The 55,230-nt window shown below is 43.3% G+C and overlaps 6 protein-coding genes across 11 annotated transcripts; 2 read left to right on the plus strand and 4 right to left on the minus strand.

Moving 5' to 3' along the window:
- The first annotated feature begins 530 nt into the window (after positions 1 to 530).
- Positions 531 to 4,895, plus strand: LOC130196555 (probable gluconokinase). Its single transcript, XM_056418810.1, has 6 exons — positions 531 to 803; positions 1,264 to 1,324; positions 1,571 to 1,601; positions 1,711 to 1,797; positions 3,379 to 3,422; positions 3,963 to 4,895. Exons 2-6 carry the CDS (start codon positions 1,287 to 1,289, stop codon positions 4,342 to 4,344), a joined length of 582 nt encoding a protein of 193 aa, XP_056274785.1. The 5' UTR covers positions 531 to 803; positions 1,264 to 1,286; the 3' UTR covers positions 4,345 to 4,895.
- Positions 4,896 to 11,604: 6,709 nt separating this feature from the next.
- On the minus strand, positions 11,605 to 17,462 carry gkap1 (G kinase anchoring protein 1). 2 transcript variants are annotated; one of them, XM_056418809.1, is made up of 12 exons: positions 17,333 to 17,462; positions 16,645 to 16,902; positions 15,986 to 16,144; positions 15,602 to 15,679; positions 14,639 to 14,777; positions 14,511 to 14,533; positions 14,151 to 14,312; positions 12,904 to 12,990; positions 12,700 to 12,763; positions 12,546 to 12,616; positions 12,372 to 12,449; positions 11,605 to 11,993 (listed from the first exon to the last, which is right to left on the minus strand). In XM_056418809.1, the coding sequence occupies exons 2-12, from the start codon at positions 16,879 to 16,881 to the stop codon at positions 11,952 to 11,954; spliced, it is 1,140 nt and encodes a 379-aa protein (XP_056274784.1). In that variant the 5' UTR covers positions 16,882 to 16,902; positions 17,333 to 17,462; the 3' UTR covers positions 11,605 to 11,951. The 2 variants fall into 2 exon arrangements, with proteins under 2 accessions (XP_056274784.1, XP_056274783.1); XM_056418808.1 differs by having other exon boundaries at positions 17,248 to 17,461.
- Positions 17,463 to 17,655: 193 nt separating this feature from the next.
- LOC130196960 (kinesin-like protein KIF27) lies at positions 17,656 to 27,530 on the minus strand. Its single transcript, XM_056419398.1, is given in 16 exon segments — positions 17,656 to 19,334; positions 19,473 to 19,671; positions 20,168 to 20,395; positions 20,528 to 20,574; positions 20,577 to 20,715; positions 20,863 to 21,033; positions 21,227 to 21,289; positions 21,591 to 21,802; positions 22,201 to 22,338; positions 22,490 to 22,599; positions 23,446 to 23,651; positions 23,779 to 23,955; positions 24,070 to 24,213; positions 24,858 to 25,861; positions 26,009 to 26,209; positions 26,495 to 27,530. Coding segments are annotated over 16 exon segments (3,912 nt in total). The 5' UTR covers positions 26,793 to 27,530; the 3' UTR covers positions 17,656 to 18,759.
- Positions 27,531 to 27,690: 160 nt separating this feature from the next.
- Positions 27,691 to 33,383, minus strand: qng1 (Q-nucleotide N-glycosylase 1). The gene is made up of 7 exons (XM_056419399.1): positions 33,332 to 33,383; positions 32,160 to 32,358; positions 31,350 to 31,496; positions 30,027 to 30,139; positions 29,181 to 29,324; positions 28,387 to 28,582; positions 27,691 to 28,270 (listed from the first exon to the last, which is right to left on the minus strand). Exons 2-7 carry the CDS (start codon positions 32,347 to 32,349, stop codon positions 28,041 to 28,043), a joined length of 1,020 nt encoding a protein of 339 aa, XP_056275374.1. The 5' UTR covers positions 32,350 to 32,358; positions 33,332 to 33,383; the 3' UTR covers positions 27,691 to 28,040.
- Positions 33,384 to 33,957: 574 nt separating this feature from the next.
- On the minus strand, positions 33,958 to 46,641 carry hnrnpk (heterogeneous nuclear ribonucleoprotein K). 3 transcript variants are annotated; one of them, XM_056418794.1, is made up of 17 exons: positions 46,567 to 46,641; positions 45,547 to 45,620; positions 45,277 to 45,436; positions 44,730 to 44,827; positions 44,049 to 44,105; positions 43,111 to 43,154; positions 41,497 to 41,569; positions 41,068 to 41,181; positions 40,543 to 40,671; positions 39,900 to 40,234; positions 39,273 to 39,320; positions 37,909 to 37,948; positions 37,154 to 37,169; positions 36,672 to 36,704; positions 36,456 to 36,523; positions 35,987 to 36,156; positions 33,958 to 35,071 (listed from the first exon to the last, which is right to left on the minus strand). In XM_056418794.1, exons 3-17 carry the CDS (start codon positions 45,332 to 45,334, stop codon positions 35,041 to 35,043), a joined length of 1,314 nt encoding a protein of 437 aa, XP_056274769.1. In that variant the 5' UTR covers positions 45,335 to 45,436; positions 45,547 to 45,620; positions 46,567 to 46,641; the 3' UTR covers positions 33,958 to 35,040. The 3 variants fall into 3 exon arrangements, with proteins under 3 accessions (XP_056274769.1, XP_056274770.1, XP_056274768.1); XM_056418795.1 differs by having other exon boundaries at positions 33,958 to 34,794; positions 41,068 to 41,175; positions 46,567 to 46,637; XM_056418793.1 differs by having other exon boundaries at positions 33,958 to 34,794; positions 46,567 to 46,637.
- A 119-nt stretch (positions 46,642 to 46,760) lies between these two features.
- rmi1 (RMI1, RecQ mediated genome instability 1, homolog (S. cerevisiae)) lies at positions 46,761 to 54,910 on the plus strand. Of its 3 annotated transcripts, none has more exons than XM_056419761.1 (9): positions 46,761 to 46,800; positions 47,109 to 47,651; positions 48,839 to 48,949; positions 49,590 to 49,739; positions 51,099 to 51,169; positions 51,542 to 51,665; positions 51,942 to 52,020; positions 52,166 to 52,355; positions 52,895 to 54,910. In XM_056419761.1, the coding sequence occupies exons 2-9, from the start codon at positions 47,490 to 47,492 to the stop codon at positions 54,132 to 54,134; spliced, it is 2,127 nt and encodes a 708-aa protein (XP_056275736.1). In that variant the 5' UTR covers positions 46,761 to 46,800; positions 47,109 to 47,489; the 3' UTR covers positions 54,135 to 54,910. The 3 variants fall into 3 exon arrangements, with proteins under 3 accessions (XP_056275736.1, XP_056275735.1, XP_056275737.1); XM_056419760.1 differs by having other exon boundaries at positions 46,782 to 47,022; XM_056419762.1 differs by lacking the exons at positions 48,839 to 48,949; positions 49,590 to 49,739 and having other exon boundaries at positions 46,782 to 47,022.
- The last annotated feature ends 320 nt before the right edge of the window (positions 54,911 to 55,230 follow it).

The following is a 55,230-nucleotide window of genomic DNA, read 5'->3' on the forward strand; positions in this document are numbered from 1 at the left end:
ACTCAGATATCTTAAGGGTAATTAATACAAGTGGTGAAGCTGTTGGTGAATATTTTTATTTATTCTGCGCATTCCTAGGAGGAGCATATATACAAGGTGCATTACTGCCTTTAACATTGTGCATCAACATGTGCATTTGTGTACATGTCTGTATCACCAATACGGTTTGGATACATATTTTGAAGGTGATCAATAAAGACACACAGCTGCGGTCAAATCTCATTTTAACTGTGAGATTATCTTTTATTTCCTCACGCTCCGCTGCCACAAGGACAGATACAGGAGAACATTCCTGCCGACGGCTATGAGGCTCTACAACAGTTCACCTCTTGCCAGATCACCCTAACCCTTCTTATATTTGTGTTTTTTATTTTTATTTTTATTCTTGTGTGTTGCTGCTACTGGCTCGACAAATTTCCCCTTGGGGATTAATAAAGTATATATCTATCTATCTATAATGAAGTCCGCTGCAGCTCGCGGGGCGCTGTCTCTTTAAGCGCACGCGTCGCCGGTGCGCGTACCAGCCGGCCGTGAAGAAGGAGGATATCCGGTTCGCCTGCTCCTCCAGTGTAGACTTTGGACAATAAGTTCGCCTGTAGATGACATTTGCTTTGGTAGCGTGCAGTGTGTGAGTTATTATTGTTTAAAGATGTTTATCAGGACTCATTACATATGCTAAAGATGGGACACACCTGCGCAGGGGTTTCGTATTAACCCAAGGCTCTTACTATATGAGTAACTGTACCACCTGGTCCCATCCCATCACCGGACGTTGCGGAAGCCCCCACCTGTTCATTATAACGGTAGGTTACGTCACAAGTGCACCTCTGTTATTACCTTCGCATTGAAAATGCGGAAGGTTATGTTTTGATCGCCGTGTATTTATTTATTTATTTATTTGTAGGCTATGCGTGTTCCTCGTATAACAGAAAAAGTTTTAAACCGAATCGCATGAAATTTGGTGGGATGATTGGTTATTATCCGGGGACCATGTGATTAGATTTTGGGATCAATCGGGTCAAAGGTCAAGGTCATGGAAAGGTCAAAATCTTCTGTTTACCATAGCAGGGTCAATTTGTATCCAATTGGCATGCAACTAATGCCAACATGTTCATAATTCAATGCCCAATCTTGTGATATGCGAAGGTATGCGCTCTACCGAGTGCCCATTCTAGTTGCGACATGTTTCTATGGTGCAGATGTTAGACCATAGCGAGCGGTCAGTTCATGCAACCCGATGTAAAGCGACGCTTCTGCCCTCAGGTGTGTGAGGACCCGCCGCCGGGATGATCTACATCATTATGGGAGTCTCAGGCTGCGGAAAGTATGTAGTGTCTGTTGACCTATTTAGTTGACCTCACAAGGTGGAACCCACATGAGAAAGATGTGTAAATGCTTAAATAAATAAGATTTTTGTTTGCATTATTGATTACTACGAGTAGTTTATCAATTATTGATGCCCAATTACAAAATTACAGTAGACTGGTATGTGAAAGGTCACTGAGGAAAGCAGTAAGCCGACTGCAGCTAAGTCATGTAAGCTCTTATCTTCATCTGTCTTCTTTTACAGAAGCGCCTTAGGTGCCTTCCTGTCAGAAAAGGTAAATTGATCCATCCCTCTCCCTAAAAACACATAAATACACCTCCATAATGTGTCTGCACACAGTATCACTTCACACTGCATTCTGTGTGTGTACATGCACCCATCAGCTGGGCTGGCCCCTGCACGAAGGGGATCACTTTCACCCACCGGGGAACGTTGAGAAGATGGCTCGTGGTGAACCACTCACAGACCAGGTGTGTGTGTGTGTGTGTGTGTGTGAGAGAGAGTGTGTGAGAGTCTTCAGCATCTTGTCAGCTCAAATCGAATGTCAGAGATTTACAGAGTGAGCCATTTGTCCTCTGTCATGAATAAATGATTGTCTCAGACTCGCAGCCGCAGCAAACTCACTCAACAAGTGGCCGGAGGAAGCTTCAGTATAGCAGACAGTGAAAACAGGGTGTGTGTGTGTGGGGGGAGCTTTTTACTGCAGCCCACAGTCCTTAAATTCAGTTGACGGATTCATTTCTCGTTCGTTCAATATTTTTATGGCTACCTGCCAGGGTTGAATTTACAAGCTGACCAGCAGATCAACCCCCGTCAGCATTTGGCAGCAGTTTGCTGGCGGTGTTTGGTGGCCGATGATAAACTCCCACTCAGGAATCTGCTCTTGAAATCTGCTTTGAATTTCGGGTAGAATTACTCCAGGACCTGCTGTGTCTCAACAGTTGGCAGTTTGAGAATGATTGTACATGTGGGATTACCGTCAGACTGCAGCAAAAGAAAGTGCATTTCATGCCAGTATTAGTCATTAAATTAGTATCAGAGTTGGCAGAGAATGAGCGAAAAGGATTCCTCTCATTCAAGTTCAGCTCTTCATTTTAAAAAGGCACAGCAGTGATTGATTGATTGATTGATTGATATATTTATTTGTCGTTTGCCAGAGTACAGGTACAAAAGCATCGAAATTACAAGAAAGGGTGGATGAAAGATTACAGCATAACATGAGGGAAAGAGGAGAAAAAAACCAACCCCCCTATGAGAGAGTAGGGGAGCAGGAAAAGAAAAAACAAAATAAGTGTGAAATATAAATTAGGATTGACTATATTTCTGATTGCTGTGTAATCAAAGATGTGTTAGTGCTGCCACGCCTGTCTGGCGTTCTGGTTCTTTTAAAGTCTCTTTGACAGAAAATGTTGTCAGTGACTTCTGACCTGGAATAATAAGATCAGCTGTAAACACTCATCCACGGCTTTTGCTGCTAAATATTTGTTGTAATTTTATGAAACAACCTGTAGTTTGGTGATGCGGTCTTTCCCCACCGCTGTAAGTTCAGCTCACCCTATCTGCCCCGTGATGTTTCTCGGCTCTCTCTGATGGATGATGCTGTGCTGAAACACTGAAACAAAGATAATAATAAAGCATAAAAAAATTATTTGATTTATGTTCCTTCCTTAAAGCGCAACAATACGTATTTTTATGCTAACAATATATTAGATGGGTAAAGTGGTTGATCGTAGTGATAAACTACCGGGAATAAACTGCTGATTCTGCAGCTTCACGATGCTTTAGCCCTCAGCGCTGGACACCACCGACTCAAGAGTCACATGTTTCCATCAGGAGTTTGGACAGATTAATAACACAGCTAAACGAAGAGTAAATATCGGAATTACATTCTTGACCATAGATATGGCTCCAAATGAAATGGGGGGGAAAGAAACATTACAAAGATTTAAACCATTTCTTAACAAGGAAACTGCAGCTGTATATCTGAAATACGTAGACAACGTGCTGCTGATAACAAAACATAACACGGTGACGTTGTTGTTTCTCTTCAGGACAGATTGCCTTGGCTTCTCAGACTACATGAAGTCATTGAGAGGTAAAAGCAAACAAACACTCACGGACTACTCATTAGGCACACGCACAGTCACATGACCTCTACTGCCCCGAAGACGCGGCACACTTGTAATGACAGAAAGGGAGAAGATGGTGTGTTCAGAGAGTGAGAGGGCACTGCAGAGCAGTGAGGGAAGTCAGTATGCAGGCGTGAAACTTATCAGAGAGAAAAAAGATCAAAACTATCAAAGATGGTTTTGAAAATTTGAGATGAGAGAGCGAGGAAATGGAGTTTGGGCATATCAACCGAGCGAGAGTGTAAAGATATGGGGAGAACAGGAAAGTATGCCATCTCTCTCAAAACGACATCAAAGACTTCTTTTCCAACTCTTCCACACTCAATCAGCCTCTATCCGCTCGTCCGTGCATCTTTTCTTTTCTCTCCTCACCACCTCCTTCTCCTCCTCCTTCTCCTTCCCCGGAGCTGCTTGTTTTCATGTCAACATTACAGTGTTTTCAGTTCAGCAGTTATTACTAATGTGGCCCTCACTCACTTATTTGCATCCGTGTCTTCCCAACCCAGGGCACGGTGTTCCCGCTCCGATGCTCTTGTGGCGTGCTCCGCTTTGAAGCGCCTGTACAGACAGATTCTGCTCTTTGGCTCCAAAGCCCTGGATTCCTCCTCCGGTCCAGACCGAGACGTCCGGCCTCCAACCCGTCCTGATGTCTGTTTCCTGTTCCTACACGGCGACTACGACCTGATTCAGCAGAGGATGGCGGCCCGGAGGGGACACTACATGAAAGCAGACCTGCTGCGTTCCCAGTTTGACGCTTTGGAGCCTCCGTCTGAAGATGAGAACGCGCTGCCTCTGGACGTCAGCAGGAGCATGACTGACATGGCCACGGAGGTCCTGGAGCACAGCGTTCTCCCCGACCTTCCATATTTAGCTAATGTCGTAGAATAAAGCACCGTTTCAGTTGTCAACGCTTCAGCAGAGCATCGGTATGATCCTGTGGAGGACACATTCAAGAACACAGTAGGTTTCATTCCCCGATATTCTTACTACAGAGTATTTGATATTGCAAAGATTTCAATTTGAACGATGCATATTTTTATTTTGTACTTTTATTTACAAACAAGAGATGGACCTACAATCTTATGCCACAAAGAATAAGGCTAGGAGTTCACACGAGCAGTGAGAATAACTATTTTTGATTTTATGAAGATTCATTTTCTTCAAAAATGTGTTATCAAAATATATTTTTTTAATGTTTTGTATCTAAAATGGCTCTAACTATGAAGGAATGTATAATGGATTTTACAGATGAGATGATATTTTCTTGTACTTGGAACATTTAAACATTTCAAATTGGGCAGATTTGTCTTTGTAGTCACGGTTTTGGGTTGATTTCAGTACGAGACTATTCATTTTTACAAAACTGATGATGGTTTTTGTTGAATATGTAATTAGTTTTTGAATCCCATGTTTAATAATAAATGTGTCCTATTAATTTATACAGATTGATTAATTAGCTAGAGAAAAATGGACGAGTCGTGGAAACACACATGCAACGTTTCTCCAGCTATCTATAATTATTTAACACTTCCTTGGTGAATTTGACTTAATTTAACACCGATGTATTGTCCCATATGATGATCTATCTGTTCTCCCCTTAGCAAACACAACTCTCTCATCTGCTCCTCAAAAGATTTTGAGAAATCGAAGCTGCTTCGGTGGATTTCTGATACTTTAGCATCAGCAGATAGATAAGTTTAGTTACGAGCGACTGCAAATCCTGTTCTTTAATCATTTTATATATCATGCACTAACATCATCTGCCAAATGCACCAGCCAATCTTAAAGTGCAATCTTTAGACTTACGCACAAACGCACACACACACAGACACACACCGCTCCACTCAGCACTGTAGAGCTCATCTGCAAACTCAACTGGATTATTGTAGGAGCTTCTAATCCAGAAAAAAACCTTTGGCTACTCTCACACATCACTTTAGACTTACGCACACACGCACAAAACAGGTTTTCAGCTAACGACCCTGCGTCAGTGTGGAGAGGCCTGCGGGACATCACCAACAATAGGAAATCCTCCCCCCACTCCATGGAGAGCCCTCAACTGGCTGACGATCTGAATGTGTTTTACTGCAGGTTTGATCACCCCACATTCACACCCCTCACCCGCTCCAACTCAGACCTCACACAGTCATCTGCATCCCCTGTTATCACCTCCCCCCTCCCCCCTGACCCCCCTCCGGCACTGACGGTCTGTGAAGAGGATGTGTGCCGGCTCTTTCAGAGACAGAAGACGAGGAAGGCAGCAGGCCCAGACGCTGATCAGCTGGCCCCCATCTTCACACGGATCCTCAACAGATCTCTGGAGCTGTGTGAAGTCCCTCCTGCTTCAAATGCTCCACCATCATCCCGGTTCCCAAAACATCCTCCATCACTGGACTGAATGACTACAGGCCCGTCGCCCTGACGTCTGTGGTCATGAAGTCCTTTGAGAGACTGGTATTGACCCATCTGAAGGGCATCACAGGCCCCCTGCTGGACCCTCTGCAGTTTGCCTACCGGGCAAACAGGTCAGTGGATGATGCAGTCAACATGGGGCTGCACTCCATCCTGCAACACCTCGACTCCCCAGGGACCGACGCAAGGATGCTGTTCGTGGACTTCAGCTCAGCGTTCAACACCATCATCCCAGAAGTCCTCCTCACCAAACTCACCCAGCTCACTGTGCCTGCCTCCACCTGTCAGTGGATTACTAACTTCCTGATGGACAGGAAGCAGCAGGTGAGGCTGGGAGAAACAACATCCAGCACCCGGTCAGTCAGCACTGGTGCACCTCAGGGATGCATGCTCTCCCCACTGCTCTTCTACCTCTACACCAACGACTGCACCTCAGGAGACCCATCTGTTCAACTCCGAAAATATGCAGATGACACATCAGTCATCGGCCTCATCCGTGATGATGACGAGTCTGCATATAGGCGGGAAGTTGAACGCCAGCTTAGGAAGTACAACCTGCCTCAGGAGCTGCTGACCATGTTCTACACCAGTTATAGAGTCTGTTCTGTGCACTTCAATCACTGTCTGGTTTGGATCGGCCACCAAACTGGACCAGAACAGACTCCAACGGACAGTCAGGTCTGCAGAGAAGATCATCGGTGCCAACCTGCCCACCATCCAAGACCTGTACACCTCCAGAGTCAGGAAACGGGCAGGAAAAATCACTGCAGACTCCTCCCACCCCAGACACAAACTATTTAAACTCCTCCCCTCTGGTAGACGCTACAGATCACTGTTCGCCAAAACCTCGAGACACAAAAACAGTTTCTTCCCCCTCGCCGTCTCACTACTAAACAATAACCCACTGTAGCATATATATTGATCCCTGCACTTCTCGCACTCTCCACTTCTTCTGGCACTACTGTTTCACAGCTACTGTATATAGCCATTCCTCTTGTATATACTTTAAGTCACTTTCTAAAACTTCTTAGATCGTTGCACTGTTTGTTCTGTACTGCACTGTTTGTTCTGTTCTGTATTGTATTGTGTTGAAATGTATATTTTGTGTAAGCACAGAGACACTTTACCTAGTCAAATTCCTTGTTTGTGCAAACTTACTTGGCCAATAAAACTGATTCTGATTCTGATCACTAGAGATCCCCCCCCCCCCCCCCCAAGTCTGGTAGCAACGGACAAACACACACAGGTTGTCAAAGGGATTTCACACACACATATCTGATGTCAGAGTGTCGCGTGTCAGTTAAGCCACTCGGCCTCTGAAGAGTGAGGCGGCGGCACAGGGGCAACCCTCTGCCTCACACACATCCTACTGTGCACTTGAATAGGAAGCTGAAAATCACCTGGAGATACTTTGTGCTCGTTTGTTATGAGTTTAAATGCATAACTTACGGCACCTTTGGGCAGCTGGTGTGTCATGATTTAACTAAATATATAGACACAGATTTCAGTGAAATAATTTATACTAAGTGTACATAATAATAATAAATTAATTTAAATATGTTGAATAGACCATAACGGCAGATGTTTCTAGGTTAAGTGCAGCTGCCCTCTAGTGATCGTAGTTGAATAGTACAGCAGTAGATTTAAGAGGTCCAGAGAACTGCGTGTATACCTACTTTAAAAAAGAGATTTGATCCCAAATATAGTCACGGTGGATTATATGCATATGTCTATTACATATGAAATTATTATATTTATATAAATCAAAGATGTGAAGCCAGTTTGTGTTTGTCTTCTGTCTTTATTTATCACTATAACAACTTAGAGGACAATATTATTGTCATTGATAATGAGAATAATCATTTGTAACACCTAAAAAACAAGCACCTGTTGAGTTCCGTGTACCGGTAACCCTGTTACAGAACTGTGAACACGAGAAGCATGGAGGAAACACACTTTTAAAGCAGGAAACCATCAGAAATGCAAGTGAAATGACAACCGATGCATACATACAGTACATAATTAAGGAACAACCGAAGTATGTTGACTCGCTTACATCGCATCCACGTAGATCCACTAGATGAGTGAACGTACAGTGCATCCGGAAAGTATTCACAGCGCTTCACTTTTTCCACATTTTGTTATGTTACAGCCTTATTCCAAAATGGATTAAATTCATTATTTTCCTCAACATTCTACACACAAAAACCCATAATGACAAAGTGAAAACTGTTTTTTGCAAATCTGTTAAAAATAAAGAACGAAAACATAACATGTACATAAGTATTCACAGCTTCTGCCATGCCACTCAACATGTAGCTCAGGTGCATCCTGTTTCCACTGATCATCCTTGAGATGTTTGATTGGAGTCCACCTGTGCTAAATTCAGTTGATTGGACATGATTGAGAAAGGCACACCTGTCTATATAAGGTATCACAGTTGACAGTGCATATCAGAGCATAAACCAAGCCATGAAGTTCAAGGAATTATCGATAGACCGCCGAGACAGAATTGTATCGAGGCACAGATCTGGCGAAGGGTACAGAAAGATTTCTGCAGCATTTAAAGTCCCAATGAGCACAGTGGCCTCCATCATCCGGACATGGAAGAAGTTTGGAACCACCAGGACTCTTCCTAGAGTTGGCCGCCCAGCCAGACTGAGCGATCGGGGGAGAAGGGCCTTAGTCAGGGAGGTGACCAGGAACCCGATGGTCACTCTGACAGAGCTCCAGCGTTGTTCTCTGAAGAGAGGAGAACCTTCCAGAAGGACAACCATCTCTGCAGCACTCCACAAATCAGGCCTGTTTGGTCGAGTGGCCAGACGGAAGCCACTCCTCAGTAAAAAGCACATGACAGCCCGCCTAGAGTTTGCAAAAAAGCACCTGAAGGACTCTCAGACCATGAGAAACTAAATTCTCTGGTCTGATGAAACAAAGATTGAACTCTTTGGCCTGAATGCCAAGCGTCATGTCTGGAGGGAACCAGGCACTGCTCATCACCTGGCCAATACCATCCCCACAGTGAAGCATGGTGGTGGCAGCATCATGCTGTGGGGATGTTTTTCAGCGGGAGGAACATCTCTGGAGAGATCTGAAAATGGCTGTGCACCGACGCTCCCCATCCAACCTGATGGAACTTGAGAGGTTCTGCAAAGAAGAATGGGAGAACCTGCCCAGAAATAGGTGTGCCACGCTTGTGGAATCATACCCAAGAAGACTTGAGGCTGTAATTGCTGCCAAAGGTGCTTTAACAAAGTATTGAGCAAAGGCTGTGAATACTCATGTACATGTTATGTTTTTGTTCTTTATTTTTCATAAATGTGCAAACATTTGCAAAAAACAGTTTTCACTTTGTCATTATGGGTTGTTGTGTGTAGAATGTTGAGGAAAATAATGAATTTAATCCATTTTGGAATAAGGCTGTAACATAACAAAATGTGGGAAAAATGAAGCGCTGTGAATACTTTCCGGATGCACTGTATTTATCAGATTAAATATTAACAATAATGCACTGGAGTTGTTTTTTCTATGTAGGAAAAAGGACATTTCCCCAATGTTGGACCAATCATAACACTGTTGGTTGTCTAGTTGCAAGAAGAGAGGGTGTTTAGTGGTGAGAGATTGAACTAACTTGTTGCAGGAGGAGAGGAATCTGCTGCCGCATCTGCCGCTGCAGCTGTGGAGAACAAAAGGTGGCTCAGCAGCATCTGAAACCGTGTGAAAATGAGACCTAAAAGTGTGGAGGATGTGTGAGGAGAGAATATGTGTAACCAAGAAGTGGGGAGGGCAGGATGGTAGCCTGGTTCCACACCTCTGGGTCGATTTCTTTCTTCTTCAGATGCTCATAAATAACAGAACCTAAAAAATAAATGACATGCAGTTGTCTCGTGAAAATAAGCAATGTGAATACCTCTCACGCGTTCCCCGTCATGCATGTTTATGCATCTGAATGCACAAATAAATTGCGTAATGCGTCACCTGTGTAGCCAGGTCTGGGCTAGGGTTAGGGTTAACCCATTAGTCCTGGACTGGCTGTGATCTCCTCCAGCAGTGACTGCACGAGGAAGAGAGGAGGGAAACCACAAGATGGAGAACAACAGGAGGAAATGTATTCAGCTACAGTTTACATTTAAAACAATGACTTAAAATGCATTAAGAAGCTGAGAAAGCAGACAGTTGCCAGATTGGTTTGGTTACCCCACAGTTGAATGGCCCTTGCGTATGGGGCACAGGGTTCTACTTTGTCTCTTAGGAAAGTTCCACTGTGTGGATCTTTATTTCCGGGCCTGCAGTACCACTGCGCTGAGGGTTTGGATCGGCTCTCTGAGGGACTCTGTGGAGAGACTGGAGACAGGTGGAGGAGCAGTGCTTTCTCCTTCAGTTGGCCGTTGATCCACCGATGAAGTCGTCACAATCTGAGAGTAAGGACGCCACAAACAATAGATTAAAAACACAAGATTACTTTGACTTCATCTGGACAGACGGTTCGGGGGAACATCATTTCAAAACCAGGACCTGTGACAACTTGAGTCTTTTGGCGGCCTTCGTCTGACCGCCATCAGCATCACCAGTGATGGTTTTGGGATTTTCCTGCTCTGGCTGCAGATTGTCGACTGGTCCGTCTTCACTGGATCATTTCTGGTGCTGGATCACATGTGGGCGCAGCAGACGGATGCTCAGGCCTGAGAGGGGAGGACTCAATCTGAATCTATAGAGATCCAGGTAATGACTGCGTATGCATGAGTAGGTGGAGGCAGTTGGGCTCAAGGTACAATGGATGTATTGTTTGAGAGTCCGACCCGGACCACGAATGTATTGATTTCCCCATTATGTCACATTATGGTTCTATCTAAATGCATTCAAACCGTCCATTTTGTAATTGTTTGCCATGGTCAGCCCACACTTACAAACATGTGCCACTCTTCTCCTAAAGCCAGGACCGAAACAGGTGCAGACTTGTTGACTTTTTGTCAAGACAATAGTGCAGATCTACATTTAGCAGTGCTTCATAGTGTACCTTAAAGTGACTTTGCTCATCTATGTACTGGTTCATTGTATCATTTAGGTGAAAGGAGAGCTGGTTCACAAACACTGACTCTCTGAGTGCACAAAATGAACATGTAACTTAATAAAACAAATTAAAAAAGACTGTCTGCATGGAGACTACAGAATCTACTGCCGACACATCCTGGACATTGTAAGCGTGTGTGTGTACCGTTGGATGATGCGGAGGCTGAGACTCATGAGTTCAGAGTCGCCTCAGCATCCTCTGAGTGCGCGTTGCCCCCCGACCCGTCTGACCTGTTGCTCTCGGCGCCCGTTGACGGCGACGTGGATCCTTTCGAACCGGTCGCGACGATCACTGGACGCGCTCGTCTCATCTCTCACCGCGTCCAACATTCAGTCCCGTCCGCACGACAAGGATGATGATGATGATGATGATGACGAGCGCAGTCACTCGCAGGCGGGAGGTGCGTGTCTGTCCCGATGACTCGGCAGAAATTGTAGAGCACAGCTCTAATAATAGACAACAATTTCTTAAAATCCCCCTTTTCACATTCAAGAAAACACCTTTTCACATCATCAAAAAAGAAAAGAAAAGTAGGCTACTCGCCAAAGGTCCAAAAGTACAACTTTCTAATCCCTTCTAAAAGCTTCTCTCAATTTCATCTATGAGCTCTTAAATCAGCATTTGGCTCATTAAATTTATGACAATACAGAAACAATGGGACAGGGTTTTTTTTCACTGAAAAAGTATTTTATTTACTTAACAGCAAGAACAAACAAAAAAGTTTGGCATTAAACACCCCACAGAGAGATGTCTGTGCCAGCAGAGGGCCGCACCGAGAGCCGACTGACTGCCAGGCCACCACTTCAACAAAGTTTAAACATAATAAATTTTTTAAAAGCATCTGCAATTCTTGTTCAGCTGTGTAATACCTCTGTGTGTGTGTGTGTGTGTGTTTAGGGAGGGCATGCATTATATGCCGACATGAAGTCCGAGCTAAATAAAATTAAAATAAGGTAAGAGAACCCTGATTATTAGCAGCAGTGCTTTTCTTTTGTTTATTTAATTTGACTCTTCATAGATCCATGTCGGGGCCTTTCTTCCCTTTCTTGTTTCCCTGCCAACCAGAAAGTCAAGAAAGTACACGGTTAATAATTATCAGTTTGACAACATATTTCATTGAACCAATTAAAGTTAGGCGTCAAGAAAAAAAATCTACGGAGAAATAAAAAAACAGGAAAACAGCATGAATGAGAATATGTTGCCGTCAAGGCTACTGAATGAAGGCGGGCCCGGTCTCAGGCCCCGCCTTCATTCCGTAGCCTTTGGCCTTCTTTGCAGCGGGTGCATTTGGGCAGTGCAGAGCACATCTGACTGCACTCGCGTTGAACCCCAACGACGCCGCGGCACGGTGCCGTCTCCCGGTTTACGCCTCCTTGGTTTTCGGTGACATTACCAATCTGAAGTAAACGATTGAGTGATTATTTTAACTCACCTGATGCTTTAGTTGGTCTGACTGCAGACCTTTGACTTTAGACCGCTCTTGTTCTAGTGCACCGTGTAGTGATGCTACCTAAATACAAAAATATCATAATTAAATATCACATAAATATCTCACACACACACACACGTGTTCCTCTCTCATAACCCGTATCCAACTAGAACTCACCTCTGCTGACAGCTCTTCTTTTATGTGTAGCAGCTCTTCTACCTGTAGAAGGAGTTCTGCTTTATCTTTCACTGGAGGAGAGAAAGAACATCAATATCAGACCGATCATTGGGCAAGAAAAGATGAAGTTGTTATTAGATGAAGTTCAACTCACTCTCTCCCTGTTGGAGCATCTTAAGCAGCTGGGAATTTCTTGCTTTCACCTCTTTGTATTTCACCTGCAGAGTTGCGTAGCAAGGAAAAAAATATGTTGTTGTAGTAAATTATAATAAAATCAGTTTGAGTAAATCATTGTTGTGAAACTAAAAGTTAATTTTTCCAGAATTTTTTTGTGTGGAAACTGTGTATGCCTGCGGACCTCCCACTGCGAGATGTTCTTCTTTAGCTTTTCGATTTCCTGGTCTTTCTTCTCCAGGTCGTACTTCAGCTGCTCTGCTCGGGGATCCTAAAGGGAAGGAGAGGTGGAAAAGTGAGGAAACACAGACTTCACTTGGGTGATGTTGCGTTTATTAAATCAGTGAAAAACGTTGAGTAAAAGCTGTGTGGGCACACCCAAAGCAGGGCGAGTTATTTTTTAAATTATTGATCAAAAGTTAACTTAAACTTTCAGCGTATTGTAATTCAAGTTGTAGGTTGGCAGTTTTCTGGAAAGTACATAAATACCACCGTGCTCCTGCAGCTCTCCCCTGAGACCCCCACATGCGTCACCCGGTAAGCTGTAAGAGTCCGAGTCACCATCCTTAGTTTTCAATCAATTGCACGCAAATTGCATGCATTTGAAATATTACAGGATGCACACTTTACACTCGGCTGGCATAAACCTCCAACCCTGCAATGCGGCGGTGACGACAGCTCTGCAACGTACACAACGCTTCAATGTCAGCGCACGTTAGGATTCCACTTTGCTCGGCCGAATATAAAAATGTTGTTCAGACTTCATGTTTCGGACAAAAAAGCTTCCGCTCACGAGTTTGGCAACGATTACCATGGTTACTCGTCTCCAACGGGAAGGGATGCTGAAAGGATGTGACGTAACTAATTACAGTTCTTTGCATCTGAACAAAGATGCAAACGACTGTTTGTTCCCACAAAAGCACGTTGAAGATTAGTGCACACAGCGAGCCGCGCACCAAGTTTATCTCTGGTTTGCAGTTGTGTTTGAATGACATCAGCTGACAGGAAGTCAACATGGACCCAAGCTGTTGCCGAGCAATGCAACTCCGTTGAAACGGGCTAAAACGAAGCATGCGGGTGAATTTGGGTTTATTCAGACGGACGGTATGAGAAAAAGAGTTCCCTGAACATTAAAGGATACAAACCTGCAGAAACCCAAAAGTACAAGTATGAAGCTTGAAATGACCAAAATATGATACATCGGACATGGCACAGAATTTGTTTCCCCTTATAATTAATTTAACAAAAATGCACATCAATATTTGCCTCCAAACGAATTTCCAAAAACTCGCTGTTCTCTCAGGATTCCTGCAGACTAATTGCATTTTTAATTAGCCAGACATAGACATTATAAATACAATTGCATGACCTCCTGTTCCGCCGATGCCAGAACACACGGACGTGTCTGCATGTTTCTGCCCGTCTCCTCACCGGCTCGTGTTCTGTCGTGGTGGTGGCTTCCGGTCCGTGGCTGTTGGTGTACTGCTCACGTTTCTTCTCCTGTTGGACGATCCGAGTGACGTCGTCCTCGACCTTGTTGAAAAAACGCTCCTCCTGCCCGGTTCCCAGCGCGAGGTTGGCCCCCCTGGCGTCCTGGAAGGGAGCGAGGGCAGCGTTTCAGTCGGGGTGCGCCACATCATACTTGATATTTAACAACAAATAAAAAACCTATGCACATTATCAACAGGTAATTTAAATATGTATTCTACATTCAAATACAATCAATGACGTTCCTTTGATTTGACGATTGGGGTTAAGAACAGAAAAGGCTGCTTTGGGGCCTTTGCTCACCTCTTTCTCTTGTTTCTTTTGTTCTGCGAAGAGAGAAAGTACATTCACATGAATATATTGAGCGTAAAGGTCAGCAGCACACCAGATCATAGCTTGATGGCTTTGAAAGTGATCAATGTTTCTCTCACCTGCACTGCCATCAGCGTGGAAGTCCTGCAGTGAAACCGTCTTTTTATCTTTTGCCTGCTGATTCTTCTTTTTGTCCTTCTTCCCTACGCCCTCTTTTCCTCCTCGAGACTTAGGCGAGGACGCGTTTGTGTTGTTGGGCTGAGTGAGCGCACATCATTTGACATTAACTTGGAATTACGGTTTCTTATTGCTAAGTACCATAAAAATAAAAAAAACTACATTAAATTTGACTTTAAAATGAAAAACAAATTCACATATTTAAAGAAGTACAAGGTGGTTTGAAATGTCCACTTTGAATGACCAGTGGCAAACTTCTTCAAGAGCCAACTGGAAGAGAACAATGCGGCCTTAGAGAACAATACAACTTGAATAAAAGTGAATCAAAAAACAGAAGTGAGACTCGATTCATCAGATGACGAATTTACAAGAGTGATGATTGAGAATATTCATAATGACGAGGAAACCTTTTCATTTCACAAAAAGGAACATTGGCATGAACCAATCAAGAGCCAAAGAAAATTCTACAAATACATAAATACAGGCAGCGTAGTCCAAATCTCTCCAGACTAAGACTGACCAGAACAAGTTGAAGTTAAGAGTCCAAATCTGCAGACATCTCTGGCAACTGTATCAGATTTGCAAATATAAGTGTGCCATGTACCTGCTGATGCCCCTCCTCTCTATCCTCTTATGTTTACATGGATTATTGTTACCTGGATCATGGTCCTACTCCTCATTGTATGAATCATTTCCGCCATGTTCATTGAATGTGTTGTCGCTCTATGTGACATCTAGTACTTCTGCCCATCCGGGGAGAGGAATCCTCTCCTAAAGGTTTCTTCCCTTTTTCCTCAGTGAAAGGGTTTTTTGGGGGAGCTTTTCCTGATCCGATGTGGGGATGTGGTGTGTGTACAGATCGTAAAGCCATCTGGGGCAAAGTGAAGTGTATATGGGCAACTCACCAGTTTCTTTTGTTCAAACTCTTGTTTACTTAGAATCAAGGCCGTTTCCAAGTCGGCCTCATAAAGCTCAGAGGTTATCTACAGAGCAAGAAGGAAAACAGATGTTACCGATTGTACAATCAGCTTGAAATGCTGTAATATTAGGGAAAGACAATTTACAACATTTAATGCATCTGCTCTTTCCTAGGTTGCAGTGACAGGAGAATACTGGACCAGACCACTTTAGTAAAAGCATCTTACTTCTAAGAATACACTGGATGATACAAACTAGCTCTCGATACTGCTCACCTCAGCTAGACGCACTGTGGATTCTTGAAGGGCATGTAGATTTTTAAAAGAACATTACAACAAGCTCACACATTTGTTGTTGTTGTTGCTGCTTACCTGCTCATCCTTCTTCTTCCACTGCTGCCACCCCTCTGGGGGCATATTGTGGTCTGCTGCTGCAGGACTGAGAAGTTCCCCAGCTATTCCTGACAGTGTCATACAGGGGGGCGGGGCACAGGGCTTCTGAGCAATCTTCTTGAAGGCCAGATTGCGTAACTGATAGAAAGCAAGACATGCGATTAATTCAAACATGATATGATTATATGATCTGAACTAATGGAGGATGTATTCTTCTTATTAAGTGTCAACAAATTGTGAAACATTTGACTTTATGTTTCCCCAAACCCAAAATACCTCTAATTGGTGTACGATAATATAAAACAAATAAAAGCAGCCAATCCTCAAATCAAAAAGAACAACAAGATGAGTCATCACAATTATTGCAGGTGGATTTTCTGTGAATTGACTAATTGACTTATGGACGAGCAGCTCTTCATTTCCATGTAGAGCCGTTCATTTGTTATTAAAATGGGACATATTAATGAAATTGCACCACCACACCAAGAGTCTGGTGTTGTTGGCGAGTGTCTTAAACACGGCTTCCTGGTTGAATGAATACTTTCATGAACAGTCGCATCAGGACGCATCGGTTTCGTTTCAGGTCAAGTGAAACAACACTCATGCGAGGACGACGCAGGTCCGCACGAGAGGCTCACCTCGTTGGCCTCGCTCTGCTGCTGTTCCCTCTTCTTCTTCTTCTTGTCCTTCCTCTTGTCGTTGCACTGAGCCGCTTTGCTCCCGGCTGCTCCTGCCTTCCCTTGCCGAGGCTTCCCGTCCCGTCCGGTTTTGGTGGAGGTCTTCCCCCCGTCGGAGGCGTCGGAGTCCGAATCCGAGTCTATCTGCAGCAGCGCGAAGCGCGAGGCGGTGGTGTGGACGCTGATCATTGATGCCATTTTCTCAAAAAGGACAATTAACTGTTGGCAAAAAAGGAGTCGAAGAACAATACAGTTAGGAAAACTTGGGAGCCGGTTATTAAGACAATTGGCCTTTATTTTGAAGCGATGTTCACCCATAAACACACTGTGGATCTGTTAAACTCTTTATTTAGACCAGACTGGACGTCGGTGTATTTAATCCCAACTAGCAGTCGTCATAAGACAATAAATGAACCGTTAACGGCTCCGTTCCCAGCAGGCTGACTGCTAGCATTACTTAGCAGTAAGTTAACCTAGCTAACGTGCAGCCGGGCTCGTTAGTTAGCTCGAAACAAGTGGCAAAGTAGCGAAGCACGACAGTCAAAGACACATTCATGGACTCACGGCGATCTGGGGGCTTTAGAACACGAGCTGGGTTGTTTCTGAAGACACGGCACTCACGAGAAAAGTTGCTAGAGAATACTTTCACCTGTTCGGGTAGGTGCTGTCGGTTGCTGTCGGTTTTGCTATCAGTGACTGCCGTAGTACGGAAGCCCGGTGGGGCCCAAAAGGAGGAACGCAATTGGCGATCGCCCTTTCGCTTAACGTGTTGCTCTTTCGCTCTGCGAGCCCTTTGGTGTCATTGCAAATACGTTGCAAATGGATGACTGATCGAAGCGTGTATTGTTTGTTGGGTAGATTGCATCATGTACTGTCATATAGTGGGATGCAGACTTTTGGTGGGATGGGGCCTCCAGGGGTCAGGGTTGAGGGGTTGGAATGAGCCCACAATAAAGGCATGACAATGAGATGTGCATATAAGTATGTTTAATTCATTTCACAACTAAAAGCACAGAGTGCGCACACAAGTTTTTATACAAACAATTCATGAATCACAAAACAACTGTTGTAGTCCAAGAGGCGTTGCATGTAAAGTGGTCATCTTAAGTGCTAAACAGTGCCGGAAATGAAATGTGAAAGACAAATAACTTATCTTCACAAAACACTTTTGATAGATTACTTTTTTTTAAAAAGTTAACTAGTATTTGCAAAAAGGGAGAATCCATTTAGTGGATGCAGTTATTGATAACCATAAGGGGAGCGACTATTTTATGACGACAGAAATAGTATTAAAAAGTGCTGCTTTTTGCATTAATGGTCATTCTCACAACGTGCATACAGTTGAACAACTTGTTTTATGTCTTTATCTAATTGAAAATGTAACGTGCTGTGTTTGGATAGAGCAAGAGCTGAGACAAAAGTCTCTAATCTCAATGTCAAGTTTCTCTCGATTTTCAAGTGCAAAAAACCACCTAGAAGGCCATTATGTTGTCATGACAACACTGGCCATTCTTCTCTTATTGAATGGCTTAAGTCTGCAAAATTCAGCATTGCTGAAGTAAGACTGATAAATAGGAGGACAGTGCTATGACAAGAGCCTGAACCGGTTCACAGTAATGACAATATTGCCCACATCAGTCACGTGCTCCTCCTCCGAACACAAACTCTGCAGGTGTCAGTTTTCGTGGTTTCACTATTTTGTGGATTTACATTGATAGTGAGATGGCCAACAAAGGACAATTTATAAAAGAAAAACTGAGAAGAAAACCTGTTCAACTTAACTTAGATGCGTCTTATTCGTTAGCATATTGCGCATATGGACATGCATTAAATAAACACCAGTATTTGATTACATTAAGACATCATAACCCTACAAAGCCCATAAATTAAGTATTTTACAACAAACATTACATGAAAATGTATCACAATGCTTATACTCTAGATGTTTTGCTCATATTCAATGCATTTTTGTGATTGGTTATTCATGAAACATATTTTTCTTTGTTTACTAGCACTCAAGCCGAAATCGTAGGACACACTGCTGCTACCAAGTGGCTCAGAGGTACCATGATCACGTCATCTGTCAGCGTTTCTGGGCACTTCGATGGAGTCCTCTAGCATTGACTCAGTGCTGGTATCCACAACGCATTGTCGCCTCCTTGTGGCAGAACTACAGACCTGCAGGTCAGCCGGAGAGATCTGTCTCAGTTCTCTGAGACACAAGCGGACTGGTGTCATCTGTGAACTGTCTGCGGAGTGACCCGCCCTCCTGTCGCTCCCCCCCAGGGACTGTGTGTGCGCCTGGCTGTATTCGGGCCTTGTTGCCGCTTTGCGTGCTCGGAGGTCGGAAGACAAGGAGGGGCAGGATATTTGTTGTGCGTGTTTCCTCGTGTGAGAGTCGTGCTCAGCGGGCATCTTTGAGTGTGTTGTTGCAATATGTGTCCTTCTCTGTGCCTCATCACTGTGCGTCTCGGGTTCCAGCACATCGTGTTTTTGTGTGTGTGAGGGCTGATCGGGATGAAGGGAGTCACTGACAAGCTCTTTGATTTTCTTTTTAAGCAGCCGACAGGAGCTTTTATAAAAAAACAGATCTTTCTCCAGATGCTGCAGTCTGTCTTCGAGGGCCTGCTGGGCCTCTCCTGAACCACCCTCTAAGCACACACAAGCGCCCAGGGAGGGAAACGTTAATGAAACAACATTGTTCATTCAATTTCTGGATATTATTATTATGGATATTATGGAGAGGAATAGGACGAACGGCGCCGTCCAGCCTGATCTAATCTCCTCACCTTTGAGTGTCTGCAGCAGGAGCTGGATGTTGTTCTGGTGGTCATGGTGCTGCTGGGTGAACCTGCGGTCGGCATCGAGGGCCAGCCGCTGCATGGCGACCTCCATCTCCCTCAGCACCACCTCTTGCTCTCCGGCGTGAAGCTCGAGCTCTTCACAACGCAAACGCAACCGGCGCTCCTCCTCGCGAAGACAAACCACCTGGGCAGATTGAAAAAAAGAAACGCATATAATCACAAAGATGTTGGCTGTACCTTTTTGTTTACACTCGCACCTGGAGAGAAAAATCCTAGATAGAGCAAATCATTTGGGAGGGAGTCAGCTGGAAAGATGATGAACAACTTGTTGGGACTACAGATGAAAAATAGCCTCTTGGCACTCTGGCACATTTACTGAAATGTTGTTATCAATGTGCACTGTCCCTTATTAAATAAACCATTATGAAAACAACAACAAAAAAACAAAGGAGGGAGCATTATGGGAGGTATAATATCCATTAGCATTACAGAAATAGTGCAGGCATATCTCTCATACCAACAGAAACTCATCACCTTGAGATAGAAGCAAGTGAAGGGAAATAACGAAGGATGGGAAAAGTAAAAAAACACAAATCTCTCGCAAATAATAAGAAAGCAAGTGAAGCCAAATTCAGGCAGTGGGAAGGAAACAGGAATGGAGAGCATGTATTTTATCTTGCCTTGTTGAAATATTTGACGAGCACCGCCGTAGCCTCAGGTGACGAGAGCCCCTTCAGCTTCCCGATGACATCATAGAGTTGGGCTGGTTCAGTGCTGTGTGGCTGTCGCCAGGATGAGTCTGTGATCAACAACTTCTTTTGTTTGTCCTGGATGGAGTGGTTGTTAAACTCCAGAGCTGCGTCCAGGGCTTCAATGGCTTCCTCCAGCTGAAGCAGGGAATGCTCCTCCTGCATGAGGACACATCAATCAATGAAAAGAAAAATGCAAACGATGACACATAAACTGCATCACGAAAATGAGGTCCTGTGCTATGCATACATGTGTCATGCACACACATACAACGGGACAGCTGTTCTGACCTCACTGAGCACTCTGTTGTCCTTCAGCTGGAGGTCCAGAGTGTCCATCTCTTGTTCAGCGCGTCTCTCTCTTTCTCCAGTTCCTCCACGGTGACTCCTCCAGTCCGCCTCAAACCGCTGCTGCTCTGCAGCCGCTCCTCCAGAGACTCCAACTGCACCGACACACGCAGCAGGTCCTGACTCAGAGCCTGAAAAAGTCATTGATTAAAAAAAAGACAGATTACAGTTTCAATACTACGTGTTGTTCAGATCTGTAAGTGTCATTGGTAAATAGACCTCACAATATTACATTATTTTTGTTAAATACAAACGACACACCACGTGTAGAGGCTGACCTGACTGGAGCGGAGCATTTTGATCTCCAGTTTGCTTTTCTGTTGCAGGCAGGCCTCTCTGCGCAGGAGCACCTCCTCTCTCCTCCTGAGCTCCTCCTCCAGCTCCTGCAGCTCTGCTCTCTTCTGAATCACCCTCTCCTCCTCCTCCTCCAGCCAAACGCAGTCAAGCGGCTACGCCGACGACGAGAAGGAGCGAGGCGTGGAGTCGGAGAAGGGGAGCAGAGAGGACAGAGGAATCAAGATGAGAAGAGGATGACAGTGAGGTCAAACAAATAGAAGGAGAGGTAGTATCCAAAAGAAAAAGGCCTTCTTTGAAAGAGGAAGAGCAAAACACTTGAAGAATGTTTACTGCTTCAATATTTACCGTTTCTTTTAACTCCTCCTGGTCATGGCTTTCGTATACAGTCAAAACTCCTTCCCTTGGCTCCTTCAAACAAAAACACAAATAATGTATTGAATGATTTACTCACGCCGCATTTTAACTATTACATCTTTCTTAACTCAACTGAGATGTTGTGTGGATGACTTTCATACTTCTACCAAGGTTTAATTTAGACCTAGCAGGGTTCGTAATATTTAAGTCAAACTGATCACACTGGATTTATATAGAAACCCAAGTTAAATGGATCAAGAGTTCTGACGTATAGGTTTACAGAAGCCTGAATTGTAGTTTAATATTTCCCCATTTTACTGTCTCGACAACGCGGAGGTTTCTCTGTACGACTAACCCGGTTTTGGTCCAGTTCTCGGCTGGTGTCGGTCTCTCTCTGCTGCCCGATGCTGCTTTGAAGCTTTGCTCTCTGCAGTCTCATGTGCTGCAGGCTGCGGAACATCTCGGCTCGGACCTGCTGGCTGTGCAGGGAAAGACTTGCCAACGCGCTGGCTTCTCTGCCATCACCGCGGCGCCTTCCATGTCTGTCTGCTGCTTGGGTCTCCTTGTCTGTCAGACGAATACACACATTTAGAGATGCAAATATTAAAGCCAACGGTTTTGAAACTAGGATGTTATGATTCTCTGGTGTTGCCTGGAGCTGCAGTGTAAACGGCGAAGGTGGAATAATAATTACTGCCCATTGTAAATAGTATAGGATTCTAATCAAGTCACGTGTATGTATTTCTACAATGTCATCAGAATTACAGTTTCTCTTTCTCCCGGTTGCTGTTGTCGCCTCTGGATTTCTAAAGTTCCTCTCAGTACTGTAAGAATGTTTTTCACCAACACTGGCGAACACAAACCAATAAGGACACCATTGTCCTTGACTCACTAAACCAGTTAAACGACAAACCGACAGACGCATGAATGCAGCAAGACACAGTGTGATTTCTCTATAAGCCCACCTGTTTTGTCAAGCTCTTTGATGAGCTCCTCTTTCATGCGCATGTTGACGGACAGATCCTGGATCTTTCTCTGAGTAGCACTGGCTCGAAGTCTCGTCTTCCTCATGTGGTTTTGCCTCGCGTGGTTTCCCTCAGGCCCTGACAAGAAATGGCAAATGACTTCTTGCATATGAAATTACTCCTTGGTAAGCCACAGAAGAGCTTTGAGACATGAACGTATGCTCTTATGAATACAAAAAGACAAAAAAACAACGGACTGCAAAATAAAGTGGAATCATATACATCCTACCTGTGGCTCGCTGAGGCTGTTTTCCATTCGGTGTTTGGTTTAGTCCAGAGTTATTCTCTTTCACAGCAGATTTATTCTGCCGGCTGGTCCATGTTCGGTTTAAAGAGCGTCTGGAGTCACGGCACAAGATTTCATTAAGCAGATTATTTCAAATGAACTCACTGCCGTAAGAAAAACCGACTGTCTGAATGAAAGACGATTGATGTGTGTGTCTTCCTATGTTTCACGTGGAAACGGGGAAGTATGAGAAGGGATGAACAGTGAGACACTAACAATGTATGTGAGAGCCTGGCATCAGTCAAGGCAACTGTGTGCTCCTTTCTTCATCTCCACGGTGCGCCCCGTCACATCTCCTATATGCCCAACGCACAGCACACAATGGCTGTGAGGATCATCAAGACCAGGTCTTCCCCCAGTTTGATTCACACAAGGGCACAGATATTGGTGTGGTTATTTTAAAAAATGTGTTGCAACAACTTGGTGCTGGTTGCACACAAATTAATGAATCGACTGCGTCGTATATGGCGTGTGTCGTGCATTGCACTTAAATGCGGGACTAAAGTTGCAGGCTAGAGACAGAGTTGTTGTTATTATCTTCAAAATGACCAGAATTAAAACAGCATTTGGGCTGTCATTTAAATGTTCCTACTCGTTGAAAAACAAAATCACATGCAGGGTTTGTGTGATTTGTGAGAGGTCTAATTGTGTGCACCAGCTCAAACAACAAGTGCTTTGGTGACATTGTCTGAAGAGGCACAACATGAGTCATCCTTGACACCAACAGTGTATGTATTGTATCCAGTATGTTACTGGAGTGACACACGTTGTGCATGAAGGTTCCTGCTCTACAAAGCGAGAGCAGGTGAGGAATAAACGATTCCACCGGTTAGCTTGTTGTAGTCAATGAGGGCTGAACAAAGACAGAACCAGTTGGCTTGTAATATACAGACTCTCACCTAGATCCACTTTTTCCCATGAAGATGTCATCCTCCTCTTCGTCCTCGTCCTTTGTTTGATCCCCATCTTTGCCCTCTGCTTGTTGTTTTATGAATGGGCAGTACACCTCATCCTTCTCCTCAATCTCAGCCAGCAGGAGATGACTGCGCATCTTAAAGGCTGCCATCACCCTCTCCAGTGAATAGGCAGGTGGACTGGAGTGAATCTAAAAGCACACATGTGTTCGGACAGATATACGCACAGACACGTGAATGTGTGTCGTCTAATCGATCAGTACCGAGCAAAGGTCGAGTGCAACCGGTACAAAATGCAAACGCAATGCAGCTCCCTACCCTCCTGGGATGTCCGTGCCCACAGCTGCGACTGATCAGAGGGACACTGTGGGGTCTCTTGTCTGAGTTCCCAGAAGCTCCTGTTTCCACGGTGGCCCCTGAGGTTGCATCCCTAAAGGTCACAAGTTTGCTTCGAAGACGTTTGATCAGGATCTGCTGGTCCACGAGTTGTTCGGTCTGAAAACATTAATGTGTGCACGGATGTTTGATTTGCAGATGAACTCAAATGCCGTAGCTGGCAAAGTTTCTACCGTATTGTAGTGCTGCACTCGGGACTCTTCAGCTCCTCACCTGTATACGAGTCCGCTTCTTTTCTTCCTCCAAGGCCTGAAGATGGGGTTTGCTCTCCTGAAGAAGTTTATTTACTTCTTTTTGAACGTGTCTCAGCTCTGCATCTTTCTGCTCCGATAGCTGTTCCTCTCTGGTGAGATCTTCCTGAGAGACAGAGACAAAGAGAGATGCTCAAGACCAAAGTTCCAAAGACCCTATTTAATTTACTTGAGGTAAAAATAACTTTATTGTCTATGTAACTAAGACTTTTGATAGTATCTCCTCTTAGGCAATGAAGACGCTTAGTGGATAAACTAGAACGGGCACTCGGTAGAGCGCATACCTTGGCATTTCACAAGATTGGGCATTGAATTATGAACATGTTGGCATTAGTTTCATGCCAATTGGATAAAAACTGACCGTGCTATGGTAAAAAGAAGATTTTGACCTTTCCATGACCTTGACCTTTGACCCGATTGATCCCAAAATCTAATCAAATGGCCCCCGGATAATAACCAATCATCCCACCAAATTTCATGCGATTCGGTTTAAAACTTTTTTGGTTATGCGAGGAACACGCATACAAATAAATAAATAAATACACGGCGATCAAAACATAACCTTCTGCATTTTCAATGCGAAGGTAACAAACACAGGCGTAACTAATACAATTAAGATGGCTTGATTCCATACAGGTATGCCAGCACGCAGGTCCCTGACTGCACTGGCACACATTAATGGAATGTAGCCTTCATCAATGTTATGTGACCTTCGCCGTCTGACGTTGGTTTTTCACTCATCATCATTACCTTGCATTTGCTGAGTTCTTCTCTGAGCTTTAATATGGTGACGTGGTGGGGTTCATCCCCACCCTCCTTCACCGAACAGTCCTTCTCATCAGCTTGACGAGAGAGATTGACAGCCGTGAGCCTCTCCTGCCAATCCTGCAGCCGCTGCCTGAAGGAATGACTTGCAGTCGGGTTCAGGACGTCTGCGAGCATGGCAGCAGCTTCCTGTGCCAGCAGACGGTACTGTGACGGTTCCTCTTGGTTCAACCTCTTTTCTGGACCAGATGTCCGACCCTGACTCGGCTGTTTGATGCTGTCCCCCTCTTCAACTCCTCTACATGTCCTCTCCCTTTCCATCTCTCTCTCCTTCTCTTTCAGTAGCTCCCTCAGCGTGTGTACTTCATACTCAAGCTCGCCCAGTCGAGCCTCACCAGGGTCCCAGGTTGGAGGACACGTTTTAACCTCTGCGTGAGTCGGTGTGGCTCCAGGGCGGTTATGAATGTGACGGGCTTTGGATGCAAACTGCAAGACACTCAGAGTCTCAGCGACACTGTGGTGAGAGGGGCTTACACATGCCACCATCAGCGTGTGGGCGGTGCCTCCCAATGAATCGCGGAGGAGACGTGTGATCTTGGCGTCGCGGTACGGTATGTGTGCACTGTTGCAGTTGTTACCGCGGCGATTTCGACCAGGGTCCGAGAGGGCGCGGATGACGTTGCCCAGAGCGAGCAGGCCTGTGTTGATATGGACCGACTCCTTGAGGCGCGTTCCGGTGTTTCCAGTCTTTCCAGCACGTTCTGAGCCCGCTAGGTCAACCAGACAGAGTTTGGAAGAGCGCACCGATTGCAAGGAGGAGTTGTTGCTGTGGTAACACTGGACGAGCTGAAGGGTGAGGATGGCGTGAGAGCGACTGGAGTGCTCGTTCATCCCTGTGGTGCCAGTGTGACGCAGGGCATTGCCTGTCTCAAGAACACTGAGTAGCTCTGCTGCTGAGGTGACGACCACCTCTTTGGCTCCCACCACCACTGAAACCACACGATAGAATGTTTTTTATGAAACTCTTTTACACTGAGTTAGATTCTTACATTCCCCTGAGGGCAGTAATCCAATGGACAAACGTACGAGGTCAAAACAAGCCTGAAAGTATATGTCTCAAAATACTGTTGGATTACCCGTGTTCCCCCTTTCATCCTCTCTGATATGAAGCTCTTTATGGATGGCGTGCAGCTCCAGCAGGTCTCGTAGTACCTCCTTGTACAGCTCCATATATGACACCTGCACCGTGGCTTCCGCAACATCCCCGCTCTTCCTCTTCTCCCCCAGCAACAAGAACAAACCATCGGCCACAGAGTCAATAATTCCTCCCTCTTCATCTGAAGTTTTGAAAGGAGTAAAAAAATATTAAGATAAAACAGAACATTCATGTTGCAAAGACCAATGAGTGAAATATTTGAAGCGGAACTACAAAGACTACAAAGATCCCCATGATAAACATACAGTGAAAATGACATGGCAGGCTATAATACTGCCCCCACATAAACAAACGTATGCAAAATGTTCTAAATTCCAAGTTAAAAAAAAAAATGCATCTCCCATCAGTCGTTTCCCCAAATCTGTTCATCTTCCTAATTTTGGGATACAAACTGCCACCAACGTACCCTGGTTCCCCCCTCCGAGTGTGTATGTTTTCCCTGAGCCCGTCTGTCCATAACAGAAGACCGTGGCATTGTAGCCGTGGACCAGGGACTCCACCAGGGGCTGGACGCAGGACTCGTACACCTCATCCTGGTTCTCCGTCGGTCCAAACACGTGGTCGAAGGAGAAGAGTCGGTCGGAGCCGAGCATCACCTGTGCGGATCCCGGCACCACCCGCACACACACCTGGTGGTTGTGGAGGACTTCTTTAGGAAGCAGGGGACGGACACGGAGCGCCACCCGGACGCAGACCTCGGCCATGGCGGTGAAAACGTGTTTACTCCTAGACTGTTAGGATGCGAGATTATCGTGAACAAGATGACGTAACATTGCACCAAAACGAACCGCCAGATATTGTCCTTGCTGTGTTTTTTATTGTGTTCATCGTCTTCATCCGGCGGGTTAACTTTATCCCGTCTCCCGTTTGTTGTCGCTCCTCGGTTGCCCGGGAAACCGCCTCCGCGGAGCAACAGAGGCTTCGAGTCTTCTTCGTGGAGGGCGGACTCCGAATTCAAGCGTCTTCTTCGTGGAAGGCGGACCGATTTCAAGAGTCTTCTTCGTGTAGTACGAACCGAGTAACACTTCGAAACAACAGCGCCCCCATGTGGCGGCATGGATACACAACATGAGTAAAACAGGTAGCCAGAAAGGATTATAAAACAGCAGTTACAAATAAATAGATACAAAATGAGGTAATTTAGAGAAACAAGTGAGAAAAGGTAAGAAATACCTCGAAATATTAATATGTAATAATACAATTATACATTATATAATGATATGTACTTTAATATTTTGGGGCTCCCATATATTTATTTTTCTAATTTAAAGATGTTCGTTATTATCCTTTTCCAAGGTAATGTGTTGCCACAGTCATGCCTAAATTGTATATATTGGAGTTTGATGCACCAACTCACTAGGTTGATTCCTCTACATAAATGTATTTTTTCAAAATAAATATTTTTGGGATAGGGAAGCCATCTATTCCAGTTTACATACTGTTTGTTTTACTTACCATTGAGCATATCTTCTTTACATTATGAATCTCATTGAAGATTAGAAAGATCAGAATTTTCCCTGCAGACATTCCTTACTAAGGTAAGCAGTCACTGATATGAAATATAATTGCCAGAAATTCATTGCAACATTCCTTTTAAGAAAGTAATTTACAAATATTTTATATCCCCTGATTGCTGAGTTCACCAGCTCAATCCAATGCTGATACACCAATGTGTCCATCATTGTGTGCTCACATACATTGTATATATTGTCTGCTCATTTGCTCTTCATTCAATGTTCATCATCAACAACAGTAAACATCTTAATTGACTGCCAATGGAGTGTTAGTACCCACTTAAACCAACAGGCTGCATTAAAGCTTGACGACTGTTTCTATTCCAGCCCATTTGTACACAGAGTGTTGAATTGGCTTTATCTCAGGGAAAGGCACAGATGCCAAGGCTGCACGCTGAGAAGTGCAGCCGGCTGCACGTAATGATGCCAGCAAGCTCGTCAGTAGTAAATACAACGTGTGTGGTGTATTGGAATGTGGGCCATCTCTTTGTGGTGCCGCTTGGCATACGGCCACAGGTAGAAGTCAATGACTGCGGAGTTGATGTTGCAGGTCTGTCCGTCTCTCTCGTGCACCAGCTTGCGAAGGCGATCTCTGATCAGCTCCACAGACCAAATCGAACAACCTCGGATCTCGACCTCTCTCCTGTCCCCTGACCTCAGCAGCTCCCCTGGTAGACATGGGAGACAAACGCACAACACGTAGAGGGATTATACCTGATTGTTTCCGAATGATTAATTTTGCTCGGACCAGAGAGACACGTGTGCACATCCGCTCCTGTCTCACCGTTGTCCAGCGCCTGCATCAGTGCGTCGGTGTACCGTAGTGCTCCGAGGTAGACGAGAGCCTGAGGGACCCGGTAGTCTGCAAACATGGTGAGCCAGTCCATGTCAATGATGTCACCCTCGCCTCTGGCCTCCATGACACCCCAGAAATCTGCCACCAGGATCTGGGCTCGCTTGTAGAACGAGATTCTCTTCCCCTGAAACAAACAGAGGGGCAACTCGCTACTCGCTACTCAAAGTGCTATTCGAAGAGTATGATATGCTCCCTGGCTGTTTGTCTAATATGAAGGGAGCATTCTTGCCACACTGTCTTTGGCCAGGAGATGGAACTCTCACGTCAGAATTCATATTACGGTCTTCAGATCACAGACACTTCCTACATGCTTTCAAGATGTTTTAAACATGTGTATTCTTAAAATACGTTGAATTAAAATGTCCTTCCAGTTGTGCAGTACACTTATTGTGCATTCGATGCATTTGAGAGAAACACTGAAGCAAGCATGGCATTGACTCTGTAAAATTAAAAAGATAAAACACCTCTGGGTTATCCTTTTCCAAATGGTGTGGTAATTACATTTAAATGTGTTTGTAAATAGACCACTGTGGCACAAGAATTCATGGCTATTTTAGTATCTCAGATGTAGTAAAGGGGTTAAACTTTGTCATGTCTTGTCTGTGAGCTTGTTCGGTAGTAAAACATCTAAAAATCTTATGAATGCTTCATGGGGAAATGATTCGAGCAAACCACGAATTCCCCAACTTGAAAAATGCCCCTAAGCCCTCTCTAGGTCTGACCTCATACTGAGCCGTGTCCCTGTAGGAAGGGATCTTCTCCACGATGAGCTCCACCATCTTCCGGGCGTCATTCCCGGCCGGGCTGATGAAACTCCGGAAGCTTCCGCCGTGATCCTGCAGCACGCGGCCGCCTTCAGTGAGCACCTTGATAGACGGAGCCGTGATGCGATGTGTTCAGGTTATTGCAATGAGTCGGCGGTTCAGAGCAGCATACCTTCAATTAGCGCGCATCATTAAGGGATTATAGTACGCTTATAATAATATTATAATAATATACATTAGGACTTATCAAATAAAATAAAATCTGTCAAGGAATATCATGGTATGTAAGGTTGAGTTTCATGTATTATTTCCACTCGTGTAAATAACACGTGCGTCTCCCCATATACGTATGCATCCAAGTTTTGTTGTTGTTGTTTTATTTTCTTCTTTATTTTATATTAATTTTCTGATTTCAATTTAGGATAGGAATTTATTAGCATTTTTTTGCTTCTACCTATACCTTTTCAGTCTTTCTCTTTTGTATATTATATAGGATAATGTTGTATTGTATTTGATTTGATTGACTGAATAAAATACACAAACAAAAATACACAAACAAATATGTAATGTAGGGATATAATAATCCGCTATGTACCTTCTTTGTTTCGTCTATTAACCAGAGAGATGAGATGATTGCTTTGTGCTACACAAGAGCTGTAAACGTTTTTCATGTGCTCGTACAGAAATATGAAAAACTAAAAAGACACAAGGCCACTACGCATCACCAGTGCTACCAATGTCAAACCATCAGCGTGTGGATTTGGATGACTGTCGTGTGTCGAGTGGCGTGGATGTGGGACGAACCTGGTGGCGCTCCTGAAGCATGGGCACAGGTGTGTCATTGTCTGATCGCAGGACATGTCCCAACTCCTCCACACTCATCTGGGAGAAGTACTTTGGATCAGTGATCTGTAAACCTGTGGTGGAAGAAGCATTCAGATCACAGTCTCAAAATATTCCCTCGCAAGTTAAAGTCCTGAAATAAAACAATTTAAAAGAACAGATTATGTATCAGCGACATGTAATGCAAGCTCCAACAGTATGAGTACCATACTAATTGTGCCAAACGGCTGTATTATATTATCATAATATATTCTGTTTATATCATTAACGAATACATGTAGGAGCATTTTAATGTTACAGTTTGTCAATGTGGAGCCACCTGTTGGATACCTTACCACTGGGTGGATGATAGCACTGCATCATAATTTATAAACATAGCATATGTGTTTTTATTGTAGAGTGACCAGTGCCTCCAGTTGTGAGGTAAATGGAGGAAAGCAAAACATGCAACAGTTCCCTCAGGAATGTCGTGGCATAGAAGCATAAAGCAGCGGAACATGTACATCGATTGCGACCTTGAGTAAATGTACAACTAGTGCCTGAGGAGGGGAGGATGATGGATTTTTATTTCATCTATCTTTATCTAGATAGGAACAACTGGAGAGAGAGAAGACACTCAAGCTACTGAGTTATGACGTCATGGCGTTTTATAATTACAGGAATATAACTCCACAGCAGCCAATTTTCGCTAGAAGTTCAAAAGGCATCATTTGTTCTGATTTCGTGCTGAGTCACACTCTGGAGCAGAGCTACCTGAGCTTTTCTGGCAATCTCTTGTAATTATAAAGGCCGCGGCGACCCCACATTGAGAGCACTATTCCATACGAGACTATAATTGATTGATACCTGGAGTCATTCAGGCTAATTATGAACAATGCAGTCGCATGCAGAGCTACAAGCAATTTCCCAGCAGTCTAAGTTTAAGTAAAGGGCACATACAAAATGAACGGCAATAGCAGTGCACAACAAAGGCACACAGAAAATGGGCATCGGAAAGGGTTTTGATTGTGTGTCTTTCTCTCCAGAGAGGAAGCTGCTGACAAAGAGGATAAATAATTCTGACATTTTATCACCCAGATTGTTTCATTCGCACAATCTTGGTATATTTTCTGTGTAAGTTTGATGAATCCTGCTAAAATGTTGCCCACCAAATGTGAGTAACAGCTATTACACATCGCCTCCACTTTGCACCTGAGAGAAAGGAGGTCGCTTATGTGTGAAATGACTGAAATACAATGTTCTCGTGAATAGATGAGATTCATGATGTATGTATTATGCTCTCACCTTCCTTCATGGCCCTGGTGATGGCAGCACACAGGGTCATGTAGCCCGTGTAAGTGGTCCCTTCGTAGGTCACCTCACACTGTTGACTTTCTTCCTCGGGCCAAAAGGAGAAGTTCAAGGTGTCGACCACAAACACCCAGTTCAAGGCCTGCAACGTCGAAGAATACAAATTATCAAAGGAGCAGAACGCAGCTACAGAGGCACAAGAATGGATGACATAATCTGTTTCAATGCCTTCATTTAGAGGAGATACATTGTCAAGCCTTTCACTCTGGGGATGTAAACTTGTGGACACAGGTGATGTCTCAGATTCTTGATGAAGTAAAAGTTGAAATGTCATGCTCTAAAATGATTATTGTCAGCGTTAAATTATCAAAGAATGCTCTATTATTCCCTTTTTACCAGTAACAACAATTCAACAATTTAGTTAATTTCAAATATTTTTTAGATATTATAATATATCATGTTTTTATATAAAATTGTTTACAGCAAATTGTCAAGTACCTAAAGCTGTCAGATAAATGTAGTACCTCTGACATATAGCGGGGTAGAAATATAAAGTGGCACAAAATAGAAACTCAAGTAAAACACAAGTAATATTAAGAGCGTCTCAACATTTCTTAAATAGTTGATATTTAACCACATCTCAAGCCATCAGAGATTCATCTTGCCCATATTATGAGCATGATTGGAGATATGAAATATGGACCCTCTTTTAATTCATTGCAACTGCAATGTGTACCATGTGATTCACTTATCATGGTACCGATACTGTATTTCTCTGGGTGGTCCTGGCTGTTGACAAACTCCCCTGGTCAGAGGTGGGTGCTGGAGCTAATGGGTTCGCCTTCTTCCAGCCGCCGGCGGTCAGATCCTCACTGTGTCGGAGGTTGTAGAGCATCTCCGCCACCTTCTGCACTCCTTCCTCTTCGACGAACACGTCCCGACTCCGCTCTGCTATGAACTGCCCAGACTCGCGTGGCAACAGAGGTGGCTCCATGATGGACGACTGCATGGAGAAGGAACACATTGACCAGCAGTCCCTACACAAAGGAGAGCACAATGAAAATAACCTCCTGTTTCCGCCTGCTGCTGTCCATCACTGGAAGAGTGACATAGGCCTATATATTTGCAATTGCTGACGACATAATTTGCTTGTCGGGTCCTTTATACTCTCAAGACATCGAAGCCAGTCCTTTTGTTTGAGGATTCTTGGTTCTAATGAGACACATCACAGTCTCTGTGAGCTGCTTCCAGGAGCGTGCATGGGTGGGTGCACAGGGAGATGTGAATGCAAGTGCCCTTTTCATACAAAAACACCAATCTGTTTAATCCATCCCTGAGGAAGTTCCATTCAAGAAAATAGTCTCCCTGCTCTATGAGATCATTCACAATGAAAATACATGAAGATGGGAGAGATGAGACAAAGCAAGAACATATCTTTATAAAAAGACATCTGTGCCCTTAGTGTTTTTATTGAGGACTTTGCTCTCCTTGCTTGTAGGCGCGGTGCACAAAACATAAAAGAACTGCACACAGGACCATCTCTGACCAATCCCATTATTAAAACTAAAAGAACTACATTATACCCTTTTTTGAGAACCTCTCAAAGCTGCCCAGCTCTATTCTATCTGAAGTGTTCAGAGGCTGTGAATGTGTTCCCCATCAGACTGATAACAGGATGCAGCCCAGCAGAGGGGCCTCCTGAAGGAAAGTGTTCACTGTCGACACATTATTTACTTTTTTAATCATGGGAAGAGCAGTAATGAGATGTAGTCAGGTGACCTGCATCACGTTTCACTGAAGGAGCAAAGTGCATGTGAAAACTGACTGGAGTATTCAGGTTCTCGAGTGACTCTCACCACTAATACGGACATTACTCAGCCATCACACCGAGGATTGATTTTCCGATACAAACGTCCCGTTGAGGGATAGTATAAGTTTTATTTTGTATTCATAAACAGACGATTGACTGAACTTACCGATGACTGCAGGGAAAGTAAAGTTAGCACCGATACGGCAAGCTCGCGTTGCTTCGCGCTTCCACTACCTGGTTTCTCGCTGTTGACCAATCAGATCGTCCGTTGTAAACTCATCCGCCGGCCGATAAGCCAATCAAAAGGAGCCAGGAGAGGAACCCGGAACACATGTTAACGTCATTACGTCGTAACGTAGTGGGACCCGTGGTTAGAGACGCAGATGTCAAACGTTTTATAGAAGTGATATGTAGTGGTGCAGTTTAAACCGTAACTGGTGTAGTTTCAGGAGCTGAAATACATCAAATAACAGCCCAATTAATAAAAGTCTTTAAAAAAATGTAATTGCCACAAAATAAAAGTGCAGATCCCAGTTTATTTGATGTGGAGATGTGCTGCTTGTCTTGATCATATGAAAACTCATATATTGGAGTTCTGTACAAAACAATTTGTAAATTAGATGTTGGGCTTTTTGCAGAGTTTCACCATTTTCTGGTATTTAAGACAAACATATGAATCACTTAGTCCAAAAATAATTACAGATTACCAGATTGGTGAAGATAACATGCACTTATCAGTGTGCAAAAAACTGATCCAGCTGCAAAGATTTTGCAAATAAAAATGCAAATTGGTTCAGTAAAAAGTGGCACCATCTTTATTCATTTTACAATTTGACAACGTGACGTCTACAGCATGGAGAGCAAACAGGTGCAGAGCACAGGAACTTGCAGGGACAAAATAGATAAGTTCAATATCATTTGTCAAAACTCAAATAAAATGTCAAAACTAATTTCTAGCTACACAATACCGTTTGTGAGTTGTTACTCAAATTATTTGAATTTATGTCATCACACAACTACCATGGATATTCTTACAAATTCTTCTCTGGTTTTAACAAGAGTCCTAACTTAAACATCTCCAAATCCATTCTAAACTTCCACATCTCTAAAATAAAAAACAAACAGTTTAAAATTCAAAGAAGTGTAGCTTACATTCTCTGCATGTTGCACAGTGGAAATGTGGTACAACTGTGTGTGAAGGGACTGATATAGACAAGCACTCACCCACACAACAGATTTGAACAGGAGACAAGCATACACATACAAGTCATAAAAATCCAAACCATCAAAAAATGAAGGTTATGTTTATTTGTCGGTCAGGAGACTGAAGAATATTTTGGTAGATGAGTGTTAAAAAACAAAAAAAACAAAGTGTATGCGATAAACTAATGGACCACAAAATGCGGAACATCTACTTTTTTTTTTATGCACAGGAATGTCGGACATGTTTCATTAAAAAATACAAAAATAAATTCAAAAAAGACACCCACAATCCAGAATAATAGTCTGAAGGGGATGTGTTGGAAAGGGGCAGAAAGGTTGAGGGGAGGGGGCAGAGGGGGGAAATCTGAGTTTGCTTCAATCTGAGTCTCCTGGGTCTACAGCAAATGACCAGAGTACTGCTTCACACTGAAATAAGAAGAGTGGACAAATAAATAAAATACACAAGAGGAACATTGCAATTCACAAGTCAATCACAGTGTAAATATATCGCTATGCAACTGTTGGAGGATGGAATCTTGGGAGGAAACGGGTGGGGAGGCGGAGCAGGGAGACCGAGAGAAAGAAAGACGGGCAGAGAGCGGGTGGTGGGGGGTGGTGGGGGATGTAAAATAAATGGCTGACAAAGTGCGGAGGAGGAGGAGAAGGGGGGGGTTAGTCCTTGTGTCCAAGCAGGTGCAGCACACTGAAGAGGGAAGGGAGGAAGGAAGAGGGAGGGATCAGTTACCATGGCAACACTACACTACTCATGAGACAGAGGCTGTCTTAGCATTTGGGCTAAGCTCAGATAGCATCAATAAGGAAGTAGTGTGCATTATACATGCCTACTGGTTGCCAAGGGAGACAGAAGAGGAGGAGCCTGTGCTATTTGGCAGACTGTGATTTGTTGTCGGTTGATCTAACTAAAAACAACAAAATCACTAGTCTTCCACACAGCAGCAGCCAGGGTTAGAATCAATCCACTCCCTGCTTCACAGTGAAACGGCTTTGATGGCAAATAGACAGTTTTTTTGTTTGATCGTTTTTTTTTTTTTACTTCCATCAAATCATATTAAATGGACAAATATGACAGTCAAACAAACATGTCGATGACATTGACCCTTAACAAGAAAAAACCCTATTGAGTTTGCTTACTCATTCACAGCCATTTCATGCAAGAGGAAGGTTTGAACTAGTTGCAGGTTGCACAGGGAAAAAGGAAGGGGGTTAGTGGAGAGGAGACAGCAGGCAACAGAAACACACAGCCCACAAAAAGTGGGTTCACTTGTATTAAGATGCAATTTCAGAAAAAGACATTCATGCATTCATCATCTTTACAGAATCTGTGAGGTTCAGAGGGTTTAAATAGTTCAACCAGAAACACAAAAGGGTTACATGTAAGAGAAGGAAAGCTTCTCTGAAATATCTGTAGATACTTTTAGCTGGCATGACTTTACAAGACTGCACTCTGAGACGGCTGCATTAGCAACATTTTACAAGAGCTCAGTGATGGAGCAATGTTGAAGCATACAGGAACTGAGCACAATTTTATGACATGAATGGTTCAACTAAGACTAGGGTGCTGAATCAAGACAGAATTCAGGGTAACGTCAGAACTTGCCTGTTCTGTAGGAGGTACTGGGCGTTCTGGATCTGATCCTGGGTGCCAGTGATAGTGATTATGCGGTCCTCAGAACCTTCCAGAGGCTCATCGATCTTGATGGAGGCTCCTGACTCATGGCGTATCTGTTTGATCCGCTGGCCTCCCTTACCAATGATGGAGCCAGCCAGCTGTCGGAGGGGTACAGAGAAGAGCATGAAGGGGGTCACCAGGAAAGAAAAAACAAGCTTGCAGAGAAACATTTTAAGCACTGGGAATACACGTGAAAAGATATAGCATGTACAATATGATCAAGAAAATATGAGTTTAAACTGTTTATTAATAGATGAATACAACGAGTCAAATTATTTTTGTAAGTAACACTGAAAGACTACTTGGGACTACGATGGGAGACTACATTATTGGTCATGCTGCACAAATAGTGGATGAAGACACAAACACAGGAATGTTATGTTGCCCATTTACTCACATCTTTAGGGATCGTCACTTGTGTGGTGATGACGGGGCCACCCATGTCATTATAAGAGCCACGTCCGCCTGATGGAGGGGGAGGGCAAACAGCCATACAGGGAAAAGAGAAAGTAAGTAAAGCACTTCAAATCAATCATCGGGTTGCCAGCATCATCAGACATAGCTCAGCAAAAATGTCATATCATTCGTATAGATATAAGGTGTAAAGACTCACCTGACGGGTAGCTATCCCAGGAGGAACTGTTGTCTGAGCAGGAAAGAAAGCAAGAAATCTCAATATAAACGTTATGTCTGTGACATGTCAGATCACACATTTAAATACTCAAACATGTGACTTGAAAATGTTCAAAATATCTTTTTCCGAAAGTCTTTTAATTAGCTCTCTGTGCCATCTTAAATATTTGCTGTAAACTAAGGTACTTTAAAGAGACAATTCCCCGTGCAGATAAGTAAAATGTAAAATGTAATTCCAATGGAAAGTACAAAATTGTTGGAAACCAAAAGCCATAAAGCGTAAATGGGAGCAGCCATGTCCTTCGAGCCACGTTGACACTATACATGTAGTCATATTGTCTGGGAACAACACTTTCAGACTAAATGCTGGAAATTAGTAAAACAATCCCCAGTGACGGCTCCACAGCAAGACAAACTGACGGCCTTCAAACCACATTCATAAGGAACAGACTCAGTACTTACCATATCCTCCTCCACTCTGTAAAAAGAAAACACAAAAGGGGTTACATACGGTTCAGTTGATTCTCTTCATCTCTACAAATCCCAGATGAATGGACAGAGGATTGTAAACCCAAATGTATGGATGATGCAGCCGCTTCGTCCATTAAGTAGACTCGACTAAAAGCCACCCAGTTTGCAGCCATAAGCCAGACTCCTCCTCCTCCTCCCTCCCCCTTTCCTTCTCTCCTTCCATCTCCATCAGCCCCCATTTTCACCTGCTATTCAACTGCGGCTGTCACCAGGGCAACAGGCAATTCAAAAAGCTGTTGCTGAGCAACGGCAGGCAGTATCCTGCTAGCTCTGAGAGAGAGAGAGAGACCTTCCAGTCTGTCAACAAAGCGTTATTATTGCCTAGCAACCAACCATGGCCACCCCATCCTCCCCACCCCCAACATCCTCCCTCTCTTGCAGAAAAAACAGGCTGGCCATGAAACGTACAAAGCAAGAGGGCAATTATAGCTGATTTTATGGGGTATTTCCGACTGTGTTGATTAGGGCCATTTGGTGGGATGGCTCACACCGTGCAAAAACTAGCTTGATTGCGTGGCCAGTGTTCAGATGAGTGTGTGCACATGCATACGAGTGACCAGCTTGTATCTTCAATAAACTACTATTATCATTACAGCACATTCGCAGCATATTGCCTGGAGCTGGAACAACCAGAGTGCAAGCCTGAGAAGACTGGCACCCAAGAACTGCATGCAAGGGTCACTAACCATGTTATCGCTATAGCGATCTGGTCTGCCTCTTCTGTCACTGTTGATGAAATGATTGGGGGGAGAGGAGGGGGAGGGAGAGCGAGAGGGAGAGAGAGAATTGTGTATAAAGAAAAAGAAAATGCTTAAAAAAAAAAAAAGCGTGACAACATTTCGAAGGACATTTCTGGTCTAGGTCAAACTGCACACACACGCCGAGCAAGATTACAGTATAAACACATTTCCTCTCAGCCATCTTCCCACACAGTAACAGGAACAGCTCTGACAGTGTTATGGTGAGAGAAGTGACAGGTGGTGGTGGTGATGATCAGAGCCAAATGCTGCGGATTTCCCCCCCAAAACAGAGCGCAAATAAAGGAATGTGCTGAAGAAATGGGTTTCCAGCTTTATCTGGTATTCTTGGCGTTCCTGGATATTACCTTCATGTGCAACTACAGTCTGAACATAACTTAATACGACTTGTTGCTTTAGCGTGACAGTTCTTCTGTAGCCACGTTGTACTAAGACATTGGCATTAACTAGGATTGTATAAAAACATAGGAGATATAAACCCATTGCCATTATTACGTGTCTTACAAGAATTATATATTTATATCCATTTTATTCTCTCTGAAAGTGGACAGCTGACACCAAACCAATGCCAGCTCATGATAGGATTCTGGTTTTGGGGTTGTGTAAAAGTCTGCCAGAATGTTGCATTCAAAAGCAACTGCACATAAACAAACTGACTTCTCCAATTACAGTCAGCACGCCGTTTTGCAGGAGACTCAAGTGACACATCAGCACATGACCATCATATACACCACCTACCAACTGCCTTCTCTCAACCTGGGAAGAACTGGGCCTGAATAGCAGATTGGCTACTAACACAGGAAAGAGTCGGTTATACAATATTAGTATTGTTACCTACAATGTAGGAAAAGTGAATTGTGAGAATCGAGAATTTAGAGCTGACAAAAGTTATTTTACCTTTTTTTGGGTCAGAGTTAGGAGAGCAAGTGGATAAGCAGGCATATTCAACAAAATGCAACAATAAAGTATTTTCACAGGAAGAAATGGGACGTGTAGGAATACCTCAACAAAACCAACTTCATTAATTCTTCATGTCCAAGTATTTATGACTGAAAATTATGTTGAACACCAGTAAATGATCATGACTAGGACCAATGGGTAAAATGCTATTCTAAATTAGGAGGCACCACTCAAAAGTATTAATGAGGAATTTTTGATTTGTCGAATTGACTTTACAGAGCACCTACATATAATGAGACAAATCTAAGTCACAAACAATGACAGAACATCAACATTTCAAAGTATAGGATAAGTTAGGAGGTTTGGGCAAAAGTTTAGGGATGGAAACTTACTTGGACCTGTCATCTGATCCACGGTACGAGTCATAGTAACGATCTTCTCTGTGGGCAAGATGGAGATGGGGGGGGAAAAGACAAACACACCCAGACACAAAGTGATGAGCACATAGCATTTATAGAACGATAACGTGAATACAAATGTTTCCAGAGGGGTGCATAGTGCGACACTAGAGTAAATGCAGAATATTGGACTCAGTTTAAGCTCTGGAAGAGAAACTCTGAACCGGGCCTAGTATGTCAGAAATATCAAACACTTAACAGGACTAAAAGGACTCAACTTCAAACCGAGTAGGATCATGAAGCCACTTGACACTTTAGTGTTCAGTAAAACAAAGAATGTCTCTATGATTGTATCTGTAGTGGGCAGAGAAACATGCCCATTGAACGTACGGGTAACGTTTTAGAAAAAACTACAAATTAAGGTTGTACACAATCAGTGGCCTACGACCAAATCTCAGAATTGCATATTTTACTGAAACGACACCGAACTGTATCTCACACTATATTGTTTAACTTTAATTAATCAGCTTTTTACATTTGTCATTAACTGTTGGAGGGATCCGTACGGATTAGAAAAAGCGAAGTAGAAGAGCAACAGCTGGTAGGTCATTTTTTTCTTACCCCCCTCTGTGTGGGTGTCCCATGGGCATGTTGCGTCCACGGCCGCTCCCCCTGCCAACCCTACTTGGGTGGGGGGGTGGAGGAGGACCTCTGCGAGGGCTTATCTCCTCGTATTCTCGTCGGGAGGGAGGCATGGGTCCCCGCCCCCCTCTGCTCGAGGGCATTCGATCAAACCCACGGTCTCCACCGCTGGACCTGCCCCCACGCATGGGGAACCCTCCCATAAGCCTGCGACCTCCTCCCCTCTCTTCAAATACTACGGTGAAACCACCATATTCATAAGTTTCGTCGTAGAAGTTAGGGTCGTACGGCTGTGCACGGCCCTTTATGGGAGCCTAGACAAGAAGGACAGATGGGAGTTCAAAGATATTTGAAATGCAGTTTACAAGAATGCCGATGGGGTAGGAATAAATTATTATTAAACAACTATTTATTATATATATATATATAAAAATAATACAATAATTATATATAGAAAAATGACCCATGACCCACTTGATTGTCCTCTACATTGCAACATTTTATATTTCCAACAATCAATGCACCTTCAATCTAAAGACGTGCAACATGTTGAATCCTCCTGATAAGTACGATACTGGCCAATCACAAAAAGGCTTTTGGACCACTTTAAAAAGCTACTCACTTCAGCGATGAGCTCCAGCATAGTCTTGATACACTCAACCACTCTCTCAGTTTTGCCGCCAACCAGCACCACACGGTCTGTTGACTGAGGACAACACTCCTGAAACAGCTTGATGCTGGTCTTTGTGTTCTGAGAGACAGATAAAAGGCACACATGAGGATCACAGAAAGAAACAGAGCTACTGAATGATAGAGCAGCTGATTCTACTGTAGAAAAACATAGTTTACACATCAGATCACGACTGTCATTACATGACTATATTTTCCCATGAAATATTCTAGGACATTAAAATTGAGCCAGAGGAAAATAAGATAAAGAAAACACAAACAAGCAAAACCATAAAAAACTAGATTAACGAGAGACAAAATGATGCCCCGTTATAACTCCAGCTGGGTTTAATCCAGTCCTTTCACGAATTGTATTGATACAACTGAAAGACCGGCAGCGACAGAATCGATGTTGTACATTTCTCGCACAATTCAGTCTGCAAACTGAAAAAAACTGATCCACAAATCATTGACATACCTCTCTGAGCTCCTTGATCTTGGCTCCCTTCACTCCAATGATGGAGCCAGCCAGACTCTGGTGGATCAGCAATCGCAGCTCACAGTCAAAATCCATACCATTGTACTGCTGGTACTGAGCAAAACATTTCGCATGTTAGTACTTCGGCACAAAAGAGTAAATAAAAGTCGTCAGTAAAAACAGAAGTTGCAGATACAGGCAACCTTCTTGAAAAAAATACTCTAAACGGTAGCGCAGATACACGCAAACATGTTTTGAGTCATTCCAGTTAAATGGTAAAAAAAAAAAAAAAATTAAATGTGAAGGCGCAAACCATACAGAAAAGCACAAAACTTAAAAAGAAAGTAGAAAGCATCTCTGTTTAGTTCATTGGATTCAAAAAGACGTGATATGAAGAGCAACAACAAAACAAGTTCAACAAGTCCTCACCTCTTCCAATGTTGGGATAATCTTCAGCAGGATTTCTCCAATTGTCTCGATGTCGGCACTGATGCTCAGGATGCTTCATAATTTACAAAGATGATGGGGTCGGGGTTGCCAGCAAGACATCCCAGGGGAAGGGGAACAACATTTGAGATTAGAGAATTCATAACATCCCCAATAAGGTCATAAAAAACCCCAGTTGTTACATTGAACCAACTCCCTACTGAAACTAACACGGCTATATTGTCTGTTGAGATCCAGTGTTTTCTAAACTTGGTCATGGTCACTGATAATTCACCCTAGTAAGTGAAAAAAAGTTGGTACCCAAATATGCAATGAAAGAAAACACTTGTTTATCCAGAGAAAGGAAGAAAAGACAAAATAAAAAAAGGACCCAAAGAAAAGTGACTGCATTTGGTGACCACTGAGGGGGCGAGACGGGGGGAGGGGAGGGGGGGGGGGTAAATCTGGGGAGGATCTGGCAGGAATAAGCACCAAAGGTGCCAAAGAGAACTCTATAGTCCTAAAGTATAGCTGGGTGGATGCACACCACAAAGCCTTCAAAGACCACCAATAAGGTGCCGAACACCACATAGAAAGATTAGGGAAGATTGAGAGAACAAATGATCCGCTCTCCTATTTTTAAAATCACGTTTACCAAAGCATCCCGTCTTCAAGTAATAGCCTGGATAACAATTTTGATGCTTCATTTTGACCAATGATAATATATACAATTTTGTTGTCTGCACCCACCTAGTTAAACAATAAAATAAACAATGAATTAACTGATCAAGAGAACTTGAGCACAGTTTGTACATGGAAGTAGAATGGTAGACGACTGAGGGAGAGCAACAGAGCAGATTATACCATGGAAAATTAAGTTTGCCACCGCTATTTTAAGGTGATGGGAAAAGCAAAAAATATAACACCAAAGAATGCATGGATGACTGAGGCAGAAAGATAATCTGTACGTTAATTAGCTCCAGTAGTCAATAAGAAAGTTCAGATGAAGCAGAAGACAGAAAAGAAAAAACACATACAGACAACGGAATCCTAGCTTGCCTTTTGCATTTCAGAATGGATGGAAATCACGAGTCTGAGTACAATTCTAGCATTTTAAGGAAAGAATGGGATGGTACGAGAAGCAGGTGAGCTTATGAAACTAATGAAAAAACAAGAACACCAGTATATCCACATGAAGGGGGGGAGGGAGGTGAAAACGCAAAGATAGTGGCAGATAATAATCAGTGAAATTAAAAATGTAATTAAATAGAAAGACATATTGCACAGCTTAAAGCAAAGATAACAAATAAAAAAAGACTGTGGCAAAGTGTGAAGAAAAAGAAGAAAAAAAACTTACAGCACCATTACAAATAAATAAGTTTCTCTTAATGTTGACGTGACTTTAAAAATGGCATATAAAAGGATCTCGACATGGCTTTTACAGGCAGATTTGGACATGAACGCATTTAGGCATTTTGAATCAGGCTAAAATGCTAAGAGAACAAGTAGGTTAAAATACAGTGACTTGACAGAGGCAGGATGACTATTTATTAATCATCTCTTCTTGTTTGTTTGACCTGTAGTCAGGCAGTGAGAGGGAGGAGCTTAGGGACATACCGCTCAGGCCCACTGCTGTCTGGGACTGACACACTGGCATTGTACTGGGCGTGGAATGGGCAGGGGCCAGGGCCATTCGAGCACAGATGTCAATCAAGTAAGGCGCCCATTTAGGGACAGGGCACGATTATGGACAGGGCCAACCAGGGTGTCAGGTGGGCGGGCGCAGGAGGGGCCATCCAGAACATGGGCAACAGAGGAGGAAGTGGGCAAAAGTCAACAGTAAAATAATAAACAAGGTAGAGGGAAGAGGGAAGAGGAATACATTTTTAATATACAGGCTCTACACTGTTCAAATGTGACTTTAATTTGATTCTCTCAGAGATAAGTTTGTCAAAGAGAGAACAGGAGAAAATGTGACATAGGAAAATGGGTAATGGCATATTAAGAACATAAGTTCAATGTTGGGGAAAAGACCAGAGACAGTGATAGAGGGGGGTAGAGCAAATTGTGGAGGGCTAGAAAAAAGGCAATGACATTGAATGATTTAAGAATGGTCAGGTTGCCTTCTTAGCTGGCGTTGCAGGTGGCCTCATGAATACCGCACTGTGCCAATAAATTTAGATTAACAGGAGCATCAGTGTTGCCACAAAAGCATTGTTAAAATAAATGATCACGTTGGAGAAACCAACTGACATGAAATAGGACTTAAGTAACAAGGGCCAGTTTAGCTAAGGCAATCACATGATTATTATATGGTAATAAAAAGATAAAAATCAATTCCAAATGGTTCGTCTGACATTTTCATGAACAGAGGGCTACTATCAATACTGGCATCAGCTAACCACACCCCATATTAACAAAGAAGAAAAAGTTGCCAATTACCAAAGCAAGTCCTATATAGGGGCTGGGTATGTTAGGAGGCTGAACACCAGTGAAGGGAAAAATAAATAATAAATAAAAATCCTGGGTGTACAATACGTATAAAATGTACTCACGTCTGTACGGAGGGCTTTGATGTTTTTGCCAGCCTTCCCAATTACAGCTCCTGCATTCTGAAAAAACAGAGAACACTTAACTTAGAGCTGTATAGCAGCAGTGAGTCAAAAGGGACAAGAAAGATAGTAAATGTAAACGCCCCCCCAATTTTGGTAATGAAATATGGATTCCAATGTTTTCCATTTGTGTCTATAACCTATTTAAAAGGAATTCAACCGTCATTTCTAATGATTTATGACATCCCAATGCACTCGAGACATTTATGTTCTCTCTACTTCTAGCCATGATTGAACCATTTCCATTGAGGTGCCTTGTATATTGAAGCGGGAAAAAAAGCCAGAAACTGCATCGGGTTAAGAGGTTTGAATCTTGAAGTAAAGTGTTTCTGTGTCACAACGCCTGAGTAGCATGGACATACCGTTAGCAAGTTCATTCTTCCTAACACAGGCATCAAACTCACAACCGTAGACACCAAAAGCAAGTCAACATATTGGTGTACTTACTTAAATTAATAGACACGGTGCTAGAGAATATTTGAATTAATGTCAAGAAAAACACAACACCTGCACCTAAAAAGGTTGGAAAATAATTATTCAAAAGGCAGAGATGTGATTAGGAAATGGAAAAATGGACAGAGTACAAGAAATCCAAGTTTCTAAAATCAAGGCAAATTGGTTTACTTTGCTCTGCAGGAGGATTCGAAGCTCAACCATCTCGTCTGAGTTCCTGGAGCGCTTGAATGATTTCTGATCATCTGCATCCTCAGCAGGGCGCTTACCTGGCATAGGGAGATAAAAACACACGAAGAAAATAAACAATCAAAGACGACAGAAAGCAGTGAAAAAGTAATCACAAAACTCTGGTTGCATAACATGCACTGATCAATTTGTGCAAAACTAGGAAAGAGAATGAGATTTTTTAAATGCATCTATGAAGACAAAGTTTGAGAGGGGAGCCCAGATCAGACATATGGCTTAACTGCCGAACAAATGCAAATACATTTTCGGACAACAACCCCCAAGAGGAATGCCAAGTGAAAATGTTTAATCAAAAATAACTTGCAGTACATGCCAATATCTGAGCTGATGGTCATCAGATCAACACTACCATTGTTATCCTTTCATTACAAACTATAGATACATTTCAGATGGACAGATTTGAAAACAGTCAATAAACTGGTGTAATCTGACAACACAACCAACAATGTGAAGAATCTGGGTTATATACCGTTTGTCTCTGTGTTGCCGAATGAAGTATCGTCTTGCTGTTCAATTTCCGTCTCCATGGTCTTCTGAGAGTGAAGGCGATGGGATGGGCAACACGGTCCGGGGAATAGGCAGTGGCGGGAAGAGAGAAGCAGGAAACGGCCCCGGTGAGCTGTGGAGGTCTGTCAGCATTGTGAAAAGGAGAAAAGAAATAAGTCAATTCAAGCTGTGAGCTGGAGATCCAGCTATTGAAGAGCCTGGGATGAGATGGCGAGGAAAAACCAGCACTCACCGATATTTATTACAGGGACAAGGGCGTGCCGATAGGCGGAACTTAATAAGCAAGGACCAAACAGCTGCTGCGACCTGTCGGGGAGGGAGAGGCTAGTTGAAATACTGAAATATAGTGTGACAAAAAGGCTCGGAGACAGCAAAGGCACCAATTACGATCACATACATGTTACTCCATTCCCGCGTGTGAATCGCCGTGATGGATATTTACGTGTAGTAACGTTTCAGGTCAACTCTCGTTTATCCATTCAGCGAGCTTTACATTCAGTATCTACTTGAAGGGCCAGTTATCATTATAATGTAATCAGTTATGGCATCGTAACAACACGATGGTTTAGGTGGCGAGGTCATTTGCATTGTTTCGGAAACTCGGGATCTGAGTCTATCAACCAGCGATGAACCAACAATATTAACGTCAGACACCGGAACTATAAACATTAATGTTCCAAATTAAATTTAAATGTACCAACTTCCATCTTAACCGGCTAAACACGATGGTTTGCCAATGTCAAGCAATGTTTCAATTGAACAACTGAAGTCACAATGTAACCACCGGTTAGCGCAGTTGTACCAGCTCGGTTAGCTCGCTAAGTACCGACATCACCCGTGCGCTAACCCACAGCCCGGCTAGCGGAGCTTCGTCGTGTGACGTGAGGTCTAAATTTACGGCCATGCACGGTTTTCAAACATTTCACTAGTTGTATCGGGGTCGAGACGTTGCGATGTGCCCGTAACGTAACGCGGGTGGGTTGATAAAACACGACCTATCGACCCATACAAAGACCAGTAAGAACCACTCAAGCTAGCGACGAGCTAACTTCGCCATGTTGCCGTGGTTTCTGTTGGGCTCAAGGGGAGCTACCGTGAGCTAGGCCAGAAAATTAGGCGGCGATGCACCGGACACACAATACGGGAAAAAGAGACTGCCAAAGACGTATTTGTTGTATATTACCTGCGCACTCAAACTACATTACGCCCAAGGTGGCATCGGAAAACTTAACAATATCGTCAAAATACAAACCTGCAGTGCACACCTCACTCGTTCCCCTTCCTTCTCTACCGAACCTGGAAATGTCCACGTATAGCTGAAGAGCGCCGATTGGTTGAACGGAGAGCAAATCAAAGAGACGGGAGTCGTCATTGGCTGAACAGACGTGGATCGCGGGAGCAGGGGGCGTTTCCACCGTGACACTAAAAGCTCCATTTCCGGGTGCAGCTAGATCTGCAGGTTGCTCACGTTATTCCCGTATTTAAGGTATGATGACCTGCACGACTTTTGTTAAGTTGTGTCTTTCTAAAGAGGTGCAGAGGCGCAGTTGGTATGTTCAACAACTTGGTTGTATGTGGCGTTAATAGCCTCCATAAGGTTAATAAGTGTGTATGTATTTGAAGCTAAGACATAGTAGCACCAACATTTTTGGCGCCTTGGTTACTTTTCACAACACTCCGTGGAAGAGGCTGCCTCCGTGACTCCCAGGTATCTTCTATATGACATGTTTTTATTCTGTCGCATGCTATCACTGCCTGCTTTGCTCACTCAATCTGTCTTTCTCTCCTCCACAGAACCTAGACGTGACCACCTGAAGATAAAGAGCTTATTACAGCTAATGTGGCTACAGCACAAATAATAACACACTAATTTCTCCGATCCATAAATCACTACAATATTGGCTGTCAAGTGATTCCGGTACAGAGTGTCTGATCGCTGACTATAACATCTCCCTATAACCCCCCAGAGAGTGATGGTGCTTTGCAAAGAATTCAATTGAATATAACATTTGAACCACTATGTTTATACTGAAAACCATTAATTGCTTATGTGTAATACAGAGTAAAGGCATTACTGATAAATGTAGTTAAATATGAATCATTGATGTCTTCATATAATAATAGATAGCAGTGGAAAAAATATCAGTGGAAGTCAAATACAAACAAAGGACGAGGATGGCCCCTGAGATCCAGGCAGTGGTACATGCTACCCAGGCATGGCTGAAGTCCTCCTGGCATGTTCAGGTGCCCTTTGCCTGGCTAGAAGCCTGCGTGGAGTGGCTGCAGGAAGAAGCAGGAAGAGCAGGTTGTCTGTCGCAGCAGCAAATTAACCAACAGGTAGGCAGGATATCTGAATGTGTCTGTGCAGCTGAATGTAAAATGATCCCAGTCTTGAATCTGCTCAGTTGTCACAGAGATAGCTTGTGATATGATGTGTGACTTAAGTATAAGACTTGGGCTATGTGACAACAGGTGGTTGTATCTGGAAGGGGAGATGATTACTCCTTTATCGGTTTTAAGATAAGTCTCTTGCATTGAATGTGATTGTCCTCTGAATCCCTCTCTGGCCATCCACTTACTCCAGGTTGATGACCTTTGACCCCTTCCCAGTTGGAGCTTTAACTGGATTTGTTCTAGTGTTCACATACAGCTGATGATGTCTGTTTCCAGTATTCACTCAGTCTTTAGTTTACGGCCCTTGTCTTTTCCTTAATATAGAAATAGTTTGTCAATCGACAACAAAATTAACCTTCAATTTTCAAATGTTGTTGAACCCTTAACAAACATGTAACACACAACAAACACAACTCATTGAACCTTTTGAGCAAACGAGTATCAAAAGCCCAAGACCATGCAAGGCTCCACTACTGTCATCTGAGAGGAGAAAGATCGCACTACAGTGGGTCGTGATCGGCAGAAGTGGGCGATTGTGGAGTGAAAGAACACCTCCTGGTCTGGCAAATCCTGGTTTCTGTTGCACACACTGATAGCAGGGCAATTTTTTTGTGTAAACAGCATGGCTTTGTCCTGGTGTCATCTGTACCAGCTGGTGGTGGCGTCATGCGGGGTGTGTTTTCCTGTATCATTTGTATGGCACAGCGTACGTAAATATCATTGCTGAACAACTGCATCACTCCGTGGCCAAAGTCTATCTCTTCTTTTTTTCTTTATATCGATACTTGAGGAGGATAATGCAAAATCTTTCAAGGCACCGAATAAAGTGCTGTTGGTTTCAGGAACATGACATGATATTGGTCCGTTCAAGTGGCCCACATGGTCACTTCAAACAGGAAGTGCACTTGAACGATTATGGTGAGGATGTTCATATGATGAACAAAAGACCCGTTTCATTATTTATTGGCCATCTATGTCATGGAAGTGAACAGAAGTAGTGAAAAGTATCTGAAAATTGTCAAATAACTAATATTACAGTGCCATAAAATAGGTCTTACAGTGGGAAATAAACATCTTACAGCCAACAGCTTAAACCATCATGTGCCTCTCTGCATGAGGTGACATTTTAGGCACTGGACCAGTGGCTGTTGACAGACCTCAGACACCTAAACCACCCAGTTCTCCCTGAAGGACTCTCTCAGGCTCAGAAGACTGAACTCAGCGGCACGTTCTGTGTCCAGGTACAGGCTTGTTGATCATATATTTCATTGCTATATTTTTAATCTCATGTTTATTATTGTATTACATGTCCACTAGGTGCCTGTTGACCAGACACAAATGATAAATTACCCAGAGTTGGCCTGAAGGCTAATTTAGGTAGACAGAGTATAATGCGCTTATTGAAGTGCGTTTGTTGTTGTGTTGGATCTGAGAAATATGTGGTTTGCAGGCATTTTATTACCATTACCATTATCACGATGCAAAATACAGATTGTAATTCAATAAAAGAAAAAAGCGACACAGAATTGACTAAAAACACAGCAAGAATAAGGCTGGTGTGCAATTTGTGGGGAAAAGATGAGTGGAGTACAATATAATCCATATTGTAATAAAGCACTGCTGGATTTCAGTTTTCCATTGTACGGAAAATGGAAACTCAGCTGGAAACCAGACGGAGTAATTCAATGTAAATTGCTTCCAAGGCTCAAAGATGGGAGCCACAAGATGGATGTTAAACTCACAAATAAGACTAGAAATTCAAGAAAAATTTACCATATTTTTCAATTGTTTTTGTTGTAAGACTAGTATATTTCCCTAGATTCTCAAGAAATTCATTTGCAGGGAAAATGCAACGTAATTAAAGGTCGCACTCTGATTTAGGTTGACTCATTACTGGACATCAGTCAGCCTGCGTACAGCCAGATGCAGAAGTGGAGGGGCTCAGATTGTGCCAACGACGAGGTGTCTGCTGTCACACAGTTCACTCAGAGGGCCTGGGAGACCAGACCAACCCGTATGCTGCTATTGCAGGTCAGAGCTTTATTACCTTCGCATTGAAAATGCCGGAAGGTTATGTTTTGATCGCCGTGTATTTATTTATTTATTTATTTATTTATTTGTATGCGTGTTATTCGCAAAACTCAAAAAGTATTGAACCGAATCTCATGAAATTTGGTGGGATGATTGTTTATTATCCGGGGACCAGTTGATTAGATTTTGGGATCGATCGGGTCAAAGGTCATGAACAGGTCAAAATCTTTCGCAGAACTCAAAAAGTATTTAACCGAATCACATGAAATTTGGTGGGATGATTGTTTATTATCCGGGGACCAGTTGATTAGATTTTGGGATCGATCGGGTCAAAGGTCAAGGTCAAAGGTCATGAACAGGTCAAATCTTCTTGAATCACATGGAATTTGGTGGGATGATTGGTTATTATCCGGGGACCATTTGATTCGATTTTGGGATCAATCGGGTCAAAGGTCAAGGTCAAGGTCATGGAAAGGTCAAACTCTTTTTTTTACCATAGCACGATACATTTTTGTCCAATTGGCATGCAACTAATGCCAAAATGTTCATAATTCAATGCCCAATCTTGTGATATGCGAAGGTATGCGCTCTACCGAGTGCCCGTTCTAGTTATTATTGCTATTATCATTATTAATTTGTTGATTGTTTGTGATCACAATAGTCTGAAAGCAAAAAGTCACTTTTAAGCATCTTAAATGTGCTGCAAGGGATTCTAGTGTATTTGACATTATAAATACACATTTATGAGCAGACTTCATCATAATGTGTGTTTGGTTGAATAAAATAATGCATAATTGACCTTTTCTTCCTCGCTGAATCAGAGTGGACAGATACAATCAGCATATGAAAGAGTAAATTGCTGGCATATAAGCGCAGACTTTCATTTTCACCTTAAGTAATACGCTTGTCACTGCTCGATGGATTCTCAAGAATAGTGCTGGTGTTGCTTAGAAACGTTGCAGTGATTTTTTATTTTTTACTGTTTCTGAGATCTGAAGTCTTACACCTCTAGGAATCATGGGATGCAAAGACCGACAGCGGTTTAACATAGACTGACATGCGGTCAAAAGGCAGGTTAATGAAGCGGATGTGTTCGGATATGCTTTTATCAGCTTCACTGATTTTGGGAAGTTTTGCACCTCAAGAACCTGCTAATGAAAATGCACAGAAATGTGTTTATGCCAGTTGACCTTCTACTTTTAGAATATCTCAGACACTTTTGGAAAACTGGAGGCCACTAGGTCGGCAATAATGTTTAACCCTCCGTAGAAATAATTAGAGAATTTACATCTGGACTAAATTCACAATGGTTTCTCTGTCCAGCTGTTCCTGGTCAAATATACTGTCTCTGTTGAACAGGTGACAGATGGAGTACAGAGCTTGGAGGCCATGGAGTATCAGTCAGTCCCTGCACTCAGCACAGCTCTAAGGTTAAGAACCAATCGGTTAAACAATACACCTACATCGTAATGTCAAACCACAAAAAAGAGACCAACCATTTATTTTTCTTGTTTATTACTTTAGTTTTTTCACATCTTTCCAGCAACAGTGTATTTAATTGAGAAATAGGTTATGTTACTATATTAAGTGAATGCTGTCGTTTGATGGTATGTTATCTTACATTTTTCTTTTGTGGAAATGTCAATAAATCAGAAATCAAATCTAATTAATAAGCATATTATTGACTGCCACGTCACTGTTAGTTTCTCAAACAAATAAAGCAAATGTGATTTGGTTAAGTATATTTGGGAGTATATTTCAAAAAAAGTTAAATTGGGATTGTTGACTCTTGTCACCCTCAGGCCTGGTGTGAAGCTGCAGCTGCAAGGCCAGATGGTCTGCCGACTCGGGATGCTCCTGTTGGGGCCGTCCAACATCAAGGTTCTGGGCGGTGAAGTGGAGGACCTGGTGGAGAGGAATAATCAGGTACACTGTTGATTTCTGTCAGATTTAAGCCCATTGTGTTTTCTTAATTAGTTTGTATTTTTGTTTTGATGTGAATACATTTTGGTCCGAATTACCTTGTGATTCATTTGTAATTTAATACAGCATTGAGATTAAACCTAGTTGTGATGTGTCAGTTACTGTTTACAGCTTTGAAAGTGAAGATAAATACAAAATCCCAGCGGTTGTCGTACAGCGGTGTATAACATGCAGTACTGTCTGCAGGTTCAGTGTTCAGGTTAATTTCTACTCTGACAGGGCAAGGTGCTGTGTCGGACGCTGGGACTTCCTGAGGAGCAGCAAGAGGGGGGAGAGCCCCCTCCAGCACCAGTACACGGTTAGGTTCATTCCATCAATTTGGATTTATCATAAAATAAGGCCTGTTTTAAGAAGCACAATGGACGCCTTCATTCTTATCTTCAGCTAGCCATTTTAGAATTTAACATAATCATGATGTTGTGCCTCGTTTGTTTTCTCTACAGGAAACCAGGTGGTGGAGGACCTGGAACTAGATGATGCAGAGCTGTTGGCCAGTCTGGAGGCCCAGGAGGAGGGCGAACGGGTCCAGGTGGGGCCTGTTCCAGACAGTGGCTATGGGACGCTCAGCGAGACTGCCACTCTGTCCTCCAGAAGTTCTTCCATGAGGAGCCTTTTCTCGACAGCCTCAGCCAGGTGGGTGGTTAACGTTGACATTTTGATGCTGGATCTCCTCGGTGTTCACCGCCGGGTAAATATACCTTGACATTTTGAATTTTAGCATAATGTTCGTCTTCAGAAGAAATCTCAGCCTTTATCTTTCCTCTACTTTGGAAGGCAATAAGCACTTACTGATTTGACTTCCTATATATGAACATAATGTATATATGATTTGTGTCCTGTGAGCACCAATTTCCTGCACAATCAGAAATAAATGTCATGACAAAGGCAGTTCACTACTTGTGATTTTAAAACAACAACCTTTTCAGGTGTCATTATTGTAAATGTACTTCCTGCTTTCCTCAAAAATAAAAAATAAGACTTAGTTTGGAGTAATATCTGACTCATTAAATATCTTGATCTCCTTGTTTCTGTAGCTGTAGAATGGAGCATCACATGTTCTGACATGAGCTGTACTACCATCGTTTAATCTTTTGGTTATCGCTCCGCCAACATACTTCCTGGTTTTTAAGCTTTATTGTTTCAATCCAACATCTTTGGCTGGTCTCTTTCAGAAATGAAGCCTCTGCCCGCTCTTACAGAAGTGGTTCGGCCCAGAGCAACAGAGGCGGTTCAGTCCAAGGTCATCGTCACCACGGTACCGAACAAGAGGATCCTGACCTCTCAATTCAACAGCAGAGCTCGGATCACAACATGGCAGTCGAGGACTTTCCTGACGAAGACTTTGACGATCTTCCTCTGGATGAGTTGGACAGTGTGGCTTTTCCACAAAGTAACAATATTACCACGCCGTCTGTCAGCAGTCACAGAAGCACGCCACAGAGCAGCGACAGATTAACGGGAAATCCTAACAGGGCAACAAAAGCCCAAACTGCTCAGTTTGAGCAGCACAGTTTGAATCTGGGCTCTGGGTCACGGCTTGGTTCCAGCAACTCAAGATCCACCATGCCGAAAAGAGACAATCAAGGCTGTCTTATAGAAGCTGTAGGGCAGGTCTTGTCCCCAGCAGCAGCATCACATGAGTTAGGCTTTGTTACTAATGATGACAATGATGTCATGGATGACGATATGGACTGTTTTCTCTCAGAGGTAGAAACTGATTGGACTGAAGCATCAAATCAGCCCCCTGTTCAACAAGGTGCAAGCAGAGACCAAGAGAGCTTTACCAACAACACTGTAACTTCAGGCTCCAGTCGTAGAGTCACCAGCAACTCATCAAAAAGTGCAACAGAGAGGTTTTCATTTGAGAGCTCACGCAACACTCCTCAGGCGCAACATTTGAACCCAAACATTGCAGGATTTGAATCTGTTGAAATAGACCGGCAGAGGGACAGCCCGGTCCCTGCTCTCACTCTGACATCTCCACCTTTTACATACGTGTGCCTGCTCGAGGAGATGACGTCCAAACCACAACCTCACACCACAGCGATCCGAGTCAAAGCTTTCATTGTAACCCTCGTGGGGAAACTGAGCAGCAGCAACGGCCTTTGGCGCGTCTGCGCCACAATATCAGACGGGACTGGTTACCTGGACGTGGAGCTGTCCGATGAGGTTTTGACGGGCCTGCTGGGCTTCTCGGTGGCGGGAAAGGCGGCTCTGAAGCGTGACCCAGCCCGGAGAGGTGAGCTGGACACCGGGATGAGGAGGTGTCAGGAAGAGCTGGTGGACATGTGCTGTGTTATGACCATCGCGCTAGAACCAGATGGCAGAAAAGCTTTGGTGACTAAGGCGGACCCCGTCGATGAGAAAGTATTCCAGGAGCTGGAGCAGAGGCTGAAAGACAGGAGGAAATAGAGTGTTTGAAGGGAAGTGGCTGATAATGAGAAAATTACAGGCAGCAGAGAAGTATATTGCCTTTTTAGTAGAGATAGAAAATTGCATTGCTTAAAAAAAAATGTGTTTCTCTTTTTCTTCAAATTGGTGATTAACCTGCCCTTCTGCTTTAGATTTGGAGACCAGAATGTGTGAACTGGATGTCAGATGATCAGCAGGCAGTGTGTTGCAATGCATCCCATCTGCTATATGTGAATGTGACATTCTGTCTCAGAGCATTTCATTCATCTATTCAAAGAGCTATTTTTTGCTTGAAATGCACGGCATTATTCCCAAGCAAAGTAAAGCGGTCTTTAATATCTGCACCGTTGGTTATCAACATATACGTTCAAACTCCCAGATTGTATGTAACGTTAAGAAATATGTGAAGAGAAGAGTGGAGCATGTGAGATGAAAGAAGGAAATTGGGGGGGGGGGGGAATAATTTATACGATGATTGTTGAAATGAATTGCCATCCTTTGCATTCATTCAGTAAATCCAGAAATGATTGAATATCCAAGGGCAGCGTGGGTCTTTAATGAACTCCCACAAAGCAGGTGAGAGGAAAGGGAGATAAGGGAGAGGCCATCATTTCTGATTATTTCTCTCATTATAGAGCCTCATCTGTTTTTGTCTTTGATGAATAAACCACAAATGTAAGGCCGTGCCTGTATTTACTGTATATTGAAATAAAATTGTTCTGAATGTTTTACAATTTTCCCTCGCTCTTTGACTAATAAAACATGCTTGGAGTGCGTGCTCGGCTGGCTGCTAATTTTATATTTCCATTTCTCCTCATCAGATGAGTATTATATTCCTCAAGAACAACTATAGAAACAATAACCCGACATAGTAGTGTTTCCCTTGGTTTGTAAGTGCTTTATAAAGCGCAAATTTAGGATATGAACCGTTTAAAGGCACATAATAGTAATTAAATGTAGCCCGGCAGTATACTATATGGACAGAGGTGTCAGAGACGTCTCCTCAAGATGAAACATCTTAACCATTTCAACGACTCAAATTGATTTGTACTCACTCAAATTAGGTGCCAGTCTCTCACACTTCAGTTGCCTCAGT

This window comes from Pseudoliparis swirei, chromosome 7 (assembly GCF_029220125.1).
Source record: "Pseudoliparis swirei isolate HS2019 ecotype Mariana Trench chromosome 7, NWPU_hadal_v1, whole genome shotgun sequence".
NCBI classification, from domain to species: Eukaryota; Metazoa; Chordata; class Actinopteri; order Perciformes; family Liparidae; genus Pseudoliparis; species Pseudoliparis swirei.

Coding starts and splice junctions, on each gene's coding strand:
- LOC130196555 (XM_056418810.1), top strand. CDS start 1,287: ATGATCTACATCATTATGGGAGTCTCAGGCTGCGGAAA. Junction 1,325..1,570: donor GGAGTCTCAGGCTGCGGAAA/GTATGTAGTGTC, acceptor CTTCTTTTACAG/AAGCGCCTTAGGTGCCTTCC. Junction 1,602..1,710: donor GTGCCTTCCTGTCAGAAAAG/GTAAATTGATCC, acceptor TGCACCCATCAG/CTGGGCTGGCCCCTGCACGA.
- gkap1 (XM_056418809.1), bottom strand. CDS start 16,881: ATGGCATCAATGATCAGCGTCCACACCACCGCCTCGCGCTTCGCGCTG. Junction 14,778..15,601: donor AGTTTGAACAAAAGAAACTG/GTGAGTTGCCCA, acceptor GCGCTCACTCAG/CCCAACAACACAAACGCGTC. Junction 12,991..14,150: donor CCACGACAGAACACGAGCCG/GTGAGGAGACGG, acceptor CCTTCCCTTTAG/GATCCCCGAGCAGAGCAGCT.
- qng1 (XM_056419399.1), bottom strand. CDS start 32,349: ATGGAGCCACCTCTGTTGCCACGCGAGTCTGGGCAGTTCATAGCAGAG. Junction 29,325..30,026: donor TGCTTCAGGAGCGCCACCAG/GTTCGTCCCACA, acceptor CCGTCTATCAAG/GTGCTCACTGAAGGCGGCCG. Junction 28,583..29,180: donor GGGACACGGCTCAGTATGAG/GTCAGACCTAGA, acceptor TGTTTGTTTCAG/GGGAAGAGAATCTCGTTCTA.
- hnrnpk (XM_056418794.1), bottom strand. CDS start 45,334: ATGGAGACGGAAATTGAACAGCAAGACGATACTTCATTCGGCAACACA. Junction 43,155..44,048: donor TCAAAGCCCTCCGTACAGAC/GTGAGTACATTT, acceptor TTCCACGCCCAG/TACAATGCCAGTGTGTCAGT. Junction 36,157..36,455: donor AAGTGACGATCCCTAAAGAT/GTGAGTAAATGG, acceptor CCCCTCCGACAG/CTGGCTGGCTCCATCATTGG.
- rmi1 (XM_056419761.1), top strand. CDS start 47,490: ATGGCCCCTGAGATCCAGGCAGTGGTACATGCTACCCAGGCATGGCTG. Junction 49,740..51,098: donor CCCGTATGCTGCTATTGCAG/GTCAGAGCTTTA, acceptor TCTGTTGAACAG/GTGACAGATGGAGTACAGAG. Junction 51,666..51,941: donor TGGTGGAGAGGAATAATCAG/GTACACTGTTGA, acceptor CTACTCTGACAG/GGCAAGGTGCTGTGTCGGAC.